Below are 71,813 nucleotides of genomic sequence, written 5' to 3' on the forward strand. Positions count from 1 at the left end.
AATGGGTTTGAGGTTGAACTGAAGACGTGAATGTGGGTGTTTCCTTAGGTCTCTGTTTCGTACTATTACGCAGGTGAATGATCAAGATGAGTAAAAGGTTGACTAATAGATGGAAGGGAGCGTGACGATGATGAATCTGTGGTGGGTTGTGAACAATGGTGAAGCAGATAGAATAATGGTGATGTGTGTGTATCTGGACCTTTGAATGCAAATTGGAGATGATGGTTCTATCAATGGGGATCAAAGTTTAATCAATATGGGGTTAAGGATTGTTGTGAATGGTGTTTCTTTGGTTTTAATTATTTTGTGCAGGTTGGATGATTGGATGAATGGAGGATGAAGAGGATTATGATAGCCACGATGATTGTACGAGAGTGGTGATAGTGCACGGTGATAGTAGCAGTTTTGATGGACCATATTTTGTTTTCCAGATTCAAACAACAACAACAGGGAGCACAATATATTTGACTCAGAAATGAAACCCAACGTTCATGCATATTCACAAATTGTATTGAGGGCACACCAGCATATCAAGCCCAACACACGAACACATCATGCTAACACAAACGCTCGTTTATTCAAGATTGGGTGCTTACCTCTTGCAGTTGCTCATCCCGATATCACCCTTATCCTTCCTGCTTTGGCTGACCACTTGTTCTCTCATTCGAGTGTTTTTCATTCTGTAATGCCAATCTCCTCAAGGTCTCTCCTTGTGCATTCTCTCTAATCCAGTGCCTTGAGTGCTTCCAACCCGTTCCAGTGCATCTTTTTCTTTTCAATCTCCTTTTTCCCTCTTTTTTTGCTTTATTATGGTGTGTTATCAACTGCATTTTGAAAACGGTACCATCCTCTCGTGCCCGTAAGTTGTTGTGTCCCCTTCTCCATGGTTCTCTGCTTCCAGCCACCCTGCTACGACTGTCATGGGTGCTGCCACAGTAATATACACAGATATCCAACATTTCTGTTTTTGTGCTAAGAACCCTCGAGAACATGATAACGTATGAAAATGGTTATAACATTTTTGCATGAACCAGAAAGGATGACACAGTCGAGTCAAATCATTTTATTTTATTTTATACATTTTATATATTTTTTAAGAGACTAAAAACAAAATGGTGTGAAAGTAAAATAAAAATAGAAATTAAAATTAAAATAAAATAAAATAAAATAAGATAAAGTAAAGTAAAAATAAAAATAACATAAAAATAAAATAAAATAAAATAAAACAAAATAAAATAAAATAGATAAATAAAAAGCAAGACAAAATTAAAATTAAAAGTAAAAATAAATAAATAAATAAAAGAATAGGAGTATATATGTACATCCAAATTAATGTTGATTTTTTTTGTAATGTTTTTTTCTTTTAATTATTATCAAAGTCAAAATTTTATTTTTTATCCGGACGAAATTGGATGTTGACAAGTTACAAACCAAGTAACTTCATCCATCATTTCCTAAGTTAAATTTAAGTGTATGTGCAACAGTAACACGTGAAATCTCCTACAACAATAAAAGAAAGATTAATAATAACAAAAATTGATTATAAAAGTATACAAAATCAAAACTACCTCAATGACAGTCAGGATCTCTGAAACACTTTTAACAACAGTTTTATACATAAACTTATCAACATGACTAATCTGGGAAGACCCACTATATTAGCTTCCCTCCTCAAAAATTTCATGAGCAGAGGTTCTACATAATAAACAGTAGTTAGTACTTTATCAAATACAAAGAGTTATACAATAAGATAGTCGTAATATAAAACTATTACTTTGAAAATTCCTTCCTAAATTCAGTCAGTTCAGGTATATCATCTCCCAAAATCAACTTCGATCCATTCCAACAATTAGACAATGACACCGACCATGGACCTATACAAAATAATTTAAATAAATTTCCAAATAACGCAGACTAATAAATATAACAAACATTTCGAAATACAATGAAACCTGAGGCAGCCTTTATCTTTGCCTGAGTAAGAATAATAGCAGGATAAGGTGTTTCACGACTTTCCCTCCAATAACTAACCAATCGCATACAATATGAATCCCAAAGAGTGCAACAGATTGACGCACCACTGCATTATAGAAAAAAAAAAACAACTTCAAATGAGCATTAAAATGAAATAATAAACTTAATCTATGACAAATAATAACATTACAATCAATTGTACCTCAAGTCCTTTAGGTCAAAGACCACATTTTTGGAACTTGGTTTCTCCTCCACATTATCCACCACACCAATGACATCTAAAATGGAAAAAAAAAAATAGTAAGTAAACATAACAAAAAAATACCAAACATATATGAATGAAGGATAAAAAACTTACCAACCAACAAATCTGCAGAATACTTTCCATCAATGACATCCTTTATACTCTTGAACTTCCAAACTTTTGCAGGAATACTGGCAATTGGTTGTCGTCGTACAGACGTTGCTCCAATAAACAATAGCTTAAAGGGGTGGTCGCAAACTCTATATTGAGCTCTGTTGTTAAGAATTTTGAAGTTATGCATTATATAAGTTTCTCCCTCCTTTAGCTTGTCTTCCCACGTACTAATGTCTTCCTTCTTAATCATAGCAGGGATAACATCACCCTGACCAGCATAATCATGCATAAACATCAAATATATACATTTTTCTCCAATTTCAAACATGTAATGCACATAGACAATACAATGATACATTACCTTTTGATCTGTCAAAATCATCTCCATATTTCGTTTGGAATCCCGTGACTCAACAAACCACAGATCCACAATTCGGACAAGTTTCAAAGTCTCCCTTTTTCCATCAATATCCTTGATCATATCAAATTTTTTTGCCATCTAATACATAACAATAAAATAGGTCAAATGTTTTACAGGAAAAAAAACTATACAACTTCAAAATAACAAAACACATGAACAACACTCAAAATAACAACATCTAAAACAACAAATAATATTCAACAGTTTGTAAATAAAAAATATCAACCTTTTCTTCGACGCCCTAAACATAGGAAAAATTATATGTTTGAGCTTTATAAGAAAATAAAAGTTGTGCACCGAGTAAGAAGAAGAACAAAAAAAAAGAACAACAACAACAACAAAAAATGATAAAAATACAACAAAAAAGAAACTACAACGAAAACAACTTATGCAAACCTTCAACAACAACAATCACAAAAAAATAAAAAACACGAACAAAAAAATTTTAAACTTAAACTACTGTTGGTACGAAGAAGAAAGAAGAAGAAAAGGAAGAAGAAACAACGATTAGCCAACAAAAATAAACAGCCAAAAAGAAATTACGAAGAAGAAGAAAGAACATGCAATGAAGTCGAAGAAGAAGAAAAAAGAAAGCAAATATGTGTTTCAACAAAGTTAACGGAAGAACAAAAAAATAAAAAAACAGGAACAAAAAAATTTCAAACCTAAGCTATTGTGAACAACAAAAGGAATGAGCTTTAAAAAAATAACAACGATCAGCCAACAAAAATAAACAGCCAAAAAAGAAATAAAACTTGCGTTGGTATGAAGAAGAAGAAAGAAGATGCAATGAAGTGTCCAAGAAGAAGAAAAAAGAAAACCAACATGTGTTTCAACAAAGCTAACTGAAGAACAAAAATTGAAATGCCTCCACCAAATGCAATGCCTTGAAGAAGAAGCCTCCGCTTGTCAGCAAACATCAATCAGAAATTAATGCTTTCAGCGGGAAAAAAAAATGAGAAGACGAAAATACCCTTTGAGACAATTGTCAATAAGTTAATATGTCTATTTCAGTAATTTACCTATACTAAGAATTTCTTAGATATATAGTAGATAACGTTTATAATTTAATAGTGGATTTTGGAAAATATATTCAATTGAATATATTGATCATAATTAAATTATGTTGAGTCAACTATGTTCTTACATTTTAGGTAAAAGAAAAATAAAATTTATAATTTTAAGTAATCAAATTATTTTTATAATTAATTTTTAAAATGTGCATATCTTTGAAAACAGTGTATAAAAAAGTATTGGTTATCTCAAAACATTTAATATTTTTTTATGAACAAATATCCTGTAAAAGTACCTCACACTAATACACGATATTTGATAAAAAAAAGAAAAAAAAAAGAGTTTTGTGGCCAATGCTTCTGGGCTTTTTTTTTAATTCTTTAATTAATACAACTTTCATTAATAGGTGTTTACGAATTAATATAAACTTGTCACATCTCTATTTTATTTTCAATCACAATTTTTAAATTAATATTGTTTAAGTTTTATTTACATATTTGCAGTATATTATGGCAGATAAGAAGATCAAATTTTGATCTTTATAAAAAATCCTTTTTATAATAAACAAATAGTTTATAATTTTATAATACAATATGAAAAAGGAGAATATTCAAAAAAGTTTATAAATGTATTGTTTTCCGAATTTATCCAGTGAAGTGTGAAGAGGAAAGCATAAATTATTAATCTTAATTCTTGGCACCACAACCATGGGTACTAAAACAAATTGGGGCCCTTTTAAACTTTGGGCCTGTCGTTTTCAGTGGCATATTGTCTTTCGGTTTGACTTCCTTCTTTCTTCCTCCACTCCTATGGAATTCATAAATCCCAAATTCCCATAAATAAAATTATAATAAAAAGTAAAAGTTATTCCTATACCTCCATTCTTTTTAATGCAAATTCAAGATCGTATTTTTGAATTAAAAAATATATTCTAAAATATACATATCAGATATTAAAAAATATATTTCAAAATATATATTATGTAATGTATTTATGAATCCAAAAAACTTTTTAAATTGCACAACCTAAAATGCGATTAAAAAAGTTATATTTTGTAACATTTAGAAATTCTATTAAAAGAAAATATCACATATATAATACTTCAAGCAAATAATCATACATTAGGAATGTCTATTACAATTATCCAAGACATAAACATAGAACTAGTATACTGCCACGATTTCAAATGCCAACCAAAAATGGCAAAAGATAAACCTTATAAAAGATTTTCAAAATATACAACTTAACAATAAAAACAAAGAACAAAGCAGTTGCATTATTGCCAGGGGAGCCAGTCTCTAAAACTTCATCTGCTCACACCAAATATTGGTGATCATCGCAAAATAAGAAGAACAACACAAGAAACACACACACAAAAGGGTAAGCTAATATAAAAACAAATGTTCCATTAATCATAAATTAAATCATATGAGGAAGTTAATTAATTCACACCATTATAAGCAACAAGACACATCGTAAAAGGTCAATTAGACTAAATTATTCGGATAACAAGCATTGACGTAGAGCTACTTGGAAGTTTTAGCACTTGTTATGGATAACCTCCACCCACAAGGTTAATCCTATACATGTTCCAAGAACTACATATGGTTCTGCCAACCAGGACCTCCTGCTACTCTCAACTCCTAATTCATTTTCCTCTACATGAGTTTGAATGATTAGTAGAGTGTCAGAAAAAACTTACAAATTTTAAGTCCCTACATCAATGCACACTAAAGCACACATACTTTAAAAGTATTTTCCCATGAAAATCCATTCATCATTCTCAATTCACAGTTTCATACGTCATTGTATTCCAAAAGTTCATATCATCCCTACACATTCACATAATCTCAAGTAATTTACACAAAAACTTAACAACACATGCAAATTGATTGGTAGTTTTAAAAATAAAAATGCAACTTATACAAAGCTCCAAAAATCATGTTTTAACATTCACATGAAATATAATTGAATCAAGAACTCAATTCAAAAAGAATAAATCCAATTGGGTACTTATAGAAAAAGTTATGCATTAAACAAGTGACAAAGGTCAAAGTTGCCAACAACCTAATCTATGGGAACCTTACAAAAAAATTGCTCTCACTATACACTTTCAAACAAAGATCACACCGGTCAAAACAAAGCATCAAGTATCTAGGACCTACTGGAAAAATTTCAACTTGATCTGACAATTAGCGAAGCGGGAATTCAAAATATTTAGAGATGACTTAGAGTTGGAAAGCCCAACTCGCCCAATAAGATATTGGGCTCGCCCAGCGAGTTTGCATAACACAAAAACTCAAATTCTACAATTTGACCGCGTCAAATGAACCTAAAACCCTTTTTAAGCCTTATATAAGTCAAAAATATTTCCAATTCCACGTTACAACCTCAATTTCCATTAAATTTATCTTAAATCACATGCATTCAATAAAACCCACAAATTTTTCTAACTCGTACCTACCCAAACATGAAATTAGGGATTTTTCATCGAACACCCACAAAGAACAACATCAACAGATCAATTTGAGCTACCAAACACAACATCAACGTAAACCAGACATTCAAACAAAATCATCATGCAAAAAGTAAGGTTTAGCTTCCCTCAGCTTCGAAGATAGACCAAAACTCTAAGAATCCTCAAGTCGTCTTTGAACTTGCGAAACCTTTATCCTCAACCTAGAGACAACATAACAATGCTTACCAAACCAAAAGGTCAATGGTTAACAAAGAGTGAAAACAACGTGTCAACACCCAATTTCGTCCGGCTAAATAAATAATAGAATAAATAATAATAATTTGTTTTTTAAAGAAAATAAAATAAAAAAGTAAATAAGTTTTTTCTTTGTCTAAATAATAATAATAATAATAATAATAATAATAAATAAAAAGAAAAAAAGAGATTGTTTTAATCTTTAATGTATTTTCTTTTGATGCTTTGTTTTTATTTTAGCCCAAAATACTATATACACCCACACCGCTTTTTCTTGCAACTAACAGCAACCCAAAATTTTATATTTTCACCCCCACTCTATGTTTTGTCATTTCTGCTCCAAATCAAGAAGTTAATGATGAGATTCTAATATTTGGAAGCAGAATCTGTTTTTTTTAGAATCGGTTTTTTCAATGATAATTGATTTTGTGCTCTGATTTTTATGACACCTCTTTTACAGATAAAGAAATTAGTAATATGATTCAAAGCAATATCTCTTTTACTAATTAGAATCAATTTTGCTGATCACGTTTCATTTTGTGCTCTGATTTTTCTGTGATTTGATTCCCATAATGTGAAAATATTAAGACCAGTTCTTGCCTTTTAAAATTTGTTGTAGTTAAAACAGACTTTTATTACGAGATTACATTAGATTTATAATGTTGTGTATATAAATCCATCAAGCAAAACAATAATGAATTTTTTTTCTCTCAGAATTCTGGAAACCTCTCTCACCCTAAGCACACAATTTCTTTTAACCCTCGCATATAAAAGACCCACTCACCTTCGATCGCCACCCTCTTGGTGTTCCAACACAACTATTGTAAGTTCGATTTCCCGTTCAGGTTTGCAAAAATTAATTTTTATTGTGTTATGCAGTCTTTCTTGAGATTTGGTTATGATCTTGGTTGAATTTGATGTTTTCACTATTTCTTTTTGATATGGAAAAAGCATTATTGTCATGCATTTTTGGAGGGTTCATTAGTTTTATAATTAATGTTTGTTGATTGCATTGGGTTGTGAACGTTGTTGCATGAATAAGTGAGAGATATCATGTTTTAACATTGTATGAATATGTTGTGCCATATTTTTCATATTAAGTGTTTTAAAAAAAAGGTTAAAATACTCCCTTGGTCCATGTTTTTGTTGAAAAATCTTAAATGGGTCCTAAGGTTTTTTTTAGTCTCAATTAGGTCCATATTTTTGAAAATGTGTAACAATTAGGCCCATTCCGTTAATATAGAGTTAACGATGTTAAAGATGTGCCACATGTCAGCTCCACATTTTTTTGAATTTTTTAAAATTTTTTAAAATTTTTTTAATTTTTTTTAAAAAATTATTCATGCCACGTGTCACATCAATATTGTGCCACGTGTCAAGTCAGTAAGGTGACACGTGTCAAGTCATTGTTTGAATCTCAATTTGGTCCATATATTTGTTATTTTAATTATATTTCAGTCCATTTTTTTTTCAATTTCATCATTTCCAAATTGAGATCAAATTTAACTTTTATATAAATTTTATAATGATATTTTTATTAAACATTTTAATAATATTAAGTTTATTTTATATTTTGTTTTAAAATTTTAAAATATTTTTTAACTTGTTACAAAATTGTTTTAAATAATTTATATACAAATGTTAAAGTTGGTTTAAAATTAACAATTTTATAAATTTAAATATAAAATTTTAAAACAATTTTGTAAAAAGTTAAAATAAATATATTTAAAAATTTTTAAAAAAATGAACTGAAATGTAATAAAAATAACAAATATATGGACCAAATTGAGATTCAGACAATGATTTGACATGTGTCATCTTACTGACTTGACACGTGGCACAATACTAACGTGACACGTGGCATGAATAATTTTCAAAAAAAATTCAAAAAAAAAAATTTAAAAAATTTTAAAAAATTCAAAAAAATTCAAAAAAATGTGGAGCTGACACGTGGCACATCTTTAACACAGTTAACTATCGGAATGGGCCTAATTGTTACACATTTTCAAAAATATGGACCTAATTGAGACTGAAAAAAATCTTATGACCTATTTGAGATTTTTCAAGAAAAATATGGACCAAAGGAGTATTTTAACCTAAAAAAAAATTATAATAAAATAATATATTTAATCCTAAACGTTATTTCCTAATCTTTTATTTATTTATTTATTTATTTATTTTCCTAATATTTTCATAAATTGTGAATATATAATAGTCACGTTTTTGGGTATCATGTCTTATTTCAGAAATTTTAGATACCCTTTTAACTTTTAAAATGTATAAGTGCTCGTGTGACCGCTCGCGTCGTCTCAGTACTTAATACCTTCGCTCTTCTATAAGATTACTAAAAAAAATACAAAATTTTCAAATATTAAAAAGGAGTGATATCAGCATCTTCAAACAAATTGTTTTTTTTTTTTCAAAAAGTTTTTCACAAAGAACTACGTGACCCTTATTCTCCATTATGAATGGAGATACGTAGGAGCAAGAAATAATCCTTATCGGGCTCAAAAAAACAAAAAATCTTTTTTGTTTCCTTTGTTTTTCTTTGTCATCTTTATTTATTTATTTATTTATTTATTTACTTTATTTATTTCTTTTTTCTTTTTTAAAATAAACATTTAAAGGAGACCAGGATTCCACATCAATTTGTATTTTAATTAAAGGTACCGTTTTAGGATGAGCGTTGTAGGGTGCTAACACCTTCCCTACACGTAATTAACTCTCGTACCCCAAACTCTGTTTTCATAGACCTTGCTCCTTTTTATGGTTTTCCATAGTTTCCTATAATAATTATGGTGGCGACTCTAAACCTCTTTTTTATATTTTATTTTTGATTCGTCATCCCGTCGCGATTTCGGTTGTGACACAACGATTCTAAGAGCACATGCAAATCCAAGAAAGATTGCATGCACTGCCAAAATAGATTGGGCATCGAATGAGGCAAAAATTTCGACTTACTTGAGTAAAGATTTTGTTCGGTTGAATTTGAAGGGGGCTCCGCAGCTATCACAACTTCGACCTTTGATCATTTTGATCATGAAAGGGATGGAATATGAGTGAGAATTTGGATGAAAAAGATGGAGGTTTGTAAAGGAGAATGGGTTTTGGAAAGGAAACTCTATGTTTATGATTTTACAGTAGTTGGTTTAGAGTTTTAAAAGAAAATGGGGTTTTACATGCACATTTTAGAAGATATTTTCAAATTTGAAAATATATTTCGAAATATACATTTTGTAAGATATTCAAAAAATATATTATGAAATTAACATTTAAAAAATTGGATTTGAACATACCTTATAGATTTAATATATATATATATATATATATATATATATATATATATATATATATATATATATATATATATATTTCAAAATGTATTTAAAAAAAAGAAAAAGAAAACTACCTTCTTGATATTATGTTTTTAATTGTCTTCTTTCTCCATCTAACCTCAGTGCATTATACATTTTTTTCATCTTTATCACTCTCAACCCCACAGCACCTTCTGCCACATCTCCATCTCCATTCTTCCACCATCACCATCTTTCAGACACCACAATTATCCTCTTTAACCCGGACGAGAAATCATGTGGATCTCCATCGTCATCACAATCATCATAAACCCACCTCCATCTTCATCATCACTTTCCTAAATCCCCACCTCTATTTTCTTCCTCCACCATCTTCCTCATCCTCTCCACCACTAAAATCGCACAACGTACCATCCACACTTTCACCATCAACCACACATTCCAGACAACTAAACCTTAAAAAACTTTTTTCTTCATCCTTAGTGATGATGACAACAACATTGTTTGGCTACTAGTGAAAAGGTGTGTTGCCATTTAGAGAGGTATGCCACCGTTGGAAGAAATGTAGTGGTTGGACACGGGTATTTATTTATGAAGGATTGTCACATCAAGTTGATGATGGTGATTACGTCTTCAGATTAAAAAATAAAGTACTTCAACAACTATAGATAAATTACAAAAAATAAAAATAAAATTAAAATGAGAATTTTATATTTTTTAGGAAATCTTTTTGCATTTGTTTCTATATTTTGATATTTTTATAATTAATTTTTCTATGGATATTATTTTATATTAGTTATTAAATGACTTATTGAATGAATTTAATTAAGGAATGAGCCATATTATAAATAAAAGTGATCTTATCTTTTTTATAAATTGTTTAAAAGTAATTGTAATTAATTTTTATGCTTTATTAGATAAATTATTTTATTGTTGTTGAACACTTTTTATTCTTAAATTTAAATTACAAATTTAATATGATAAATCTTTCATCAAGTAGTTAATCATTTATGCTTATAAAATTTTGTTCATATTTTGATCTTCTTTTACCATTTCTATTTTTCTAATTTTTTGTGGAAAATTATCATTCTTTTTAATTCTTAGTCAGACATTCAACAATTCTTCGTTAGAAAAAAATCTGTTAGACTTATACTGTTTATTATTGATGTTAATAAATATAAACTTCGAAGTATTGTTTATAAGAAGAAATTAACATGTAATTGTGTTTCTATAGGGTCAAACGAATACTCTCAATTCTCTAATAGTTTGTCATGTGCCACTCATATTTTTTGTCCATTTAGTCTCCAAGGTATTACCTTCGTCCAAAACCGCTCGGATGGTACTTGTAGAAGATACTTGATACTTAAGTTAGTAGGTGACCGATCGTAAAGGTGTTGAATGTAGTTATGCATATGTATGAACAACCATACCTTAAACTTTTATTTATAGTTGATGTTATGTGATTTTACCTTTTTGCTGGCCTAATCATGGCCTACTCATATCTTAATCAACATTAGTTTTTTCATTCGTGGTTATCATAAGTTAAGTGTTAATTTGACCTTTATTCTACAATCGGTCAGTCTTATCAATTGATCGAAGCGGTTGGCTCACCAGTCAGTCAGGATGGTCGATCTTCCAGTCAGTTGGAGCGGTCGACCCGCTAATCAGTCGATTAGGATGGTTGGCTCGCCAATCAATTGGTTTGGGCGGTCGATCTGTCAATTTGTCGATCGGTTTGACTTATTGAACAAAAGCATATGTACAATACAAATTGCAAGAGTTAATTTGAACAATCATGTAAGTTATATGAATGTCTTTTTAACTTATACATGTCAAATTGTTTACCTTATAAGTTATGATAAATATATATGAATTAAGTTAAAGAGGCGTCCATAACAAAAATTAGGTACTATACATTTATGATAAGTTGTATATGGTGAAAGTAGGTTGAACAACCTAACTTCAATGCCAATTTCAGTATAAATAAGAAGTTGCATGTTAGTAAGTGGTTATATATTACCTCCACTCACAAAAAGCATGCTGTCTCAAGACTTACAATCTTTACAAAGCAATTGACTTTACAAGAAAACATAAAAGAGTTAGGATGTATATACCTACCAAGCTCTGGCAATCACCATTAAAAGCACTTGTAAAAGGAGATGCTCTTAGAGAAAAAAACAATAAATACTATAGCATATAGTTTTAGAGAGAGTTATATTTGCTGGTCATTCACTTGATGGAGTTTGTCTTGGATGAGTGATCATATAAGCTATGACATATACTTAACAAACGGACACAAAACTCAATTTAAAAAACATAAAACATATACAAGCTCAAACAATCATAAGTGCAATGCATGGAGACAACGAAAGGAGAGATCTAAGTTTTATGCAATAAACTAAAAATAAAAAGAAAATTATGACCACTTCACACAACGAAAACTACATACGAAATTCTTGAAGATAAAATAAGAAATACTATACCATATAGTTTTAGAGAATGTTATCATTTATAAATTCCCACTTGACAAAGTTGTCTCTCTTGATAGATGATCATATTTGTAAACCAAGTTATATTAGTTTTCTTCCACTATCTTTTTATTGTAAGTCAAGAGTAAAAGATACTAAAAAAAGTTAAGAGTTACTTAGTGTAAAAAAATGTTCTAACTTTTTAATCTTAGAAGGAGGTTGAGAAGATTACCCAATAATAACTTGATTCACAAAAAAAAAATTATTTTAATGAGTAGATTGCAATAAAACTCTTCACAAATTACTCACATAAAAATATTACATAAATTAATTTGAATAAATTAATATAAAAAAGTAATATTAACCACAACTATATAAAGTAATATAATTAAAACTATTTAACGAACTTATCTAAGTCAACCATGCCAATTGTCTAATTGTAATTAAAATAACATAATCCAATTAAATATGGTTAAATTACTTTGGAAAACAATTCCTTATGTTAATGAATGATCCATATAACTTAATATGCATTATGCACTTATTTTCAACATTAACCAACACCAAATTTATTTTAATTACGTATCCCCTCAAAATTATTCTAAAGTATTTTCTTTATTATTAGAAAATAATAATAATAATAATAAAAATAATGAATTTTTAAGAAGTCGATAAGAGTTTCTTGCTGGGCCTTTGCGGAGTGGGCGAAGGCCCATTAATGTGACAAAATCCTCGGCAGCAAGAAACCTTTGATTGATATATGTTTCAAAGTGCTACTTTCTTTAATTTTCTGGCACCACAACACTCTGCTCGCGAGATTTTCATCTCTTTTCCGTCGTAGTTCAACCCCCTTTCCTTCCTCAGTCATTTTTAGGGTTTCCAATTTCTTCGATGGCGCCCGATCCTAACCGCGCCGGCACCAGCGCCAGCACCAGTGCGGCCAAAGACGACGCCGTTTCAAAGAAAAAGGTCGAGAACGAAGATCTGGTAAGTTCAAAAGCTGTGGATCAAAATTTCACTACTTCCTCAACTCGAATGCCTGTTAGGCTATTTCTTGAGAGTTAGAAATTAAAATCGATTGTTTCTGTCGCAATTTGTGCAGTCCGATGAGGATTTGGCGTTGAAGCAGCAGCTAGACCTTTACGTTGAGAGGGTTCAAGATGCCGACGCGGGATTGCAGAAGGTTGCGCTAGAGAGCATGAGGTAAACCTAGTAATATGCTCTAAAGGAACAAATTTTAATTTGGAAGGGGATTTTTAGCTTTTTTATTTTATAAAAAAATTGATTACGTATTTTGAATTGGAATGCGTGGTTTTGTTGTAGGCAAGAAATTCGAACTTCCACGAGCTCCATGACTTCCGTTCCTAAACCCTTGAAGTTTCTGCGCCCGCACTATGGAACTCTTAAGACGTATTATGAAACTATGGCGGAGTCTGATTTGAAGGTATTGTTATGGATATGGTGCTGCCTTAGTACTGGATAGTAGTAGTATGGTGTTTGTACTGTTGGTTAATCTAGTTGTCGTTCCTCAATGCAGAAGTACCTTGCAGATATATTGTCAGTTTTGGCGCTTACAATGTCTGCCGAAGGAGAACGAGTAAGTTAGTTTGCTTTGTTAGCAATTGAAAATTGAAAATATATTTCGTGATTGTGTTGGTTTGGTTGTGTTCCAGCATGGTGGTGTCCTTTCATTTAGATGCCTTTTAGGGCCTTTACAAATCGGTTTTTGTATTGATTATTTCTTATTGATCTGTCAGGAAAGCCTCAAGTATAGATTACTGGGTTCAGAGGGCGATATTGGTTCCTGGGGCCATGAGTATGTTAGGTGAGAATAACGTTGTTTGGGACTTTTTGTTATCATTATCGAAGATAATTACTTGGAAAGTTAGAATTCTGGTGATTGAATTCTGACTGAGGAGTTGTCATATCTTACTAGTTATGTGTTTTTGTTGGTATCAGGAATCTGGCTGGAGAGATTGCACAAGAATACGCAAAACGACAGGTTGGATATCTGGCTAATTTAAATTTAAATGTCGATATATAAATTAGTCGAATGAATACGCATGATCCTTCTGTAGTTCATTTAATAATTTACTTTATATGTCGTCAACCATAGTCTAGATGTTTGTAATTAGAATCCCTTGGCTCTCTCATGATCTGTATTTAAGGTAAGTGGTGTGAACTGTTAAAATTTATCTAATTCTTTCCTGTTTCTGTTTAATATGAAATGCTTTTATAGAGTGAAGAAACTCCCATAGATGATCTCATGGAACTCGTGCAACAAATAGTTGCTTTTCACATGAAGGTACAGTATATTGCATTCATTTTATTCAAAAAGTTGTAGACTGTATGGAATATAGATGCAATTAGATATGTTAATGGAAGACTATTATTTATTTATTTGTTTATTTTAATTAATTTTAAATGTCCTGCAGCATAATGCAGAACCTGAAGCTGTTGATCTTTTGATGGAGGTATTATGCCAGTTCCTTTTAGGCTGTTGCTTAGCTTAGTTACTTTGTCCTGTGAACTAAATCTCTTTTTGTATTGCATTTTAGGTTGAAGACCTTGGCATGTTGAGTGCACATGTTGACAAAACAAATTTTAAAAGAACTTGCCTATATCTCACCAGTTCAGCAAGGTAATGCAAACAGGGCTTGGTTTATGTAGAGAAAATTCAATTGAGTTCATAATAGTGGAAAAAACACTCCCTCCTGTCGTTATTACAAGGCACCATTAACCAAATTACGTGGTAAAAAAATAGGCACCATTTTACCCTCAATAATCAACATTTAATTTTTGTATATGAATTAAAAAACATTAATTTTTTTCATAATAATTGCATGTTTTCCTAGGAGCATTGTGTGATGTACAGAGATTTTAAAGCGTAAGAGAGTCATGCATGGGAAGCTTAACGATCAACCATATATTTATTCTGATATTTTATACTAATGCGTTGAGACATTAAGACATTTGTTTTTTAGAATACCAAAATCTGATTAGACATTGAGATTGTTAATCAAGAATTGATAAGTTCTCTTTATAACTTCTCCAACTAGATTGAAAATTCTAATTCTGTAATCAGGTTTTGCATAGAAAGAGTGGAATGATATGTGGATGAGAATGTGTAGTGAGAAAATAGCTTATCAAAGCTTACATGGATGAGAACTGGATAGTCAGTTGAGTGAGACCTATAAATGAATGGAAGTTTGTAGAAAATGGACAATCTTTAGGAGTTGAAAATGGTCCAAATAACATTTCATTGAAAAGTACGTGAACTATAAGCTCTCATCGTTGCAGACAAACCCCAAAATACATACCGAAAACATTTAGTAAGGACGAATAAGTAATAAAAGTTAAATGTATCATTGGAAGTATAATATAAAGTGCCTTGTGAAAAGGACCATATAGCGCTTCTAGAAGGTGTCTTATAATAAGGACTGGAGGGAGTAACAATTTATCATGGCATATGAACGTGTGTATCTTTTATGGATTAATTGTATTTTTTGTTTTGCAATTTCATGCTTTTTCATTTGGTTCTCTATTTCTATGATGTCTCTTCATTTCTAAATTCCTATACCTAAATTATTTAGTAACTAAGCAATCTTAGTTTATCATCCTTGTCTCTTCTATAAGTGTTTGAGTGTTCCAATACTTTAGGAATGAGAACTGCTGTTTGCTTAAGTGGTGGTTGGATCTCTTACTACAGTTGTGCTGAGGATACTGTAGATTAGGAGTCTGGTTTTACTGACAATTATTTTTTAATAGTTACAGAGGTTCCGAAGCTTCTAAGTTTGGTGTTGAAATTTGAGAGTGATGTTTTATTTTATAATAATGCAAAGGTTTATGGGTGTATTTTGGCTTGTAATCAAAAGATTTTTTAGGAGGACTCTATTTTGACTTTTTAACATTTTGCATATAAATGTGATGCTGTTTTTGATTTTTTCTTCTATATGTTGTCTGGGGTAAATTAACCTTCTTTCTCTGACAAACATGTTATCCTGTAGATTTATATTTTTTTATTTCTATGTAATTTTGCAGATACCTCCCAGGACCAGATGATATGCTAGTTTTGGACATTGCATATTCAATTTATAAACAATTTGAAGAATATCCAAATGCACTCCAAATTGCATTGTTCATGGATAACATGCAGGTGTGGATCTGAAATTCTTAACAGTGTCTCGTTTAACCCTGGAGTTTGCGTTCAATTCTCAGAGTGTGTGTGTGTATATATGAATCAGGAAATATTTTTTATCTTTTGTATCTATTATTGTGGCTTGAAACTAATTAGTTGCAGTGCTGTGACAGCATGTGAGAGAGGTGTTCACCTCTTGTAATGATGTGCTGCGAAAGAAGCAATTCTGTTACATGCTTGCACGTCATGTAAGTCCTGGATTCTGTTTATTACTTTGTGAAATTATCTTGGTTCATGTTTCTTTGTGAGGGAGCTATGACCCGTAAATTTTTTAACAGTGATGTCATTTGCCTAACTTGTTTTGTCAACTAAAAAGGCCATATATACTGACAAGATTCCGCTATCAGATTCTTTTGGGGGCTCCTTTTTGATCATCTTGTGAGATATTTATTGTTGATTATTATTTATCTGCAGGGAATTACTTTTGAGCTTGATGAGGAGATGGCAGCAGATGATGAGGACAGAGAAATGTTTCAGGATATCATCAACAATTCTAAGTTAAGTGAAGGATATCTCACCCTTGCTCGTGACATTGAAGTTACGGAGCCCAAGTCCCCTGAGGATATATACAAGGTGAATTTTGGTGATGATTTAACTTCTGCTATAAGGAATTCTGTACCAAATATAATATCCTGTGCATGTATAAATTGACATCTAATGCTATGATATTTTATTTTTACCTGCTAAATTTTGGTTCAAATTCATAAAATAATAAGTCATAATCCTTTTTAATATACATTAGTTTTTACAGCTTGTGTTACGGTTGCTTGTCATATCCAAGAAATTTTGTCGATAGTTTTTGTGTATTGTGTATCAGTGAATACTGGTTTCTAATGCTATGATATTTTATTTTTATCTGCTAAATTTTGGTTCAAATTCATAAAACAATAAGTCATGATCCTTTTTAATATACATTAGTTTTTGCAGCTTTTGTTACGGTTGCTTGTCATATCCAAGAAATTTTGTCGATAGTTATGTGTATTGTGTATCAGTGAATTCTGGTTTCTTATATAGAGTAATTGAAATGTTTCCTTGTTATGAATTGCCCTATCAGATTTGTTTGTAATGCTTTTGTACATAGTTTATTTAATCATTTTCCAATAATATATCACACGTGAGATTTTCTTACTAATTAATGGAACAATTGTTTCTGATGTGCTGGATTTTGCCAGTCGAATTTGGAGATGTACTTTAAAAGAGTCTAGGCTAGTAACCGAAATAATTTATATGTTGATCATCAATGGTGTGTCAAAAATGGTTTGGGTTATTTTTTTGTGTTTGCTTTCTTGCTAAAGTGGCATCCGTCTCTTCTTATACTTAATTGTATTTCATTCAGAAAAAAAGATTATTCTTGTACTGGACTGCTTTTCGTGGAAATCAATTTTTGTACTAACAGAGACATCACTGATAGTTTTCTAGTTTATGTACCAGAAACAAAAGGTTCTAGATGTGCTAGTTTTTCTATCTCAAGTATGCCATTTTGTTTGTTAGCTGTCAACTTATGTTTCACTCTGATTGATTTCTCCTAGGCGCACTTGCTTGATGGCCGGGCTAGTGCTGGTGCAAGTGTTGATTCAGCTAGACAGAACCTTGCTGCAACTTTTGTTAATGCATTTGTAAATGCTGGATTTGGTCAGGTATACTGTTTTTAATATTTTAATATTCTATTTGTGATTTGGGTTAATGATGTCTTCTATTCTTCAATATTCTATTTCCCTCACTTCCCATTCTCATTGTGTAGGATAAATTAATGACTGTTCCTTCTGATTCTTCAAGTAGTGCTTCTTCTGGAAATTGGCTTTTCAAAAATAAGGAGCATGGGAAGACTAGTGCTGCAGCTAGTCTGGTATGCGTTTTCTTATGGAGTCACTTTTATTGGTTTCGATCATGTGAATTTCATTTTACAAAACTAGTGTATTGTGTCAGGGTATGATTTTGCTGTGGGACGTTGACTCTGGACTTGCTCAACTTGACAAGTACTTCCATAGTAATGATAATCATGTCATTGCTGGTGCATTATTGGGAGTCGGAATTGTCAATTGTAGTATCAAGAACGATTGTGATCCTGTGAGTTTCTTTTATCCTTATGTTTTCTGAATATGACAGCTTTCCACTGAACTTCTGATTTGATTCCTTTTCAGGCAATGGCACTTCTTGGTGATTATACAGATAAAGAAGACACATCAATCAGAATTGGTGCTATAATGGGTTTGGGGATTGCATATGCTGGTTCCCAGAATGAGCAGGTGATCTGTTTTTCTCTATATTTTTGAAAATCTTGTAATAATATTTGTTGAGAATTGAGATACACAGTATATTGCAAATGTGTAAAGTTTTTAATTTGTCATTGCTTCTTTCAGTTACGTGAGAAATTGACAGGTGTACTGAATGATTCTAAAGCATCACTTGATGTGCTTGCTTTCACTGCTATTTCTCTGGGCTTGATCTTTGTGGGTTCTTGCAATGAGGAAATTGCCCAAGCAATTATCTATACACTAATGGACAGGAGTGAGTCAGAGTTAGGAGAGCCCCTTACCCGACTTTTACCTCTTGGCCTTGGTCTTCTATATCTTGGGAAGCAGGTAATCAGTTGTTCGGCAGTCTGTTGTCTTTATTTCTTGAGTTAGAGTTTATTTTCTTATCACCTCATTAATCTTATTTCTTTAGTTTCTGAATAACAATTGATATTGAGCGGGTTCTGCTATTGGGTGAGGTCAAAGTTGTTAAGAAGGTATAATTCTCACTCTTCATTTGTGCTTTGTTACTGCAGGACAGTGTTGAGGCAACTGCCGAAGTTTCAAAGACTTTTAATGAAAAAATTAGAAAGTATTGTGACATGACGCTTCTATCATGTGCTTATGCTGGAACTGGAAATGTTCTCAAGGTACAATTTTATGAAGTTTTTAAAAAACAAAACTTCTGCTGCACCTTTATATGTTCATAATTGTTATGCATGTTTTTATGTTTGTATTTTCTGGCTCTTGCAGGTCCAGAATCTCTTAGGTCATTGTTCACAACATCTTGATAAAGGTGAAACTCACCAAGGTCCTGCTGTACTTGGAATTGCTATGGTAGCCATGGCTGAAGAACTGGGACTTGAGATGGCAATTCGATCATTAGAACATCTTCTACAGTATGGAGAGCAGAATATTCGTAGAGCAGTTCCCCTCGCACTTGGTCTACTTTGCATATCAAATCCAAAGGTAAAAAGTGCACTTACTTGCATTTTATCACATTTGCAGCGTTACCTTTTATCAAAAGTGAAACAAATTAACCATGCTCTGAAAACCATGACTTGTAGTTCAAACTATTATATTATTGTATGGGTGCAAGGCGTCACTTTTTATAACTTTTGCTAAAGTTTTACTCAAACATTACAGGTCAATGTTATGGATACCTTAAGCAGACTGAGCCATGATACTGATTCAGAAGTAGCTATGGTGAGATGTCAAGTCTCTTTACTTTTAACATTTGAGTCTATACTATTGCTTATTGTTTGTAGCTAAAACAATTTATATGCTTTAGGCGGCAGTAATTTCCTTGGGTCTAATAGGCGCTGGAACGAATAATGCCCGAATTGCTGGCATGCTTCGTAATCTTTCAAGTTATTATTACAAGGATACTAGCCTTCTATTTTGTGTAAGCTTTCTCTAAGTTTCCCTCCTTATTTTCTATTTCCACTGTTTATATATGGTCACCCGTTTCCTTTTACTTTATCTACAGGTCCGGATTGCCCAAGGTCTTGTGCATTTGGGAAAGGGCTTATTAACACTTAATCCATACCATTCTGATCGTTTCCTACTATCACCGTAAGTAAACATATTCTTTCTGACTGTGTTGGTAACTTTAAAAGGACTTATACAACTTTAGTATAACATTTTCTAATCAACATTCTGTATCATTTTTACAGGACAGCACTTGCCGGACTAATTACCATGTTGCACGCATGCCTAGATATGAAAGCTATTGTGTTGGGGAAATATCACTATGTTCTGTACTTCCTCGTTTTGGCAATGCAGGTTTGTTTGAGTTTCATTTACTCTTTCCAGTCAGACTCTCTACCTTATGCCATTTTAAGCTATTCTCAGTCATATTCTGTAATTTGTTGCAACAGCCAAGGATGTTGCTGACTGTGGATGAGAACTTGAAGCCTTTATCAGTGCCAGTTCGTGTTGGCCAAGCAGTAGATGTTGTTGGACAAGCCGGTCGTCCTAAAACAATTACTGGCTTTCAGACCCACTCCACCCCTGTTCTCCTGGCTGCTGGGGACAGGGCAGAGCTGGCAACGGAAAAGTAATGCACTTATGTCTTCACATTTTAAAACACGCCACGATTATGTTCTCTAATACTAACAGTTTTTTTTCTTTTTTTTTGTTCAGATACCTTCCCCTATCGCCAATTCTTGAAGGTTTTGTAATTTTGAAGGAGAATCCAGATTATAGGGAAGAGTGAGAGGTGCCGGCCCACAGCAGTGATGTTTTTTTTTTTTTTTTTTCTTTTTAAGTGTCTGAGAAGTAGTTAGTTGAAATGTATGACACTCTGTCTAAATGTAGAAGAAATTGCTTAAAATCATTCCTTGGTTTGGGATAAAATGATTCAGATAATCTTAGCACACGACAGTTTTTATTTTCCATTTATTGTTGAGCATATTCTTATACGAGCAATCTGGTTATGTATAACTGTTATGTCGACTGATTCGAAACCTGTGGTTTCGTGGTGCTGAGATATTTTTATTTGTAAGCTTAATATTGTTGGTTATCCTTGTGTAATTGACGCCTGAAACATGTATTTAACAAACATTCATAACGTCGATTAACGATGGTGTTGAAATTGACGTCTTGTGCTGTTGAATGTTTTTCGACAGGTATAATGCAATGGTAATGCATTTGCAATAGAATATAATTCCATAGTGGAACAGTTTCTTCATTTCTCGAATTTGGTGAAAATAGGTTAGGTGGTTGGATACACTAGAAATTATAAACCGGCACTCGGTGTTGTTAAAAAGGGGAGCCGGCTCAACAGAACAAAGTTGATTTTGATGTCCAAAGTTCTTGTATTATTGTTTTATTGATTTAGACTTGGTCCTGAATTTATCTTTTGTATAAGTGATAAATACTTGAGATTACATAAAAGCTAAACTTGAACTGTATTGATTAGTTGTTAATCTATTGAATATGTTAAATGCAGAACTTATTGATGAATTTGATAGTTAACTAAATAAAAGATTTTTTTGAGATTGAGTGATCATTCAATTGGACATTCAAGAAAATTGATGGTGGATTTAATCTTGGAGGGTCAAGTCAGGTATTAGGATTGAGTGTTACATTTTGGGAAGTTCTTGATTTGTAGATAATGTTTCTTAGTCTTTTAAGGTCTTGAATTATATATATGTTTTTGTAATTCTTGTAACTCTATTGATTTAGTAGAATTCTCATAAGTTCGGGTTACTTAAGAGAAGACTAGACTGGACGTAAATTCATCTTGAGTCGAATCAATATAAATATTGTTGTGTTGTTTTGCTTTTTTCATCTTTTATGCATTTCCTAAATGATTAAATCAATCCATTAATAAATAATTGAAAAACTGGTTATTGGGTTATGGAGATTAAAGATAATTTTCAAGATTGCATTAAAAACAATGAAAAATCAAATAACCAATTCGGTCACTTGGGTTATATAAGACACATATGATTTAACAAGTAGAAATCTGAGACGGATAAAATTTAACTTCTGCCTCATTCTTCTATTTCTTTTCGTGGTTTTATTTTCTACACGCACATTTGATAAATGTTTTCAGCCTTTGATATGGTTTGTTCTGTCTTCACCGATCGATCCTTAGGTGTTGATTTTGAACCAGGACCCAAGAAGGTACAGTTCAAGTTGTTTTCTTTAAATAAGTTAAATAAAAAAAAAACATGATTAGATAATTGATGAAGTCTAATCAATATTTTAAAATTCTATTTAATTCAATGTTTTATAAGAATCCTGTGGTCGACTTCTTTTTCTTTCTTTTCTTTTCACTACCATTTTCTCTTCACTAAACATACTTTATTTTCTCTGCAGCTAAATAAAGCATAAATAAGAAGGGGAAATCAACTCATTTTTGGTTTTAAATTAACTTTTACAACTTTGCTGGTATTGTCTTATTTGAATTTTTTTAACTTGCGTTTAAAATAATTTTAGTTTATACAAAAAACTGATATTTGTTTTCTTTTCTTTTCATTTCATTTTTTTTATTTGTAGAGAATTTTTTTTTTAAGTTGAGGCTAATACTCAAGTAGTCTATAAACTAGTACAAGAAAAAACTTTGGACCTTTTTGGGGGTTTTTTGTTCCTGCATCACAATTATTACTAATGGCATCCCATAGGCCTAAAATATACTCTCTCACTGCATTACACAACCATTGTCGCCGCCACATAAAAAGAAAAGAAAAGAAAACGTGTTCCAGAAAAAGGTTCATTTTGGGAAGCTCGTATTTCATGTGTTTCAAAAGATTTGTTTTGAGAAACTCATTTTAGAAAACTCATATCACATATGTTCTGGAAAGCTTGTTCCAACAATTCTGTTATGAAAAACTATTCCACAATGTATTTTATGTGTTCTGAAAAATTTATTCTAAAAATTTTATTATAGAAGTTCTGTTATAAAGTTTCTGCTTTGAAAATATACTCTAAAAGATCCAGAATGTTTGTTTCAGAAGATTTCCGGAATAGGTGATTCGAAAGTCCAAAAAATAATGGAGATGCATATATATAGAAATTATGAGGGTGCAAGAAGAAAGTTATTTTTTCAAATTTTGGCCCGTGCATGTTTTGGGGCGAGCCCAAGCCTAATGACGGTGTGACAAGTACCGTGTGTCACTCACACGAGAGATAGGGTTTTAGACTTCCAAAACCCTTCGAGGATCTCAAACGATTCCGATCACGAAAATGTCATCCACCGCCGCCAGATTGATAGTCCGATCATGCTCCGCCGGCCGTTCGGCGTTTCGCGTCGCGTCGGAAGCCAAAACGGCTCGTTCTCCGTTTCGCATCGCGTCCAATAAACCACTCTCGCAATCCACTATCAGGTAATAACGAACACCTTCATGCATTTCACGGAGGCTTCTTTGTGGTGTTACTGTGTCAGTAGCTAATACCATTGTGTTGCGTTTGTGTGATAAGGTTGCCTGTAGAGTTGAGTTCGTGTGTAGTATCGATGATGCCGTACCACACGGCCACGGCTTCTGCGCTCATGAATTCTATGCTTTCAATTTCAAGCCGCACGTCCGCTTGGATTCCCGAAGGTATCGTCAGTTGCACTAACACTTTTAGAATGTTCAATGTATTCGAGTGAAATTTCGAACGCCTTTGACTTAGTAATATTATTGACTCTATGCATAGTAGAAATGATTCACCATGGATTATCTTTTTGAATTCGTGTCCTTTCCATGGGAGGTGCACTTTAGAAGAAATTGGAAAATTAGGTAGTTCTGGGTTATAAGAATTATGGTTTACTTCCGGGATGTAGCGGATGATACTTGAATTTTGTTGTTGGACATACGTATGTGTATTTTATTATTCTGAAATGGCAGTTTGAATAGATAATCCTGGTGGTTGGTGTTTCTGTATAGTGAACGGACATAACTCGGAACAATTTCGTCTAAAATTCACTTTAAAGTGCATCAAATATTAGGTCATTAATGAGAAAATCAACTGTTAATATTATGTTTACATGCTTAACAGATTTAAGTTTGTGTTTCGATAACTACCCGTATTGATTCTGACTCCATCAGTTCTAAAAGTTGAAAAAGTGGAGACAACTATTTGTTGCTTTAGCTTGAAACCTGGAATTGGAATTAGCTATGGAAGAATTGAATATAATTCAAACATGCACTAAACGTTTTGAATTATGAACCTTTTGTTTTTCTGTCTTAGAAGAGCCAAATCCCAAATAATCCTACTACTTTTCAAGCTGTTGGTATATTCAATATGGATCAGATAATTAATTTAAAGGGGATTCTTAAGATGAGTACATTTTTTCTTTGGTAAAAAGTATTAAATGAGCTAGGGAAAATTTGGGCTAAGTGGTCTGTCTGTTTAGGTTAACTAGTTTGCATTCATTGTGATTTCCTGACAATTGGATTTTTCTTCTGAATTAGGTAGCTAGCATCTCTAGGATTCCATGATGTTCTTTCTACAATTAATTTTCGGGTATGTTTTCTATCAATTCTTGTACGAGATTTAATATTTGACCAAACGTGCAAGATACATGCGTAATCTAATATCACCATATTCATTGACAACGGGCATTTTGTCTGTCTGATGCTTGACCATGTGTTTCTATAACTACTAATCTTGTATGTAAGATTGGTGGATTGGTTTCTTCCCTGCATTTGTTTGCGCGCACCCATTAACTAAACCATTTAGTGAAGCCATACCTACTCCTTTTGGTTGTAGGCCAAAAGCAGACTACTTGAAGATCAGGAGGCGTAGATGGGATTGCCGCAACTTTCTATGATTTGATGTTCAGCTTGAAACAAGATTTTGTTTTTACCAGTAATAATTTCTAGGCATCTATAACTAACTATTTAACATTATTTTTAGCACATTTTTGTGCGTTTGTGTGTCATGTTGCGGAACACTTTTGTTTACACTGGAGGTTTTGGTTCTCTTTATAGATGAACCATTTAGAGCATCTTGTGCGTCTTTATTCTTATGAAAATACTCAATGTGCGATAAATTGTTGATGAAAAGATTGAGATAAAGATTTTTTTAGAAATAATTTCATTATATGCCTTCTACAACAATTACTAATTAACTGCACACTTGGGAGTATTCTGTATATCTGTCTTACTTTATAGTTCTTCCGAGTTTTGTATAATAGCCATAATTGCGATATTTCATTTTTGTTCCCTAATTTTCTAGCCCGTTGTGGTCATGCATTGTAGGGACCATCGGGAATTATAGTGTAATATACTGATCTTTCTTGTTTAATCAGATTGCAATGATGATGTTTGATATCAATCGGGTTAAGAAGATTGAAGCAAGCTTTTTGCATAAATATCTGCAATGCATGAAATGTGTCGCCGAAAACATTGGGAAATTTGACTTGGCCATTGTAGAAGCAAGTTGATTCCCAAAAGGGAACTTTAAAACCTAGACCACCTGTACTTAATTTCCTTCCTATTTAAGATGATAAAAATCATTCTGCTTACTAATTTTTATCCATATGAACACTAGTGCCTAAGGCAAATTATCAAATGCACTGCAAAGTATCAATGAAGTTTCCTTTTGTCTGTCCATATTAATTATAATGTTCACGTTGACGTGGAAACTTGTTTATCTCTAGACTGTTATCTTTATGTATAAAAGGGTTCATGATACTCGAAACAGTGTAGTGGCTATCAAAGTTTTTTTTTTTTTTCTTTGGTTCAAAATTTAATGTAATTTGAGCTCTGAACCTGAACTCTCAAATTCTAGGTTTTTGTAAAATCCCCCTGCCCCTCTCTTTAAAGTTCTGATTCAATGTTTTGCTTGTATAGGTCTGTGAATTCCCCTAAAAGCAAACCTGCCTTGCCTTCGATATTTGAAGGGATTTGCCACCAGTTTCCTCAGAATAGTGTTCATTTATCTCCTAAAGGTTTTAGTATCTTCGCAAGATTAGTATGTTTCTTACGGAAGTCTAAACCCTGAAGTCTGTTAAGTTAACCGATTAGTATAATTTACATCGTATTTGGCTGGTACATGTCTGATGTATGTTAATCTTTCGTTTTTCTGTTGTGGTGGCGTACAATTTTTAATTACAGGTAGTATTTTTCAACAAATCAGATTAATTTGTATCCTCACAAAATTAAAATATTTAAAATTGAGCTGTTGTAGAAATCACTATTGATTGTTATGGTTAATGTTTCTTGAAAATGCTCTGATCTTATAATAAGATCAATAAATTGTTCAACTCTATTTTTCAAACTGCACTCGTGGCAGTACACATAAATTTCACGGGCACGGGCAGAGCTAAGTCGAATCGCTTGTTATTTCATAGCTTGTTTCCAAAAGCAGGAACACTGAAGGCATAGTTCAGAAAAATATTTGTAATGCCTAATTCCAAATTATTTATTGCAAGACCACTGAATTAATGATAATATTGAGTAAATAATATATATGCCGTTGTTTACTTTCCATGCATAGATATCAAAATGAGTTTTAATCAATTAGTTTTTTCAAAAGTGAATTGAATGGAATCTAGTTCACTTAATTTACGGGTTGAATACATTCGAACCAAGTTGAAAGTGGGTTAATTTACTTAACTTATCAATATTTTTTACAATTTTCTTAAATTCTTTTTGTTATAATTATTTATTACTTTTAATTATGTAGGTTCATAATTTTATATTATTAAATATTAGAATGTTGTTAAATAATATTTGAATAGCTTTTTAATGTTTAACTAATATTTTTGTTAAATTATATACGTTCTTACTTAATTTTTAACTACTATCTTTATAATAATATTTCGAGAATTAGATGAATATTTTGATTTTACTATTATAAAAAATAAATTAAATTAATTCATTCTTATTGTAATACAATAAATTGTAAAAAGGAAAAAAAGAATATTCGTAGGTGAGTTAATTTACTATCTTATCACCCTATAATATTCTTAGAGAGAGTCCATCTATTCCGAATCTCCAATAAAAAAAAAGGATCCATTTATTATTTCCTGTCAATTGAATTAGTGGATCATTTATTGATAAAACTACAATTGTTGTTAACCAAGAAAAATAATTTGTGATAAAAATAAGATATACTTAGACTACATAAATTTAGATTAAAAAAAAAATATTTTGAATCCGAGTTTTTGCCAATAAAAAAAGTACTTGTATGTAATTCATTTTGAAACGTATCAATAAGCTAGACCCTACACCCATATTATAAATTTTTTTGACTAACAAAAAGTGAATTGACTTAAATTGATATTTTCTTAGCTCAACCTGGAGTGAACTAATAATATGAATCGGATTGAAACATTATTATTTGCATGTTATGCATAAGCACGTCGCACCAAAGACTTTATTTTTGCAGCTTTAAATTTTTGTATGTTTTAGAATTTAGGGTTGAGCATAATTAAATATCACCCCGCATTCATTGGGTCCGTTACACCCAATACTACTACTACTATCAAGATCAAAATGAAAATTTAAATTATTTTCAAATTTAGTTCCTGTACTAATTAGCTTATTTTTATTCCTTTAAAAACTGTTCATATATTCCTTTCTATTTTATTGCTAAAATATTGTGGTTGCTTTGCAATTTTCTAAACAAACGGTGGAACAACAATAGATATTTAGTCACACACTATTTACAAATCTTAGGAAATTTGATGGACATAGGAGCAAAACGTTATATTTCCAGTGACACAAGAAAAAAAAAAAACAGTTGTGTCTATTTAGTTGATAATTCCCATATTTTTGTGTTGAAAAAAGAGTATTGTAACAAACAGATGCAGACACAAGTGTTGGTTGTGCAGTCCTAAAGAAAAGCTTGAACCCTACGTCCTTCTCTTACATCTCTATATATGCTAAGTGCTTCTTCCATTATGTTAGGTTGTGCCAGAAATTCTGCTCTTTGTATACCAGGCGGGTGAGTAGAGAGATAATCCATTCCGGTAGAATCACCACCAATGTTTCCCAACTTTTCATACACTCCAGGTGCCACCCGGGGATCATACCCTGCTGATGCAATTAGCAGCATCCCAATGTAATCAGCTTCTATTTCCATCCTAAACAAAAGTTAATACATTAGGTATATTACAAAATTTGTAGTCCAAGAACACCAGCATTAGAGATATATTTGCGCAATTCATCCCTAGATAACAAGCATGGAAATCCTGTAAGCATGAAATTAATGCATTGAAGAATCGTGTACAAAGTCATTCATTCACATGACTCTTATGCATTGATTATACCAATGGTGAATGGTATACTTTTTCTTTCAGGTAGTTTGAGTCATACCAATGAACTAGATTTAGAGATATTTTTTCCAATCGTATGTTCTTATACTCTATTGTGATTAGGAATCTGACTGGAAAGGAAAATTATTGATTGTAGTTGTGCAACAGCAACCAATATCAACAGTGCCATTCAACTTGTATCTATATCAGCTGATTCATCTTACCATGGTACAAAGACTACATTAGTATACTATATTTATTTAAGTTACACTAAAAGTAATAGTAAGCATGCAATTTGCATACAGATTCCTCGCAGTAATTAAGCTTAAATTGGTTCTGTTTTTCTTTACTCTGTTCTCCTGTAATGTACTAGAATCTTATTAGATTTATAGAAAATTAATTGCTATCAGAAAAAAATTAAGTATAAATTTCAACAGTCAAATTGTTATAAACTGTTAGTTCTGTTTAGTGTAGCAAAACAATTTATTGGAAGGAAAAGATTGCTCCACACTTAACATACATCAAAAAACCACACAGAAAATAAATTGGTTAGAAAGAGACAATGAACAAAGCATACCGCCTGGAGAAAGGTAGGTGGAAGAAAATGGATGACACTATGTTGACAATATCAGGCATGACAAGCTGATAAAGTATCAATTGTAGAATACCAAAGGACAACTTCTTTGTAATCCCCTCAGCACTGTGTCTTGCAACAGCATGTCCAACCTAATTAACAACAAAATCTGTATAAACTGACATGTCTGCATATCATATGTGCAAATAACAAATTAGTAAGTTTTACTATGTAAGCTTAAACCAAGCACAAGAAGTATAATACCTCGTGCCCTATAATAGTTGCTATCTCTGCATCACTTTGAAAATGCTCAAACAAACCAGAAAACACAACTATCTTCCCACCAGGTAAGCAGAAGGCATTAACAACTGGCTCATTTACAATCAAAATTTCCCAATTCAATCCATCCAAATGTGAGGTACTAGCTTTTGACCATCTTTCCTGATCATATTTCCAGCATTTTTTCTCATCAAGAATCTTATCCCCCTCGTGCCAACTCCTTTCAACTTTCTCTTCATTACCAACCAATCCACTCAATGTCTCCCTTCCATCTCCTTCAACCAGCATAGTATGCTCTGATGTATACCCCAAATCATTCAACATCTTATCCTTTCTCAACCCTCTGTGTAATGCATCAACTATTTCCCTAGCTATCATTGTCACCCTCACACTTTGAGGATGTATTGGAGGCAATATGTTCCCGTTAAAATTGACTTTAACTTTTTCAAACCCGTGCTCCCCTAGCCTCCTCTCAAATTCTTTTGACAACAGAATCAAATGGGTTCTGTTGGTACAAGGAACCGTTTCCAAGTTCCCAAAATAGACAGTGATTAAAACCCCTGAACCAACCATCACAACAAAAACATTTCTAGAATTCTTAAACCAATGCCTTAGTCCCCTTGGCTTGAAATGTTGCACATTATATGGATCAATACAGTAAAGTCTCTTAGCCCCCAAAGGAAAGAGATTGTGAAAGTTACCATTAACTCCAACAACACCTTGTGCCCCCAGTCTCTGAGAAATCGAACGCCATGAAGAGAACCCATTAAAAATAGCCCCTTTTGAACCTGAATTCAAATACCAAGATTTGCAACTCCTAAAACTATGCCGAAAAGTTGGATTCTGAGGCATAAATCTCGAAGCCAAGATGCGAAGGTGATCAAGAGCTCCCCTTCTGTAGCAACCCATGATTTAGAAAGAACCAAATCTAAACCAGAAAAAGGGGTGAGGGAGATTTGAAGTTTTAAAGAAATTCAAAATTCAAGGTCTGTGCTGAACATGAATGAGTGACAAAACAAAGAAGGTTCAAAAAGACCCGAGTACACGGCACTTTTAAGAAATCAAAGAATCTAGAAAAAGAGAATACTGAAACACACGTGGCCTGTTTGGTGTCTCGGAACTACAACCATGGAAGAAAAACTACACTACATATGAAGAGCTCCATAGAATCATGACTCACTACCATTCAACTAAATTTTTGAAACAATTACACTATTTTGGATAACAATAGTCTAATAATAAATCATCCTCCAATTACAATAAGTTGTAACACAGTTAGAAATCTTCTGTTTTGCCTCTAGTCTCACACAACAATTAAGTTACCACACGTAAAAGACCAAAGATTCGACAAATTAGCAACTTTTTTTTATCGGTATTCATGGTTTTAAACTGTGGTTCACAACCCCAGTTCCATCATCCACAATCTTCCCGCAGGATCAAGAATCTAGCGAGACTACAGCCGCAATTTAAAACCATGACAGTAGTATAACCAAATCAAACGGTAGAAACTTATTGATTAATATTTTCCTCCAAGTATTCAAAAGTTAATTCATTTTGTACAGGGCCTAACATAAAAAATAGCCCCAACTTCTTCACAAGCAAAATTTGTTCATTTTGACCTAACATATTCGAGAAGATGAGGTTAAAGAAGAAAAAATTAGGTAAAGTTTGAAGATGAATATCGATTAAGAATGAAGAAAATGCAATGAGTAGAGAAGTACGGTGTTGATCGCGAGCGGTGAGTGGAAGGGAGCAGCGATGGATTGAATTGGGAAATTGATGTTTCACTTTACCACCTAAGGACGTAGACACGTTACCATACATCAACTTTTACTTACTCAAATTATTGTGTTATTTTTAATTGATAAAATCATAATTTAAAATTTAATTTTAATAACTAAATTTACTATAACAACTTATTTTATACGGTACGAACTCAATTTAAATGTTATGAATATTTTATAATTGCAGGATTTTTTTTATCATAACAATTGTATTTTTTATGTTACTTCAAATGTTAAAGTAATGAATAATTGAACTAATAATAATTATTATTATAAAATTTAGTATCAAATTTTATTTATGAACACTATTTCGATGATAATTTTGATATTTATTATATATATTACATTATTTTAGTGATAATATATATATATATATATATATATATATATTATATTTACTAATGTTATTTGAATTTATTATCAAACTGCATTTATATGTTTAAATCATATTAAATTACGACATTACATAAATTATATTATTATAAAAAAAAGCTAAATTATTTTCATTGATTAATTTTGTTTAAATGTATTTCAAATGTTTTGTTTTTTTTAATTCGTCAACGTATATAGTTGTCTTAGCCTAGGAGACTAACAATTATATATTGATTTCGGTATTCAAATTGACTTATAAATAGTCATACCAATTCAATTCATTTGATGAATAAAAATATGTGTAATATCTCCTTATTTGCTAACAAGTGAATGATTGTTTCACAAATTAAAAATAGATAAGTTTCCTGGTTCAAAAACTAATTAAAAATATATAACTACTCTCTTTACTTGCTAATTAGTGAATGAGTGTTTCAATAATTTATAAAAAATATAATTTAATTTCCATATGAGAAATAATTAAAGATATGTTACTTCATCTATGTTAATTTCTGTGGAGACAATTTACAGAAACGCAGTCCGAAAAATCATCTGATAGTGTTAAAAAAAACTGTGATAATTTTTACATAGAGCAAAGTACCAAAAACTTTAATAATAATAATAATAATAATTAATTAGATTCAGTCATATAGTGAACATTGTTCCCATTTTCTGATAATCAGATTCAACAATAATCCATAACAACGTATACAAATTATTCAAAAAAATAATAACATTCCTTCTTGAAAGCTAACCTCCTACGGCATAACTTTTCATATGAAAGTTAAAGTTTACAATTGTCAGCAAAAAGGAAAAAATGTAACTATTTTTTTCATATCATAAGCTCTGTTCAGCAGGCAAAAACTTCATTCATATGGCACCACCAATGGTAACATCCAATTTCCAAGTCAGAACTCATCCTCCACAATTTTCTTTACCCAACATATCATATTCTGATTAAACTACAAAAGACAAGGGTTGATGTAATAGCTATAAGCATCCAACTTAGAAAAGGTGAACAAAAATACAGTATTCACAACATACCTCAATGAAAAAATTGCTGGTAAACAATGCATTTTACTTGGTCATTGTTGATGAGAGATAGAAATTCCAGAATATTGAGCCCATTGACATGAAAGCCACTCGAGTTTGAAGAGGTACCACCCTATACAGAAGACAACCAATGTAAGACCATAAATAACTAGATGATTACTGACATATTTGAAAACTAGAGAAAGAGTGCTCAAAATTAGTGAAGTTCATCACCGTTATACTGAAATCAAAAGGTGTGTAGCTTTGCTATTAAACTGTTAGTAATTAAAAACTGAAAGACCTTGATGTTGTCCGAGTAAGGTCCCTTCACTTCAACATGCAAAATAGTCTAGGAACCATGATTGTACCGGTGATAATTAATTGAATACATATTTCCAAAGAAAATGAAATTTTGGCATTGAACTTTTATTTTGTAAATGAAGTCTTTTTTGAGTTTGCAATAAAAAAGAAAAGAAAAAAGAGGCTCCACCACTGTTTTTCACTGATTATGTGATCATCCAATGTTACTTGTTTTTCGTTGAATGGCTTGACTGATAATTAATTCACTAATTTTCCATTCAAAACTGTGTAGTTCTTTTACAACGTTGGTATTCGCTAAAGCCAGGGAAAAGACTTCATATGCAAGATATAAAAGCAGCTTCCAAATCTTAATATGGTACTCTACTACCTGTTTGACACATTGTTCACTATGTTAGATAAATTCAACATGAACTAATTTAATTGTTATAAGTGTGACAATAACTTGTTTTATCAAATGAACTGAACCTCTTGATTTGTATTTATGCTATGAACTTAGTTCATTTCATGCTGAAATTTATGGTTTAAATAATGTTTTAAGAGTTAAATATGTTTTTAGTTCAGCAAAATTCATTCCAGTCCAAAACTTTAATACATTTTAGTCACCAAATTTTAAAAATGAATGGATAACCCATTTACGTGAAAAATTTTACGTGTCAATTGCATTTCATGCTAGCAATTGAGTTTTTATACCGTTTGACATGTATCCACTTCAATGTTAGTTGGAAAACACATTTGACACGTAAAAAATATTAACGTAATTGGAATAAAATGACTATATCCATTCACTTTTAAAGTTTGAGGATCAAAATGTATCAAAGTTTCGGACAATGACCAATTCCAATTTCGCGTAAAAGTTCAGGAACTAAAAACATATTTAACTCATTTCTTTTTTCTAGATATAGAAGTGATTACTATTTTTCTTCTCAATTTTTGTTGGGATACAAAAGCTTGAAGAGATATCTATTCATTTTTAAAGTTTGAGAATCAAAATGTATAAAAGTTTCGGACAGAGACTAATTCCAATTTCGTGGAAAAGTTCAAGGACTAAAAACCTCTTTAGCCTATCTTTTTTTTTCTGAATATAGAAGTGATTACTATTTTTCTTCTCAATTTTTGTAGGGATACAAAAGCTTGAAGCTAAGGAAAAGGAAGTGAGACCTTATCGCCGAACGATCAAGAGGCTCACCCGGTGAGAAGAACGATAAGCTTGTTGGGCCAGCAATACATTCACTCAGCAAGATAAAAAGTTTTGCACTTTTTAGAAAGCTGCTTCTCGTTTAGCAAGAGGCTATGCTTGCCCAACAAAAGTCTAATTTCTGAAAGTGTGTTAAAAAGTGAAAATTGAACGTGTTGAAGTGACTTTTGGAGGGAGAACGAACCATAGACCTTTGAAAGTTGCTAGGTGAGAAAAAACATCGGAAGGAATTCCCACTTCAAGCTTATCATTTTCTTGGCTAATTTTCGTACTCCACGGGAATAGGAGTATCTAACTCCCACTTTCACTAGAATTGGATGTAATGAATCTCTTACATGGCTTTTGTGTTCTTTCCAAATGCTTTGTGTTGCATGATTTGATTATCTATGCCTTGGGTTGGACTCTTTCTAAACATTGGAAAATGCTTAGAACTTAGTCATCAAGATTGAAAAACTTAGAAATAAGTTTCTAGACATAATTTTACATCTCTTGGTCACTCTAAACACTTACCTTTCATGCAAATCTTGTGTAAAAAGAACTTGGGGCATAGTATTTTTGCATGAAGGTTTAGAAATCATCTCTAAAAAATTAAGACCAGTGAGCTTGTTGTGTAAATGTTGGAGTTATGTTAGAGATATATTGATGAGAAAATGTGCATGAACTGAGTTCATGAAATACAACCTCAGTGAATCTTTATCCTAATCAAGTAGTATAAATTTAGGGTTGGTAGCTTTAAATACTTTGAATTTACAATTGTCTCCACTCCTTAAATTGTATTAACTTATGCCTTTAAGTCTTTAGTCCAAATTAAATCACATGGGTTAAAAATGTGTAAATCTCGTAGGAAAAGATATTTAGACTCTGTAATTTTACTACTTTTAGAATTTACAATTTGGTACATTTGAAAAGGAGTTAACAATTGTTACAACTTTCAAGTTCCCTAAGTAGCAGTTTTTATTTCTACTAGGGGATTTAGACTAACAGTACATACCTGTATAAATTGTGATTAGGTAGCAATAAAATGGTGTAAAAGAAGTACCAATCTCCTCCCAACAATGGTGCGAATGTTTGATAGGTAAAAGTCACACATTCTACAAAGATTTCTTAAGGATGAATTTGTTCAAATTGCTCTGCTTAAGATTTTATGGTTCTATTCAGATGAAAATGCTTTTCTCATTTATAATAGAGCACTTTTTATGGCAAGTTGGTAAGAGAACATTTTTGCTCTTTTCATTGTTGTTGGGATTTCCAAATGCGAACTAATTCAATATAAAAGGGAAAACGGTAAACATAAATAGAAGATTAAATTGAAGGATATGAAGATGCGCACCAGAAATTTAAGACACTGACAGGGATCCAGAATCTAAAACCTGCAAAGACAAGATACAAATGCTAGCATCAAGCTATGTGAAGTATGCATGATCAAGTTGTGATGCATAATAATTAGATAACAACATTTACCATAAAGTAAAGTTGGAAGAGCATCCCTTCTGTATTTTTCTGGAAGCTCAGAGAGCCTCCGTTGCCATAAATTGTTCCATGCAAACACAACAGCAATGACACATGGACCTAACACAATCTGGTTTAGTAAAACCTGCCAGAAGTGAAGAAGAAACAAAGAGAAACATAGAAGGTATCATCTATCCTTAATTTCAGCTAGTTCCTGTAAATTAGATCAAATATAATTATAAATGAAGCATAGTACCTTTAACATTAGGTTCTGTACCGTTGGTTTGGGGAGGAAGTGGTCAAGAGACTGGTACCAGGCATAAGAACCAGGACCATACAAAAGGAATCCATAGGAAGTCATTCGAAGGGCTCGTAGCCAATCATGGTCTGAAAGGTGGCTCCACAGTTCGTCCTATAACAGCCCTTTTCCGTTAATAATAACAAACCCTCTAAGTATCTTTACCAAGCATTATTATTGCAAAGAAAAAAATAATAGCAGCTCTCATTCACCATCTCAACATGATCAAAAGACGTATTTTTGGATCCCTGATCAATACATATCTATAAACTATCAAGCCTTTAAAAGGTCATGAAAATCTAATATAGTAATATGAAACATAGAAGCATATTTCTAAAAACGTGGAATCATTGTCCCTTAATGAAAATTGTCCTTGTTGTGGATGATCTCAAGAAAGAAATAAAATCGATACTATTTTTATTTGAAGGCAATAATAAGAAGAATGCATGATGATAATGATTAACAGATTTTATTGTTCATAGTGATGCTCAAGAAGCATGTTCTTAATTTGAATTTTCATATTTGTAATTATACAACTATCATATTTTATAAATTCATATGTTTTTGGATATGTATCTTACACATTATAAACATTAAAGAAACACACATATCTCTGTGTTTGATATGTATCTATTTAATTTAATACACGTATAGAATCTTTAGATATAGCAGATAAAACAGTAACCAATTGTGACTGGAAAAACATATCTGCAGTTCTCAACTGTTGATAAGTACATCCAAATGACATAGAAGTAACACTACAAAATATCAGTTAGAAGCCTTCAAGCATTCTAATTTTACATAAACAACACTCCCAAAAGGTAAGAATTCTTCTAAAATTCAATCAAGCAACGGATGAAACTAATTTCACTTAAAACTAACCGTCCTCTACTAGAAAATGTCATACATTTTCACACATTTTACTACCAACTTTTCCTCTCCTTAATTGAATTAACAATATCCTAAGTTACAGTCTTTGTGCTCACCTGAGATATATTGTCACCACCCTCCTTAGCTTTCTTCCAACGGTTGCTAAGCTGAGCGATTGTGTCGCCGGTGAGGGCGAGGGAGGCCGCAGTCACCGCTTGCTTAACCGGAAACCTGTAACCACCTCCGCCGGTTGCACCCACCGAACCCGAATTGCGGCGTACACGACGGCTTCGAGACTGTGGCAGCGGATTCCATTTCCACAGCCCCCAACACCCACTCCCAATAGCGTCCATTCTCCAATTCTACCCTCCAAACTCCCGATTTTTTCTTTTTTATACCAAAACACTAACTTGGGACCAAACAAACATCAAAACGCACCGTTTCAAGTTCATGATCAAGAATCCAGCAAGACCACAGCCGCAATTTAAAACCATGACAGTAGTATAACCAAATCAAAGGTAGAAACTTATTTATTAATGTTTTCTTCCAAGAAATCAAAAGTTAATTCATTTTGTGCAGGGCCTAACATAAAAAATAGCCCCAACTTCTTCACAAACAAATCTTTTTCATTTTGACCAAACATATTCAAGAAGATGAGGTTAAAGAAGAAAAATTTAGGTAAAGTTTGAAGATGAATATCGATTAAGAATGAAGAAAATGCAATGATTAGAGAAGTACGTGTTGATCGCGAGCGGTAAGTGGAAGGGAGCACCGATGGATTGAAATGGGAAATTGATCTTTCACTTCACCACCTAAGGAGTAGACACGTTACCATACATCAATTTTTTTCTTACTAGATTTATTGTGTTATTTTAATTGATAAAATCATAATTTAAAATTTAATTTTAATAACTAATTTTACTATAACAACTTCTGATTTTATACAGTACGAACTCAATTTAACTTTTATGAATATTTTAAAATTGTAGGATTTTTTTATCATCACAATAGTAATTTTTCTTTTATGTGACTTCAAATGTTAAAGTAATGAATAATTGAACTAATAGTAATATTTATAAAATTTAGTATCAAATTTTATTTATGAATACTATTTCAATGATAATTTTGATATCTATTATATATATTACATTATTTTAGTGATAATTTTTATATATATTAATTTACATATGTTTTTATTATATTAAATTACGATATTAACTCAATTACATTATTATAAAAAAAGGCTAAATTATTTTCATTGATTAATTGTCTAAATGTATTTCAAATGTTTTGTTTTGTTTTTTTAATTTGTCAACTTATATAATTGTCTTAGCCTAGGAGACTAACAATTATATATTGATTTCGGTATTCAAATTGATCTTATAAATAGTCATACCAATTCAATTCATTTGATGAATAAAAATATGTGTAATATCTCTTTATTTGCTAACAAGTGAATGATTGTTTCAAAATTAAAAATAAAGAAGTTTCCTGGTTCAAAAACTAATTAAAAATATATAACTACTCTCTTTATTTGCTAATTAGTGAATGAGTGTTTCAATAATTTATAAAAAATATAATTTAATTTCCATATGAGAAATAATTAAAGATATGTTACTTCATCTATGTTAATTTTTGTGGAGACAATTTACAGAAACGCAGTCTGAAAATCATCTGATAGTGTTAAACAAAAACTGTGATAATTTTTACATAGAGCAAAGTACCAAAATTTTAATAATAATTAATTAGATTCAGTCATAATTAATTCCATATAGTGAACATTGTTCCCATTTTCTGACAATCAGATTCAACAATAATCCATAACAACGTACACAAATTATTCAAAAAAATAATAACATTCCTTCTTGAAAGCTAACACCCTACAGCATAACTTTTCATATGAAAGTTAAAGTTTACAATTGTCCGCAAAAAAGGAAAAATGTAACTATTTTTTTCATATCATAAGCTCTGTTCAGCAGGCAAAAACTTCATGCATATGGCACCACCAATGGTAACATCCAATTTCCAAGTCAGAACTCATCCTCCACAAGGATTGATGTAATAGCTATAAGCATCCAACTTAGAAAAGGTGAACAAAAATAAAGTATTCACAACATAACTCACAATGAAAAAAATTACTGGTAAACAATGCATTTTACTTAGTCATTGTTGATGACAGATAGAAATTCCAGAATATTGAGCCCATCGACATAAATAGATACTATTTTTATTTGAAAGCAATAATAAGAAGAATGCATGATGATAATGATTAACAAATTTTGATGTTCATAGTGATGCTCAAGAAGCATGTTCTTAATTTGAATTTTCATATTTGCAATTATGCAACTATCATATTTTATAAATTCATATGTTTTTGGATATGTATGTTACCCATTATAAACATTTAAAGAAACATTTATCTATGTGTGATATAACACGGGCTTTACTGATAAAGAGGCCCACTAGAGTGTACAAGAAACTTAATTGGCTGAAGGATTTTGTTTAAAAATGTTTTTCAGTAGTTTAAATATGTTTGTTTTATGAACAAGGCTTTTAGGCTCAATAAGCATTTTTTATCCTCTATAAGCTATTGGACCACAAGTTCCCTATTTAGGGATTGGAATGTAATGGAATGAGGCAGAGAGATAAATTTTTAACCTAGTTTTCTTTTCCTCCCCTTACCTATCTTAGCAAAACTGTAGCTGTAAGATCCAAAAAATTTAAATAATTATTTAATAAATGCGGATAGTAGGAGCCTTTAAGGCAATTAATGCGGATTGCTATGTTTGCATTTTTTTTGTTTGTGGTTTGTGTGCGTTATTTTTAGTGGTTGACCACAGAATCAAGGTCAAACTTGATCTGTTTGTTTTGCAAGAGTTGGGTAGGAATTTTGAGAAAATCTCTTGATCTAAGATGCGTGTACGCATAAGGATATCTTGGTGGGCAAGAAAAGATAAGTTGGTTTGATGAGCCTAAGAGCGATGTTAGAACCCAGAAGCAATGTGTTAGGCAAGGGGATCTTCAAGAATGAGTTCTTGGGACTAATACCACAAGTTTTGCGAGAGGAATCGAATTCAAAGGTTATAACAAGGGAGAAGTATTCTCGCATGATGGTCTATTGGGGATCAAAGGATTCAACCTCAAGATTAACTGGAAATCGACTCCTTTGTAAGATTGGGGCAGAAACGTAAGGAAAATTTGTTATTCCCTGTTTTCCTTCCCTGAGCGAGGGGATACCAACAAAGTGGTGTAGATGACACAAAGGAGATCAATCGACCATGGAGTACTATTTGTTGATCAAGAGGAAAGAAGGGGGCAGAACGTCATGGAAATTCAAGTCGGCTAACAAAGATGGATGAAATATAAAGGCAATGGATTGTAGTTGTGAAAGATTTCTTAGACGCGTTTTTGAAGCAGGGACTAGAATTTCCATCTATGAGTAATGGGATTCACTGCAACGTTGATGTGTGAAGCAAAATCAAGAGAAATTGTCTCTAATGGGATAGTTTCTACTGAGGATGAAAAAAAAATTAAAGAAGTAGGCGGAGGTGTTATAAGAGAGGTAGTGGTGTAGACTCAGTGAAATCGTCAAAATAACCAATTTGATAGATCTTGCAAGGGAGGTAGTGATATGTTAAAACCATCCCAAGGTATGTCCGGGTAAGGAGGAGTGTAGAGTTGAACAAGACGAAATGAACAGGAGAAGAAAGAGAAGTGGGTGAAACAAGATCTCGAAGATCTAATAATAAGGAATCAATGTAAACCCCAGAAGGATTGCAAGACTTAATGGGTCGCTAAGGAGAATTCAGAGAGTTAAACTATGCAAGTGGAGTATTAACCAAGGCATGACTGGTACCGTAAGGGGCATTGGGTGGTAAGAGAGGAAGAATGCAGTGGTATGGGTAACAAGATTGGGAGTCAGTGACACTTGAACTGAGTTGCTGCAGTAGACCACAGAGAAATTTTGTTTAATCCAAGACTAGACGAATGCGCCACAGAACAAAAAAAAAAGTTGTATGCAAATACGAGGAGAAGGCCGTGAAATTTTTAGGCTGGAGAGAATGCGATTCTTAGTATTACTTCAATTACTGGCAACGAAAGAACGATCAAACTAAGGAGGCGGACTCAGAAATTCATTGGACCGTAGCAGATAACATCGAAGATAGGTCCATCAGCCTATGAGATCGCTTTACCACCGCATTTGGCAAAGTTGTATATGGAATTTACAGTTAAGGAAGTACATTGCAAGTCTTACACTTGTGTTTAAGAGGACGACATTCAGGTACGTGAGGATCAAATAGTAGGAGTTGGATTAATGAATCTTGGATTCTCAAGTCAAGCAACTCAGAGAGAAGGAGATCCGGACTGTGAAAGTCCTTTGGGACGAGGCAAACCAAGGGATGACTTGATTGATGGAAGACCTCACGAGGCAATCCTATCCACAATTGTTCCCTGGTAAGTCCAATTTTCGAGGACGAAAATCCTTTAAGGTGGGGGGAATGTAAGACCCGAGAAATTTAAATAATTATTGGTGATCCATCATTAAGGCACTTTTAAATGCCATTTTCGTTTTAGCACATTAATCCATCATTAAGGCACTATTATAAGGGAAATTTTAGGTGAGAGAAGAGGTTTTTGCATTTGTTATTGTTGTATAGGGAGAGGAGAACGAAAGTTAAGAGTTTGTTGAGGATTGAGTGAGGAAAGGAGCTACAAAGAGATAGAATCAAAGGAGGATTCTTGGTGATCAAGGGGGAACTCACAACAATTCCAAAATAAGCTAAGGAAACCAGGTTAGGGGAGCTGAATCACGTCTTACCTAGTTTTATGCATAATTGTATTATTGATAGCATGTATGTGTATGGTTTTTTTCGTTGTTCATTGACATCTGGGTTTCTGGAAATTTCCAGAAATCGCCTAGCGGGTCACTCATGGCCGCCAGGCGATACATGCGGTTTTGGCTTTTTTCTGGGTTCCTGATGAGGAACCGCCTGGCAGTAAGCTCCTGACCGCCAGGCGACACTTACCATTTTCACCAATTTCTGGGTTTCTTGATGAACTGCCTGGCGGTGATGAACACCCACCAGGCGACGCGAGCCACTTTTGGCTCGATTTTGATGTTTCCCAGGTTCTGGGAGGTTTCTGATCGGGGAGAAATCGCGTTCTAATCTTTATGAATGATTAAACATCATACTTTCTTGGAAATTCGTGAATTGGGAGTTAAATTGAGATGAAAATCGCATAAAGGTCATCTTAGGGTTGATGAATTGGGGGATTTTATAGTGGCACTAAATTAAAGGTAAAAGGTTAATGGAATTTTACTTATTGGAAGTTTTAGGAATGGATCATGAACCTAAACATGTGAGTACAACCTTTTGAGTCGTAAATTGAATGAAATCAGAGTTGTTGTGAAGGAGGCAAGGTTCGCAGGTGCAGGAACCGCCTGGTGGCACCCAATTGGCCGCCAGGCGCCACACCAGAGGTGCGTGGTGTGTTGATTCACGAAAACGCTGTTTTTCATACTTTTCGCGCAACAGTAACCGCCGGGCGGTAGTTTAGTCCCGCCGGGCGCAAGTCGTATGATTCTGGGCGCTAGGCGCCACTAATTTTTCTGGTTCGCGCAGTTTTCGTAAAACTGATTTTCCAGTTCGTTAACCGTCCGATTTAGGTGAAATTTTGACAGGTGGTCCATAACATGTGGTTCTTCACTTTGAACGGTGGAGATTGGATTTTGAGGTCAGTAGCTAGAGATATATGTCACTCAATATTGCTGATTTTGGAGTTGTTAAAATGTATGAATAAGCCCTTGATTAGTTCAAGTAACTTCTAATGAAGCATAATTAGGTTATGTGGTAAGTCTCTATCAATTTGAATGTTCTTTTGGGTTAGTCACATGTGGAGAATTGGTTTGGTGAAGGCATGGGTTTCAATATTAAATTGCATCGGTGCATAAGATCATGTGCTTAAAATTGTTAGTGTTGCTGCTTATATTTTGTTTGAGCATGCTTGGGATGGTCTATATGACTAGGGGATGAATGCACATGTGAGATGCTATAAGGCCTAGAACATTATAGATGACAGTGCTTTTCATTAGGGGTGCTCTAGAATGAGAGCAAATGAGAGCAATCTGTGTGAAGTATGCTTGAACCTGAACTAAAGCTAGTAATGTGCAAGTACTGGTGTAGCGACTGGCGGTACGTGTCCCCCGTCAGGCAATCTGGAAGCGGCAGCGCCTAGCGGTACGTATCCCCCGCCAGGCGATTTTGCTGTAGCATATTGGTGTTATGCTTGCTATGATGTGTGTGATCTACAAGGCTTCTAGGATATCTTAAAGGTCGGCTTGCTGGTGTTCCTTGAGTTAAGCTCAGAACGTATCCCTTGAGTTGAGCTCGGGATAGGGGTTAAGCACGTGACATTCCTCGAGTTGAGCTCGGAATGGCATCCCTCGAGTTGAGCTCGGGATGGCGGATGAACACGAGAAATCCTTGAGTTGAGCTCGGGTTGGCGAGTGTTGCCGGTGTGAGTGTGCTGGTTGTGGCCAGTTCGGATGGGTCCAGATAGATTGCCCAGTAGTTGACTAACGAGTTTGATAGTCTTGGGACGTTACGAATTATGTTCGTATATGGGAACTTCACCTGGCGTTACGGTGTATGATCCGTAGCATGGTTACCCGCACGTGCTCTATCGGTTGTGGTCGATAGGTGTGGCAGCAAGACACCTTGAGGTATTCACTAGAAGATGTAGAACACGAATAACATGGTGGTGGCCATGTGATGTGATATCAAGGGATGGAATTCCTTTGGTGTGATTGTGTGATTGGTACATTTGTGCCATATATATATGTTTATTTTGTTAGCTCACCCTATCTGCTTGTGTTTGGCGATGATCGTGTACGCGGTACACGGGAGCAAATGATGTTGCAGGTGGATCTGGTGAGGCTTAGCAGCGGAGCGGGGAAACTCATGGGAACAGTTTTATAGAATTTTATCATTTATGGTGTTGGAATAAAGATGTAATCTATTATGAGACTGTTTTGGTATTTTATTAAATTTTGAGAAGATTTAAACTTAGAGTTATATTTATTATGAAATAAATTTTTTGAAATTCCCGCATTTTTGGGAAATGGTTTTATAATAAATGTGATTTTATTTTCTTATTTTATATTATATGTTTTAAACCCAAAATATCCGGTCGGGATATTACAGTAGCGGGTGCTTAACATTGGTGCCATCCATACCATTGCCCTTTCATAGTTCATCCCTGCATTCTATCAAGAACTACCAGCAACCCCATGTAGGCACAGCCTTTACGTCCATCCCTTTTTATTCCTGACTCCTTCAATAGTCATCTCCACACTACTACCACTATGACTACACAACCTATTACCAACCCACCCCCACCACCACTCATACGTCCCCCCAAACTCCAACTAGCCTTCTTCGAAGGTCTTAATCCACTAGATTGGTTATGTCAAGCAGACCAATATTTCACTTTTTACCAAATACCCCCAGAGAAACATTTATCTAGGGCGACATTTCACATGAAGGGAGAAGCCCTTAGCTGGTTCAAATAGATGCACTACAACAATCTGCTCACCGATTGACACTCATTCACCTGCGCACTTGAACTTCGTTTTGGACCCTCCTCATACATGAACCACCAAGCGAAACTCTTCAAATTGCAACAACACGGGTCAGTTTCTGAATACCAAACATGCTTTGAGAAACTATTTAATTGTGTTATTGGTTATCCTCAGACACCATCCTAAACTGTTTCATTTCTGGCCTTCAACCTGAAATTCGAAGGGAACTTACCATCCTTCACCCATACTCCATATCTCAAGCCATAGGGTTGGCAAAATTAATAGAGGATAAGATTAAAGACTCTAAGCCCAAATATCCTCGGCCCCAATCCCATAACCCTACCCATACCCACCCGCCATCAAATCCTAATAACCACATTCCTCAACATCAACCAACCACTACTCACCTACCAATCAAACGCCTTATACCCACGCAACTTCAAGAACAGGGAACCTAAGGACTATGCTATAATTGTGATGAAAAGTTCACCCCAGGCCATAAATGCTCCACTGCGCGATTCTTGCTGCTAATGGACTACCCTGAATCCCTAACTGACCCACCTATAGACCCGCCACCAACTGACCCCAACATTCTTGAACTGGTAGACACCATTCATTTTCATCTATCACCTCAAGCTCTCTCTGGTAACCCATCTCCAAAAACCCTTAAATTCACTAGGCTCATACACAACCTTCCTATTACAGTATTGGTTGACTCAGACAGCTCCCACAATATTTTACAACCCAGAATCGCTCACCATCTCCATTTACCCATCAAACCTACCCCACCTTTTTTCGTCATTGTCGACAATGGTGCCTTCATTAATTGTCAAGGCTCATGTCCGTCAGTCAATATCTCTATCCAAGATTCCCTATTCACTATACCTTTATATCCCTTGCCCATCGAAGGAGTTGATGTGGTACTCGGAGTGGAATGGCTCCGCACATTGGGGCCAATAAAAGCTGATTTCTCCATCCCTAGCATTGCCTTCACCTACCAAAATCACCCCATTACTCTCCAAGCCACCACCCCTGCTTCCCCTTCCCAAACTTTTTATTACCAATTTTGCCACCTAATGTCCACTCAAGCAGTAGCATTTGTTCACCTACTCACTCTCGAACCCAAACTCCCTAACCTTTCTTTAGAACTCAGCCTCCAAAACCCTTCATCACACCTTTACATCCTACCCTGCAAAATCCAATCCCTCCTCCGTCAACACCACACCATCTTTCAAATATCACATGGGCTACCACCCTCAAGACCCCACGACTACAACATCCCACCTTTGCCCAACACCCCTCCCAAAATGTTAAACCCTACTGCTACCCTCACTCCCACAAACACATCATATCCCAACTTATTTCTGACATGCTTCAACAATGTCTCATTAAACCTAGCACTAGCCTACTCTTCTCCCCAATTCTCCTAGTCAAAAAGGAAGACAACACCTAGCGTTTCTATGTTGACTATAGAGCCTTAAATGCAGTCACCATCTGAGACCATTTTCCCATTCCCACAATAGATGAACTGCTCGATGAACTAGGCTCTGCTACAGTCTTTTCTAAGATAGACCTATACTCAGGATATCACCAAATACAACTCAACCCCACACACACCTCCAAAATAGTTTTTCGCACTACAGATGGCCACTACGAGTTCATAGTCATGCCTTTTGGTTTGTCTAATGCCCCATCTACTTTTCAAGCAACCATGAACGACTTTCTTCGACCATATCTATGTCAGTTTGTTCTAGTTTTTTTTATGACATCTTAGTCTACAATCCTACTTTGGAGGACCATCTCACTCATTTACATGTTGTTTTGGAATTATTAGAAACTAAGAATTTTGTGTTAAGTTGTCTAAATGCAGTTTCGCTACTTCAGAAATCACTTATTTAGGCCACCTCATTTCATCTCAAGGAGTTGCCCTTGACCCTGACAAATAGCCATCAACAACTGGCCGGAGCCACGATCACTCACGCAATTACGGAGATTCCTCGGCCTCATCGGGTTCTACAGACGATTTGTTCACCACTACCCTACACTCGTCGCTCCACTCACCAATTTATTATAGCATTGCAGTTTTACATGGACACTAGAAGCCCATTAGGCCTTTACAATACTTAAACAACACATGTCAAATCTACCTATAATACGGCTTCCAAACTTCAATCAACACTTCACAGTGGAGACAGACGCATCTGTAGTTGCCATCGACGTTGTGCTCAGCCAAGAAGGTCACCCTCTCGCCTTTTTCAAAAAGAAAATGTGCCCTCGTCTCCAAGCTTCATTAGTTTATATCCGAGAAATATAGACAATAACATAGGCAGTAAAGAAATGGCACGAGTACTTGATGGGAAATCACTTCAAGATTTACACAGATCAGAAAAGTTTAAACACTCTTCTTACCCAAACAATTCAAACTCCGAAACAACAAAAATGGACAACAAAAATGCAAGGATATGACTTTCAAATTTTGCACAAACCTGGAAAGAACAACATCGTTGCAGATGCACTATCTTGCCAAGACATGGTTGACACTCCAGTGATAATGGTCCTCTCGGCTCCTATCCCCCTCATATTCAAGGAACTAAAACAGTTTTATTCCACTACAGCCGACCAAGATCTCATCCAGTTCTGCACTCAAAACCACCCTCTACCAAGTTTGTTTTACACCCGTCAAGGCATCCTGTTTTTTCGAAATCAGATCTTTCTCCCACCAATCAGCAATCTTCGAGAAAGAATCCTCAGGGAATTTCATGTCTCCCCCACCGCAGGTCATTCAGGGGTGAAACCCACGCTCTCTAAAATTGTTGTATCCTTCTATTGGCCAGGATGGACCCGTGATGCAAAGAAATTTATCCAGCAATGCCATATTTGCCAAAGCAACAAGTACATGCCCAACAAACCGCATGGGTTAATACAACCTCTCCCAACCCCGAATCAAGTTTGGAAAGATTTATCCATGGATTTCATAACCCACTTACCTTCATCGGCAGAACATACCACCATCTGGGTCATATGACCAAATACGCCTACTTCATAGCTTTACCCACACATTACACTGCCCCCAAGCCTTGCACAACGATTTTCTGTTGAGATCTGTCGTCTTCATGGCATGCCAAGGACCATCATTTCAGATCGAGATCCAATCTTTGTCAACACCTTTTGGAGAGCCCTATTCAAAGCACAAGGCACCACACTTCAGCTTAGTTCATCATATCATTTGCAAACCGACAGCCAAACGAAAGTTTTGAACAAAGGATTAGAAGCTTACCTTAGGTGTTTCACTAGTGAACACCCGCACAATTGGTACAGATATCTTCATCTGGTTGAGCTATGGTACAACACATCTCATCATTCAGCAATTGGCATTTCACCGTTCCAGGTTCTCTATGGTCGTTCCCCCCCAATAACCTTAGACATGCTCAACTCACCATGCACAGAAATCACAATCTCGGACATCCTTCAACAACACACACTCATCCTCCATGAACTCAAACAGAACCTTTATCGTACTCGTTAGAGAATGATGGACCAAGCCACCCAACACCGAACTGACAGAAGCTTCGAAGTCCACGATTGGCTTGGGTATGTCTTCAACCATACCGCCAACATTTAGTCTATCGTAGGCTGTGTCAAAAACTCGTACCTCGCTACTCTGGCGCTTTCCAAATTGTCCGCCGCATCAGGAATGTCGCTTACGAACTAGATCTCCCGACCACCTCACGTATACACCCCATTTTTCATGTCTCGCTCTTACGAACTTTCAAAGGAACCCCACCCTCCAAACTCTCGAACACTCTCTCACCTTCTACGAACATATAAGAAAAATCCCCCACTTCAAAGAGTTTAACAAGTTCTCTCACTTCCCCACCTACCATATTTATGTCACTTTCCCCACCAACCAATCCTATTATGCCACCTCATAGTCCACTAGTTGTCCCCCACATTAATACCTAACCTAAACCCCTCGAGCCTCACACAGCTAAAACCATTCAGAACCTTCAAACAACAAACATATCTCCATCCAACCCTAACCCAACGTGCACCAATCTGAACCCAATCACCCAAGCCCACTCCAGCAGCACCTGCCTGGCCCAATCCCATACGTATTTCCATTCTGATTGAAAATACGTAGAACCAAGGTTAATTTTTGTCGGGATCACTAAATAAAAATTAAATAATTTCTAATTCCTCAAATTATGTTTTTATTAAGAATTACGTGATCTTTGATTTTCCTTTGTGAATGAAAATACATAGAACCAAAGTCAATCCTTGTCATGATCAGTAAATAAAAATTAATTAGTTCCTTAAATAGTTTTTCATTAATAACTACGTTATCCCTGATTTTCCATTATGAATGGAAAAACGTATAACCAAAGTCAATCCTTGTCGAGTTCACCAAATAAAAAGTAAAGAATGTCTCGAATAGTTTTTTTATTAAAAACCACGTGATCCCTAATTTTCCATTACGAATGGAAATACAAAGGACCAACATCAATAATTGTTTGGATCACTATATAAAAATGAAGTAATTTCTCCTTTAGTTTTTTCATTAAAAACTACGTAATCCCTGATTTTTTTACTATGAATAGAAATACGTATGACAAAGATAAATCCTTGTTGATATCAATAAATAAAAGTTAAATAATTTCTCAAATAGTTTGTTCATTAAGAACTACCTTATCCCTAATTCATTGAATTTTTATTTGGTGAACCCGACAGGGATTGACCTTGCTCTGAGGTATTTCCATTCATATTGGAAAATAAGAAAATTGGGGATCAGATAGTTCTTAATAGAAAAGCCATTTGAGAAATTATTTAGATTTTCTTTGCCCCAACAAGGATTGACATTGCTCCTACGTATTTCAATTTATAATGAAAAACGGGGATCACATAGTTTTTAATGAAAAAAATATTTGAGAAATTATTTAATTTTTATTTGGTGAACTCGACAAGGATTGACGTTGTTCTTATGTTTTTTCATTCACAATGAAAAATCAAGGATCACATAGTTCGTAAGGAAAAAATAAAACTATTTGAGAAATTAGTTAATTTTTATTTGGTGAACACGACAAAGATTGACCTTACTCATACATATTTCCATTCATAATGGAAAATCAAGGATCACATAGTTCTTCTAACGAAAAAACTTATTTGAGAAATTATTTAATTTTTAGTTGGTGAACCCGACAAGGATTGACTTTGCTCCTACATATTTACATTCATAAGGAAAAATCAGGGTCATGTAGTTCTTAAAAACAAACTATTTTAGAAATTGTTTAATTTTATTTGATGAACCCGACAAAGATTGACCTTGCTTCTACATATTCCCTTTCATAATGGAAAATCAAGGATCTCGTAGTTATTAACTAAAAAACTAGCTGAGAAATTATTTAATTTTTATTTGGTGAACTCGACGAGAATTGACCTTACTCCTATGTATTCCCATTTATAATGGAAGATCAAAGTTCACGTACTTCTTAATTGAACAAGAGATCTATCAAATTTGGTAAATTACTCATCAATAACATTTTGTAAATCCCTCATTGTTATGTTAATCAACATAACCTTGGATTTGTAGACATGTTAATATTTATGAACGTTATGGAGATACAATTTAATCCCTCTAGCATTCTCAATGTTCATCCAACCTAAATGGAGAAAAATATTTAGGTCTTATATTTATCACCTTTGAGTTCAAGAATACCACATATGTTCATCATCATAATTTGAGACTATAATAAATTATTATTTTCACCATTACAAACATGTCTTAATTAATAAACTTAACGACATAAAACTTGTTTTAGACTATAAAATTCGTACTCAATTAAACTTAATAAGACAAAACTATTATATTATGTTACTTTTGTAATACTTGAGGACAATTTAGGAAATATAATATAATATTGTATCCTAATTAATAATATAAATATAAAAAAATTGATATATTTTATCAAATCATATATAATTAATTAAAATTAATATTTATTATGTCGTTATAAATATTAATCAATTAAATATGTTGTGACTAATATCTAATCTATTAAAATTATATCCACCACTCAATATTAATAACTAAATATTTGCATTAACGTTATCTGTAATGAAAATAATAATAATAATATGCATATTCAATACATAACGTACTTAATCTCAAATCTGAAAAGACATCTAGCCTAACAGTTTTGGGAGAGTATTTCGGTTCAATGTACCAGGTTTTCGCTTTCCCATAAAACATATCGAAAAAAATCCATTTTTCATGAAGGAAAAACGGATCAAGAGTTGTATGAAAGACAAAAACAACATTAGATTGTTTTGAATAGAGACGTGAGTTCACAACTACAATATACATAATTTATTTGTGCGTATCTCACATTATACTATATTCCTATAAAATTGAAATTGTTAACGTGAGTAAATGCTAATACCACATTTAAAAGATAATTGTTTATCTACAATGTGACATCATGTTAACACCTTGGATATGGTACCATCATCCCTAAATGACCTTAGTTCTAACCTTAGTAAAGTTAATTGATTGATTTTCACATAAAAGTAGTGTCTTTATTGAGAGCGTGATGTTATTTTAGTAAAAATTTTCCAACAAATGACATGTTTATTGTTTTCTCATTTGAATGAAAAAATAAAAAAATAAAAGAAGCTAAAGCTGCAATCATTTTTTGCTGAGTACTACTACCCAAACCTCATCACAGCACCAGATTGACTCTAATGGCCTGGATTCAATTAATTTTCTACTCTCATCTAACATGAAACATATTATCTTACAAGTTACGAAGATCTCATAGTGCGGGACACTAATCAATGGAAGTAAAAGGGTAAGTCCTTAAGCCAATTGCCAAATTTTTGATAGAAATTGTGGTGATAAAATTCCGAATTTGTATGGTACTTTATACAACTTTTCGTATGAAGTAAATTTTCATGAGTTTACAAGTGGATTTTACAAATTAAGTCTATGAAACTTTAACGAGTTTATGTAGATTCTTGAGCTTGTGCATGCTCTCACCAATAAGAAAAATGGAATGTTTGATGCGGCAAATGTTTAATCAGATTTTTTTTTTTGTTTAATACAACAAATATGAAGCTTCTCAGCGTTGACTAACTCAACTACGTACATGAATGTTTCGAACACAACTTCAAAGTATACTTTGAAGTTTAGCAGAATCAACCATAAGATAGCGCTTCATAACGCAGCATTTTTCCTCCTCTTCCTGTTCTATTGATCAAAAGAAATCCAGCACTGCTGTAAGATAGCGTCGGTTTACCAACCAAGTCTCTCTTTCATTTTTTTGAAGGGGAGCAGAGAGAAGATAAAAGAAGGAACCAAATGAACCCAGTACTAAAAAATGCGAAAGAGGGATTGAAAAAAGTGGAAAAAATCGAAACTCCTCAACTCACACGCACACTTGCCCAAAGATATAAGGATTTGGAGGCTAGGCTTGATGAAATGAATAGGAGTGGTGAGGGTTCGGGTAGTGATCTGCAGAAGTCTGAAGCACCAGTTCCTTCGAGCGAGGGCCAAAAGCCACCGGTAGGGGAAGGCCCTAAACCCTCCATCTAGTCAAGTGATTCGCTATACGTCACGTCAGTAGACATGTCAAAGTGAGTCAACTCAACTTACATGGGTTGCTCATCACGAGCCGGGTTGAAAATAAGTGAATTCAACCCGGTTCACTTTATGGTTAACCAGAAATTTTGTAACCCAGTTCAACCCACCACGGGTTGGTGGGTTAAGTGGGTTGACTCACTAACCTACATAAAAAATATTATTTATTTATTTTTTAGTATTCAAATATTTAAATAAATTTTTAAGTAACTCATGTGATGATAATCATAGTAAAAATCAAACTATACATTTTTGTCATGCTAATTTAGAAAAAGTTGTTTATAAGACAATTTTTTAAGTAATTTAGTATAAAGATTATAATTAAAAATTAAACTATCAACATATATAACTTGACAATCAAATTAATTAAACATTCAAACTATTTAAATATTATTGAGCAACACTCTAGCATTTAAAAATATGAAATTGTGAACATATATAATAGAAGTAGTAAATAATTATTAAAAAAATTGTAAAAAAAATGTTGATGGATTAAGTGAGCCAACCCACCTTCAACTCAGCTCGAACCCGTTTAACTCATGGATTAAGTGAGTCGGGTTGACTTCAATTCACTTATGAAAAAATTGAATTTTTCTCAATCCAACCCGGCTGAAACACGTGATGAGCCGGGTTGGCTCACAAATTAAAACTCATTTTGATATCTCGCGAACTAGATTTACTTATATATGAATTATTAATGTTAATATTTAATACATTTGTGCACTAACTTGAATAATTTATTGCAATAAAAGTACATTAATTATTTTTCACCTAGCTACAAAGACATGCCCCGTCTATGGGTGCAGTATACATTCGTGCTAAGTGTCAAAATATGAATGAATACATGATTTATTATCAGGCTACTAGGACAATTAACGACTTCCGATTGCAAATATTGAACATATTGGCTGATTCTGAAAGCACTTTTTCTCGTTAATTTTAAACTGCAAAGAACTGAGCCATCTATGTTTCTAGCATTGGCGCTTTTGTTCAGCAACCACTAGTGCATGGTGCGCTTCCACTTCCTCAGGCTCTGCCACCACCACCAATGCCTGATGCTGTTCCTTTTCTGCCACTTCATCAGCTTCTACATGTTCCGTGATATTTTGCCGGAAATATCTGAGTATTACAAGCAATATAAATGCTGCAAAGAAAATTTCATCATAAGAATCAACTCGGTACAATGTTGCCAAATGCACTTTTCACTTTACATCATCCGGAGTTTGAGCAGAATGAAGTCACTTTTCACCAAGTAATATGGAGTTTGGATTTTTTACTGAACTATTTTTTCTCTTTTGTTTCTTTAAAATATACTGATGTACACTAATTTTTAAAATATATTAAAAAGTAGTATATTTTAGAGACATACAACAGAGAATAACACAAAAACTCGGTAGAGAAACTGGCTTTTTAATTATGTAAGGAGCAAAAGTCTGTATTCAGGTAAACACTGTTTTTATATTCCAAGTTAGATGAGACTAGCATTAGGCATTGCAATTTTGGAGATTGTTGATGCTCAAATAGTCATGCATCCTTTTGCAAAAGGCAGTGAAATAGTATATGTTAGACAGATATAATAAGTTAAAATTACTTAAAAAAGTAGCTTACTGGAGAGTTACCTGTGCAGATTCGAGTCTTTATTGTAGATAGATTCCAGAAGGTAACAAGCACCGAAGCGAGCACTTTCTTCTTGTGAGTACAAACATTCCATGTGTCCAACAATCGCAATTTCAAGCACTCAACTGCATAGCAAAACATTAGTGTAAAATACAAATCTGGATCAGCCTAAAATGTTGTCAATTAGAGGCTGGAATTATACCTCTCTGGTTTATCTGAGCCGAGTAACAAGAATAAAGCTTTGGTACACTGAAGCTGACAAAAAATCCTGCTCATGTATGTATACACCAAGTTAGTAAGATTATCAGAACAAAAATATAATACAAAACATGATAATAATGCGGAAAATGATTGAGTTCATGATGTTCTCACCAATGGCACAGAGCCTCCAAATTGTAATAAGATGACCATACTCCGCTCCAAGTAGAAGGAAAGGAGCTACCTGCAACAAAAAAGTTAAAATGCAATCTGATGAAATAAACACTAACGCTCAAAAAGAAATTTTGCAAACAATCAGGAAACCAAGATTCTGGTTTAAGAGATTACTCTCAGGGTCATGCACGGTTCTCCTGAAAACAGCTCTCTAGTCTTTGAAATTGCAAAATTTAATGCAGGAAGAATCAATTTTGCAAGATGTAAAATGTCATCTTCTTTCAGCTTGGCAAAACTCCTTTTCTCAATCTGGTTTCTGAACACATTCACACACAAATTCCTTAAGTACATCCAAATCCAAAACCAAGATAGCTTTAAAAGAAAAACAACATCATGATAAACTAAACTTGTGTTACCTTTGGAAAACTGAGTTTGAGAAGAAGGAAACACCCAACAAGAGAATTGCCAATCGCGATAGGGCCGAGAAAATGCTGAAATGGGAAGCACGGGAACGTGTCAGACTCTTCTACTAGAGAGACACACAAAAAGAGAAGAAGCACTCAGAGACAGAAGCTGCAGACCTAACATTGATTCCTTTAGAGAAGCAAGAAGACAAGAAACAAAGACACCCGAAACCAAACCAAAGGGTCGATTTCGAAACATCTCTCCACATAATCAAATCAGTGATAAACGCCCCAACACGATCTAGATCACCCCCATTCTCTTCATCAGCTTCTAAACATCAAACCAAAGTAAACGCATCAATGCATTTATACTATGCTTCATGATAGATAACATTAAATGAAATCAAATAAACAGAGCAACAAACAAGAAATAAACTCAGTTAAATTCTTACACAAATCTAGCAAACCACCAAATTTAGTAACAAAAAATTTAGCTTCGTGTGTCTGTATGTATATGTTACCTTCAAAAAGGCAAAAATCTGTTCTGGTCTCAAAGAATCACAAAATTCAGTTAAATTACTCATTCCTCCTAAAGAAGGTCCAATCACAGAAATAAAAAAAATCAATACAAATCTAATAAAATTATCCTCCGAATTTATTGAAATAAATTTAACAAAATTTACAAAACTTAGTAAATTAGAATTTACTTTAAGAACTACTAGAACCAGAAATATTTCCTGCCTTTTATCTATCTATCTATCTGCTGCAGCACCATCTATCTCCTCATCCGAAATGTTGAGTAACAAAAGATAAAAAGGAATTTTGTTTATGAAAGTTAACCTTTCCATACTTATTCAATCATAATTATATTAACTACTTTTTTAAGTTGACCTATGATTAGTATGAAGTAAAAGAAAAATTACATGCATCAAACAAATATCTGTATAAAACATATTTACACATCTAATAAAAGTTGATATGGTTATCTTACTCATTAATAGAATGTGTGACCACAAGATAGATTTTACTATCAAACATTTATCAGATTAATCACCTAAATAAGCTAAATAGAATTTATGAGTATTCTTAACTAACATTTATAACCTTAAAACCTATTAATTAGTAACACTGCATTTATTCATACTTGGAGATGAAGTTGAAGGTGGTTGAAAAGGCACCAAGCTGAGCCTCTCCTTCCTGTGTCTCCCGCTGTGCCTCCTCTTCTTCTGTTTCACAGCCTCCTCCACCGGACCTCCCTCCTTCTCCTCGCGCCTCCACCTCCGCGAGCTCCTCGGCGATGCCGCATGGTTCTTGTACCTGCGCCGCACTCCTGCAGCCTCCGGTGCCTCATCATCGAGGCGCGCCTTGGATCTCCGCGCAGAAGAAGGGGAAAGAAGAAGAAGGTCCCTGAGTGGAAGAGAGCTTTTCGGAGATCGGAGGAGAGAGAGCGGAGACCGTGACGAAGAATTGGCAGTGGTGGCCGGCGGTGACTGAACGCAGTCGATGGAAATTCGAAGAGGCTCAACCGGAACCGAGTTCTCGTCTCTGCGAACCGAACGCGACGATGACTTGGTTCGGGACCGGTGGTGGTGATGATGATAAGGGGAAGAAAAACAATCCATGAATATGAATATGAATGTGAATGTGAATTTGAATTTGAGTTTGAGAGAAGTGATTGTTGAATGGTTTAACGAATGAAGTGTAAATGTAGTAGAGTGGTGTGTTAGAGCCGTTGGGAAAAGACGGCGTTTATAGCCGTAAGTTTTTGAAAAGTGGTGGTGGGGTGGTAGTGGGGTGAGACCGTTAGGACCAACGGTTAATGTTAGAAAAAAAGAAGAAGCTAAAAGTCAAAAACGTGAGTGTGTTGGTAATGTTAACGTTGGAACTTGATTCTTAGTGGAATGTGACGTGAAAAAGTGATGATGAGATCCTCTTGAGAGTGAGTGAGTTTCCTTTATTATTAAACTACAAAAATTGAATGATGCAAATGTTTCAGAGTACTTCTTCTAAGTTCTTACCAATAGTTGTTTTAATGCAGCCTTTAAATTCTTACCAATAGGTTTGGTCAATCAATCAGGTGTGAGAAAACAAAAATCCTCCTAAAATTTGTAATAGATTTTTTTGAAATGGATACAAGTAAGACAAGAGAGTTTTAATAGAGACATGTGAGTATTATTATTAGGAACGGCAACGGGTCGGGTCGAGCACGTGTCTATCCGTAATCCGACCCGTCAAAAAAAAAAATTCGCATGTTATCTATCTGTTTACTTGTTGGATATTCGTTTAACAAATATTCGCGGATATTTTTAAAATTCGCGGGTACTCGTGGATACCCGATACATGCAAATATTTAAAAATTTTATATTTTATAAATTATTTAATATAAAATTATAAAAATAAAATATAAAATTAAATTAAATTACATTAAATTTTAATTATAATTAAATTTGACATAATAAAATATACTGATAATTTTAATTTTAATTAAATTTAACTTAATAAAATATACATTAAATTTTAATTTTAATTTTTTTGCGGGTAACGGGTACCCGCGGGTACGGATAATATGATACCCGTACCCAACCCGTTTATAAGCGGGTATTAAAATACCCGCTACCCGCTACCCGCAAATAATAAATACTCACGGGTATTAACTATCCGTTGCGGATTTTATCCGCGGATATCCGCGGGCACAAATATTTTTGTCATCCCTAATTATTATGTATTAAAGTAATATTAGTTATTTCAAATTTAATTATATATAATTTTATTTGGATTTAAAATTATTTTTAAAAAGATTAATTTTTAAAATTTATAATTAATATTCTAATTATTTAATTTTTTTAATTAAATTTATTTACATTAATATTTTATAACGTAATTTTATTTGAGTTACGTTTTAAAATTATTTTTAATTGGGTTTATATTTTAAAGAATTCTTTTTATAAATAGTTTTGTTGAAAATAAAAAAATAAAACTAGAAAAACATATGTGAATGAAAAAAATATGTACATTTTTTTTATAGATATCCGATAAATAGGGAAAAAGGATGATTAAATGGAACACTTTTAGATAAAACTAAGTAGTAACCGTGTTAAATTGTAATCCCAATAAACTAATTTTAATTTTTAAAAAAAGTTAAATTCACCATCTTCTTATTTTCTCTAAAAAAGATTTTGTATCAAAATTCTTCCCTTAATAAAGGTTGAGTTGAAGTTTTTTTTTTTTTTTTCATCAAAAGTTCGTAACATTTATCTCAACATTGAACAAGATTCTAAAAGTATTTGTATAAATATTTATACTTTTTTATAGTTTAAATTATTATTATTATTATTATTATTATTATTATTAGTGAAAACTCTTGCTTTTCATGTATTCGTGATAATAAAAAATTATAAATTATTGTTATTTTAAATAGTTTTTATTTATTACTAGTGTAAACACAGGCGCTATCGCGCCTGTGTGTACACATTTTTTTTATGATGTTGTAATGTTATTAAGTTAATAAATAAAATAAAAGTATATTTATAAAAAATAAAATAAAATGTACGGAGAAAATAAGAGAAAAATAACTGTTGATGAATAGTAGGAGAAAAAAAGAAAAAGGAGATAAGTAAATAATTTTATAAAAACTTATACAAATAACCATTAATTTTTAAAAATTTAATAAATAATTAAATTATAAAGGGTAAAGTTGGAATTATGAAATGTGGACACAAAAGAGGGAATCCCCTTTATATATAGTTATAGATATATAGAAAAGTAAAATTAAAAAATAAATGTGAGTACCAGTAAAAAACAATCATCCCAATATATCAGTATAGATAAAAAATAATAAAATGAATATTATTTATATATATTATCCTATTTTAGTATCACATTTTTATTTTTAATTTTATTTTTTAATAAATAACTGTTTATTTAAATTAAAACAATTATTTGACCATGTTTAACTTTAAGTAATCGTTTTATTATATTTAACTGTTTTATATTCATTTAATATTTTTTAAATTAAAGTAAGAATTTTTAATAAAACACATTATCTACAAAATAAATAAAAAATATTTATAATAAAATTTAAAATTTTATTTATTTTTATTTTTAACATTAAAAAAATAACATACATGTCTGAATACATACATATATATATATATATATATATATATATATATATATATATATATATATGAAGGGATATTCTATTTTGATGCTTACATTTGTATTTTCTATTTTACCATTTAATAAATAATTATTTTATATTCTTTTTGTCTTATAATTATTAGAATTAATTATTTCATTCATTTAATTTTTTTTTAAATTAGTTATTTTTAAACTGAAATAAATATCTTTAATAAAAAAAATTATCTACAAAATAAATAAATAAAATATTTATAATAAAATATAAAAAATTATTTATGTTTATTTTTAACATTAAAAAAAATAAACACACATGCGTTGAGCTTGGCACATGTGTTGTGTTTTCACTAATGATATATAAAAGGGATTTTACTTCAAGCTATCAATATTCTTTTCCATTTTTATCTTTTAAATATTTTTTAAATTAAAATAATTATTTTATTAATATTATTTTTTAAGTGATTTTTTACATAAATTTAGTCAATTTTATATTTGTTATGAAATAAAGCATAATAGAGAGAAGAGAGAAAAATAGAAAATAGAAGGAAGTATAGAGAATGAGAGAATAGAAAACAAATTTATGTGTATTATTATTGATAGGAAGAATCATATTTATAAATACTTACAACATGTACTTCATCGTAAAGGAACAAATCAACTAGTTAATACAAATTTTTACATAAAGAATAATGAATCATATAAGTAAATATATCAAATTAATGGACAATCATTAATTCATTAATTCATAATGACTTTTTTTTAACTTAAACATTTTTTAATTAAAAACTTACCAATAAAATAAATAAAAACTATTATATACAAAGGGATTTTCTTTCCCTTGTCCACACTATTTTTCAATTTTATTTTTTAAAATCTGGATAATTTTCTATCGATATTATTTTTAAGTGATTATTTATTTAAATTTAATCATTTTTTTATTTGATTTTTTTTAACTTAAACATTTTTTAATTAAAAAATTACCTATGAAATAAATAAAGAGTATTTCTCTTTTTGATATTGAATTTTTTTACTCACGTTTACTCAAGTTACCGTTTTACTTTTATATTACTGATTTTTTAACCGTTTTTTTAATTTAAATATTTTTTTAAATTGAATAAATAAAAATTTCTTAAAAAACAAAATAATAATTATGTATAAATAATAATTTATTATATCTTTACTTAATTGATTATTTTATTATTAATAAATTTCAGAAATTCAATAATAATAGCTTAATTGATTATTTTATAGATAATATATTAATCTCACATATATTAATGATAATGAATTAATTTATAGATAACACTCCTCTTGAGTGTCCATTGATAAAAGAATGTGTCTCGTTAAAACCTTAGAAAAAAATCCTTTGGGATAAAAAAAAATTAGTAAAGGAAAAAAAAGTACATTCTGTATTCTTTAATACAATATTGTTCATCATATATTATATTTCTCCCCCTCATGTAAACTTATATCATTAAGGTGACAGAGTCCGAACTTGTGAATCATTTGCTTAAAAGTTCTTCTTGGCAAAAACTTCATAAATAGACCTGCCATATTTTCACATGAATGAATTTTTGGATATCTATATCATCCTTTCAATTGAACAATATACTATTGTCTTTATATATGGATGTTGATTCCATCTTTGTCGGGGATAGTCACAAGTTTCTTGCACATGTTGAATTATAGACCTTAACCAAACATATTCACAACTTTCCTCGTAATTTTGTATGATTAGACAATGTTGCTACTATGATTTGTTTCATATACCTTCATGAAACCATTGTGCTACCACATGTGAACAAACATCTTCTTTGTGATCAACCATTGTGACATTGTGAGAATATGTAAAATAACATGCATATACATAACCCATTAGTCTGAATCTGAATCATTTGAATGGAATAAGCTCATATTCGTAGTACCCTTAAAGTAACGAAGTATATATTTTACTCCAAACCATTTTCTTCTTGTAGTTGAAGAACTATATCTTGCTTAACAAATTTATAGCAAATGCAATATTAGATCGAGTATACTTAGCAAGATACATTAGTGTTTCTATGACACTAAGATATGGTGGTTCTGGACCAAGAAGATCTTCATAATTTTCTTGAGGTCTAAGAAGAGTCTTTATCAACATCTAACGACCTCACAACTATTGGAGTGCATAATGGACATGACTTGTCCATTTAGAACATTTTAAGCACCTTAATTATATAAGTCTCTTGACGTATAAAAACACATTTATTTAAATAATCAATTTCTAATTTCAAATAAGACTTTGCCCTTCAAAGATCATTCATCTCAAATTATTTCTTTAAGTAATCAATTGCCTTTGTGAGCTCATTAGGAGTTCCAATGATGTTTATGTCATCTACATAAACAATAATTATGGCAAATTCATTTTTGGATCTTTTCATATAAATACAAGAACAAATATGATCATTTTTATATCCTTCTTTTAATAAGTACTCAATAAGACGGTTCTGATAGCTTTAATCAAGAAAAGAGCATGTTCAATTTTATTGAATAACCCTCTTTAGAATTTGTCTTCTTGGGCAAATAAAATCCTTCAGGGATTTTCATATAAATATGATTCTCAAAAGAACCGTACAAATAGGTTGTAACATCATCTATTAGATGTAAATGCAAACCTTGTTGTGCAACTAGGATAATCAAATATTGCAATGTTGTTGTATCCAATACTAGTGAATATGTTTTTTTCACAAATCAATACAAGGTTTTGTGAACAACCTTGAGCAACCAATTGCTTTGTATCTAACAATTTCATCATTCTTAATTTGATTTTTGCGTAAAAATCCATATGTAACCAATGGGTTTCACAACTTCAGGTGTACGAACTGTGCAAACTATACGTCCAAAAACCTTTCGTTTAGCAAGCAAATATAATTATGCTTCTTTGCATATTTTCATTTTGGTCAATCTTTTCTTTACCGACAATCTTTAATGATCATTGCTTATTGATCATCATTGTCATTCATAACATTCATCGCTATGTTATAAGTAAAAGTTTCATCAATTTTAACTTCATTTTGGTTCCATATTATATGATTCATGACATAATTTATTGAGATCTCATCATTTTCAACAATTTCAGGTACCTAAGGTTCTTCTGAAATCACACCATTAATTATGTCAAATGAATCTTTTGGGATTTCAACCTTTTCGATTAGGTTATTTTGCATTTTAGCTCCCTTTCTCATTCAAGAGTCTTTGAAACTAATATACGTGTAGTATAAACCATAAGGAAATGTTGATAATTTCTCCAATATACATTTTTTGTAAAATCAATCTTAGAGATATAAAGATATTTCATATCTTTTTCATTGTTTGTCTCAATATAATATCCATTTAGACAAATATCCTTGAAACTTAATAAGTTTTTATTCAACTTCTTGGTAGAAGTATAATAGCTCTTTTAGAGTCTTCAAATATATCTGTAGTACTATAAATAATACTAACATTGATGTCTCGCATTATCAAACAAGAGAAAAATTTGATAAAGTTGTTGCACTATCAATAAGACACATATCATTTGGTACTAGTGCAAACATTCATTTTTCATATAAATGTAAATATCAATATGAGATTTTTTTTAACACTCTCATAATCAATGAGGTGATCAATGTTTCAATTTGCTTTAGCAAAGAAAATAATAATATCAAGATGAGTAGTATCCATATGGCCATAATCAAAATCACCATCTTCATAAGCAAAGTGTGTTTCTATGTTCTTCTCATTATTTGTAAGATGCTTTGGTGTACAATAAGTACAACTCAAATGGCCTTTACCACGGTAATGATAATATATACTTTCATCTTTTTGTCAATATTTTCACATTTTCCTTTTCCCTTTTTCACATTATTGTGCCACTTCTGGTGACAAAATGTGTCTTTAAAATTTTCTTTATAACCATGTCCATAATCAATATCACGATCACGTCATGAAAATATAAATCAAATGTTGAGACACACACAACATTGTCGTTAGAGAGAAAAAACTTTCACTAGTCCTCAATTGGTTGGAGCATTGTGCTGATAAGGTGTTATGAAATAAAGCATAATAGAGAGAAGAGAGAAGAATAAACAATAGAAGAAAGTATAAAGAATGAGAGAATAAAGAACAATTTCTGTGTATTATTATTGATAGGAAGAGTCATATTTATAGATACAACATGTATCCATAAAGAAAACAAATCAACGTAGTTAATACAAATATTTACATCAAGAGTAATGAATCATATGAGTATAAGTCATATGAGTAAATATATCAAATCCATGGACAATCATTAATTCATTAATTCATAACAATATTTGACTTTTTTTAACTTAAACATTTTTTAATTAAAAACTTACCAATAAAATAAATAAAAACTATTATATACAAAGGGATTTTCTTTCCCGTGTCTACACTATTTTTCAATTTTATTTTTTAAAATCTGGATAATTTTCTATCAATATTATTTTTAAGTGATTATTTATTTAAAGTTAATCATTTTTTTATATTTTTTTTAACTTAAACATTTTTTAATTAAAAAATTACCTATGAAATAAATAAAGAGTATTTCTCTTTTTAATATTGAATTTTTTTACTCACTTTTACTTAAGTTACCGTTTTATTTTTATATTACTGATTTTTTAACCGTTTTTTTAATTTAAATATTTTTTAAATTGAATAAATAATTTTTTTCTTAAAAAACAATAAAAATTATGTATAAATAATAATTAATTATATCTTTACTTAATTGATTATTTTACTATTAATAGATTTCAGAAATCCAATAATAATAGCTTAATTGATTATTGTATAGATAATATATTAATCTCACATATAGTTTTTTTCAAACAGTTTTAATGATAATGAATTAATATTGATGACAATAAATTATATAACTTATGATAATTGGTTATCTTAAGTTATAATAAAATAATTTGTTCTAAAAACTTTTTAAAATATGTTTAAGTTTGAACCAAATGTTGTGATGCAAATTCTAACTTAATCATTAATTCATGATTCATATTCAGTGCTCATCATAAAAATACATTAGGTTAAATTGATTCTTTCATTCATCAAGACTTTTTATTAGCTTAATCAACAATACATCATTTTTTTATCATGACCAACACTTCAAAAACAATACATGCTTTATAGTTTTCGTATAGTGTGATATGCACATAGAAATATTGGTTTCAATAACTTTCTAACATGATTTAAGTTTATTCAAATACTTCTATACATCTTCATCTATTTATGATTTTTTGTTTCAATTGAATTGAACATTTTTAGAACTAAGTATTTTTGTTCACTTTGATTTCTTTCAATTTCTCCTAATCATTGTAAATTAATGCATTTTGATTTGGAAAATAATTTTTTGACTATTAAATTTTGACAACTTTCTCTTACAATCATAGGTGGTATTTTCTAAGTGGTTTTTCATTTTCTCTTTCTCAATATTTCAAAACCACTTAGAAGATGACACCTCATGTTGTAAGAGAAAGTTGTCAAAATTTAGTAGTGAAAATATTATTTTCCGTTTGGTTTTAACTTGTTTAAGACAATCGAGTTTTCTTTATTTTAACAAATTCTAGTTATTTAAATTTTTATTATTTTGTTTCAATTTATGTATCATGCTTTTGTTTTATAATTATAAAAAATAAAAAAATCTTGCAATTTAAAATTTTATTATTTTGTTCCAATTTATTTTATCACTCTTTTATTTTATAATTATTAATGAATATTGAAACAAACCTCCTTTTTTTACTATTTTTCTAGAGAGAATAATGTTTACTAATGAATACATTCCTATAATATGTCCTTGTGAGATTCAACATGGTTAACTATATTACATTAAGTATAGTTAACTTGTTAAATTTTCATCAATATTTTTTGCAACCAAAATGTTATTTTCACCATTGTTTTGAATCTGAATGCATGGATTGAGTTACTTTAATGCAAGGAATTGGTTAAGAGTTGTTGGATCGTTAGATTATAATGATTAAGGAATTAACCTGGTTAGGTGTACAGGAAAGGGAAAACTATGATATAATTGACGAACAAGAGGTGCATATTAGTTTATGTACAACATGGAGCCTGAAACATGTCGTCATGACGAGACAAGTTAATCTCGACACACCTATATGAGTAACACCACTCTAATGAAATTGGTTTATAACATTAAAAGGAGATGAAGGTAATTAGTCAACAATTAGGATTTGTATCAAATATTAGGAAACCTTAAAACAACTAAAATTAGGACACACTTATTCAACCTAGGCCCATGTGGATGAAAGGCCCACAAAAATACTATAAAAGGGTATTATTCACAAGGTATGACATCTAAATTTAATTATTATTGCGTTTAGAGCTTCTTACGTATGGTTAACTTTAGCATCGAAGTATCATTGTAGACACATCGACTTGGCAACAAGTGAGAGATAAAAATAAAGGAAAAGTGAACATGTTGTCATCAAGTGTACCTAGAAGACCTCGATTATAAGTAGGAGAACATGTTGGTTATTGAGTAGATACAAATGTCTAAAGGTCTTGTAAGAACATTTTACAACCAACATTCAATTCCAACACTTATTCACAATTAATAATCACAACTGTTATTTCCAACCTCTATTCTATTCAATCTATATTTGTGTAAAATTTATCTTATTCTCTCCATGTTTGTTATTCTTATATGTCTGCAATTTTGTGTAAAAAGGATTTATAGCTATCAATATACTTCCTAGTTCCTATGGATATAACATTCCCTTTTTTAGCTATTCTATAGTTAACTCGGTCCACTTGTCGAGATTGCAAACACAAACATTCACATACCAAGTTTTTCCCACTTTTGCCCCACATGTACCCACATAAATGGAAATATTAAACATAAATCTTAGTTATAACCTTGCAAATTGGACAAAGAAACACTTAAAGACACCACTTTAATGATGGGGCAAAACAACAACACAAATAATATACTAGAAAATTTAGCGGATATAATTTCCCCTAACTTGCAAGAATCTATGAGGAAAAATTATTAAAGAGCAACAATGATAAATCACCACAATCACAAATAAAGGCACCAAAATTTTTAACTTGGAAAACCCTTCAAATCAAGGGTAAAAATCATGAGTCGTCTAAACCAAAGAAATAGTTCCATTATGATCAACAAGAGTACAAATGAGTCTTAATTAACTGCACAAATTAGTGTCAACACCCAACCAAATACCAAAGCAACAAAGCTTTCAAACAGAGAAGAAAAACCTATAAAATTACTACTGCAGTGCGAAATTAATTTCTCCCAACTCAGACCTCATATCAACGATCTGACCAGTCAGAATGAAGAACAATGTGTTCCAAACCTATTGTAAGCTTTTCAGTCTGATCCAACGGTGAATGAATCTGCAATGCTGATTTTACGGTGGTAGCTCTGTGAAAAACGTGAACAGATTTTTTCCTCTACCTCTCCCTCTATGTGCTAGGGTTTTCGGTGTAAATTGACTCTATTGTTCTCCTCTCTATTTATTTTACCTCTCCCTCTCCACTAGGTTAAGTGAGACATAGACTTCTCAAGTTTTAGACATTTTCTCCACATAGAAAGGGAACCCAATACCCAACATTTAACTACCTTCATGGTACCAATAAATGAATGATGCACCCCATAGTTATTGGAGTTTGAAGGTAATCAAAGTTTGGGAAAACGAAGAGGTGTCAAAGATTTTGACATTTGACTTCAAAGATAAGAGACGTGACTTTATCACTAGTGAAGCAAAATTATAGTAGTATACTCATCTTTGACTTGTTAAAAAATATCATGTTTATTTACATACATGTCCAACATGGGACTTTGTATTTCACATGAGTAAGATATTAAATTTGTTTTTCAATAATAATGTTTTGCATAAGTTTCAAAATGTATGTTGATAAAATAAATAAGTTGTATAGTACAATAACTTAAATAACTTAAAACAAATTATGACAAAAAGTTCATAAATGAAAAACATAGTATCTCATGAAAATACTATGATATGCCTCAAGACATTATAATTTTTTATTGTTATGTTTGATAATTTTAATTTAAGTTATATTAATTAATATTTATATTAAAATAAGATTTCATCTCAGATAGATTTGTTATTTATAGATGTGAAATTTTTATAAGGAAGTTAATAATAGTTAGTAAAGTATAATTAACCCAATATTCGTTTAATTGTTCTAATATAGAAATAATGAGTTGTTACATTATAAAAAGTGGGTGATCTTTGTTACAAGGTTGCATATAGAGACTTAACATTATTTATTTATAGTGATGGTGTATGAACATGTGATTTCTTGAATATACTTGAACCTCATTCAAGTGAATCAAATAAGAGATTCATTATTTAGACTATAGTGAAGAGAGATATGATTACGATAAGAAGGAAAACTATTATTAAATTAATTCAAATTGTAGACTTGATATATCCCTTAATTTATAGATTTGTTGCATGACTATTAGATTGCACCGCTACATAAAAGTAAGGAAATAATGAAAATAATGCAAAAAAAAAAAATAGATGCATTTATTGTTAGGACTCTGGCAAGTGTACCAGGTCGCGCAAGTAGTAATCGGTAAGACTGGGATATCGTTTTCCAAGAAATCCATGTATACTAAATAATCGTGCAGTTAATAACTAATTTAAGCTAAAGAATGAAACCATAATATGAGTTTTTGTGCATGAAAGTAAATATTGTATAAACAAGTAAAATGTGAACTTGGATATTTGAAACTCTTAGAAGATGGAAAAGACTATAAATGTAATTGATTGATATTGTTGATGCTAGATTTCACCCACTTCACTCTCAGACATATAAAACACTCAAACTCTTTTCCATTAAATTACTAGTGTCAACCCAAGTTTACTCAAACCCTAATCCCTTAATTTAATGAGTCTAGGTTTCCGCATTAAGAGTCAATTCCTTGAATCCCTAAATAAGCAAACCCACTTTACAAATTAGGATTTAAGACAGTTAATGGGTCAAGCTCCATTCTTAGATACAAGTTCCATTAGGTATCTTGTTCCAAGTCTAGGTTTCAAGAGATATTTTCCAATACCAAATGACTCAAATATCATGCGATGAATCAAAACAAAGCAAGCATTAAGTGAAGAAACAAAGATACTAGCAATTAATGGAAGAAGCATATATATTCAAAACATCCATATTGCAATTGGAAAAAGAATTTGACTTCTCAATCAACAATATATGATAAAAAGGACCAAAACTTGTTAGCAATCATGAACAACGATATGACAAAAGCTAACATTGGACCAACAATCATGAGAAATAAAAATATACAAACATGAACTCAAATTACTTGTTGATTAATTTTAATGTTAAACTTGTGGAGAAAAATGTCTTAGCCTTAAGAAATGCTAACACATGGACATGATTCAATATTGTTTATTGATTTGGCTATTATCAACCTTAATGTTTAGAATTTTAACTAGGAATGTCAAAAAAATTCATACTCACGCGTATCCGCCGATAAAATCTGCCATGGGTAGCAAATGATATTTTAAATGGATACCCGCATGTTAACGAGGAGGGTACGAGTATCATAGTATTTGTACCCGTGGATACTCTAATTTAAATTAAAAAAAAATTAAAAAAAAAACATAATTAAAATATTAACACATTGATTTTGAATAGGTTATTTTTTATCAATTAGTTTAAAAAGATCTTCATTTCTTTGCAAAATGTCATTCAACATTATTTAAATGAGTTATTTGCACTTTATTTGAAACTTATAAATGTTATGCAATGTATTTTTATTTGAATTTATAGTTAACATATGTTGTTAAATATTAATTTTTTTCTTTTGAAAATACTTGTGGGTACTCGTGGATATCCATAGATATTAAAAATATATGTGAATACTCGCATAACAGATACTTGCACGGATATGGGTATGAGTATGGGACAAATATTTATCCATTGGATAGGGTGTGGGAGAATTATTACTTGTATCCTACCCACTTGTCGACATCCCTAATTTTAACATTAATAATGCAAGAGTTTATGGTAAATATATTCTTCAAAAATATAATATAATGACTTATTTTTTTATGAATGAAATGGAAAACCAAACAACTACTTGATTTTCTCTCTACACTTGAATTTTTTTTATTCTTGTTATATTTTGGTTATTAATGAGTAGTTTTTAAAGACAAAATCACATTTAGTTGCAAAAATAAAAATGTGTAAATTTATGATAAAATGTATGTAAGAATGGGATGTGGAACCCACAATGGAAACAAATCAATGAATTCAACATCATTCTAAGATCATAACCAATATATTTAATCTCCTCTTAGTTAATAACAAGAGAAAGTTTGATAGAAAATTTCATTTTTAAACTTGAGCCATGAATTCATGAAGAAATTTCAATTTATTCAAAAGTGTTTTAAAAAAAAAAATAACCAGTGTACTATTTATAACCCATATTGCTCAGCCAAATCAAATACAAATGAAAGGTAAATTCAAAATTCAAATTTAAATTATGAATCAAGTGATGCCCATGTAGGTGGCAGGCATATGTTCCATGTTTGGTTCATGTTTTTCTTATATTTAGTCCAAACATGTTTTCTATGGTTCATGTTTTCTTTGTTTTTTTTCCTTGTTTGAAAGTTATATTAGTCTTCTATCCAAACTAAAGTGTTCAATTTTAAACCTTAAACTACAAGAGAGATTTAAAGAAAATACGAAAAAAAAATATCTCTTAAAATTTGAGTCCATAAGATCACAAAGAAGAAAATAATATATTAGTTTATGAGTTAACATGATTTTGCTTGTGGATATACATTTTATAGTCCATTATAACATTCTGATTTTTTTATTCATATATTAATCATAGGAATGTTTTAATATCAAATGCATTTATTACGATAAACATACCACTCATTTAAGTCTGCATCCTTATTTAGGAAGGGTGAAGAACACACCTCGAGCTTGATTTAACTGATCCAATGATAAATAAGAGAAATATTTCAACTTGCTCATATTGACATTAGGTTGATAACATTTTCTAATGATTTAAATCATCGTATTAGTCAACTTCAACTTCGTCACAAACTAGTTTCAAAGTCACTATCATCGAATTCAATAGCAGACTCCTGTAAGGTGACCTCATTCATGGTTTGTTTGATGGTAATGAAAAATATTCATGACAATTACATTAAATTTTTATATTATTGTAAATAAAATTTATTTATACAATTATAATGACAAAATTGCAGTATGATTGATAATGAGTTAAAAAATAAAAAATAATTATATAAAATATATTAAAATAGTATTCTACATGATAAAAATAAACAAATAAGAATATTAAAAAATTATTAAATATGTGTCTTAGAAACAACTTCAGAGATTATTGAATGAAATCGCACAAAGAAAAATAAATGTATAATTAAGGGTATGATAAGATGAAAAATACCTTAGAGATCTAAGATAACTTTTTCAAATATCAATATAGTCAATGGTTGAGAAATAACGAAAATTATTTTAGTGAAACAAAAGAGTTCTTTAAATGAAACAAAAATTAATAATAATAGAGTAAATAAGATAATAAAAGGTTTATGCTATTAAACATTTAAATTGAGAGTATTAAACATTCTCATGTGAAAGGAAAATATACAATAAATAACAATATTAAAAAAGAATACAAATATTCAAATGTTAGACATAAAATTATTTAATTGACATACATCACATTTGAATATAATTGCATAAATGTTATGATAAGATGAAAACTATATTAGAGATGCGAATGAATTTCATGACAAACAAAAAAAATTAGAAGAAATAAAAAATAGAAAATGTATAGTAATATATATATATATATATATATATATATTACTTAATTAACTATGAATATTTTAATAATTTAAATGGAGACGAGTATTATGGCGGGTATAAGGATGGGTTCAAACAATATACACGGGACATGTTTATTTGTCATTCCTTGTTGAGAATTTTTACTTAATATCTTTTTTATTTAAATTAGTTTTAAGGAAATATATTTTTTAAAATATTTTTCAATTTTAAAAATTAGTTATTATTGTAGAATTAGGAAATATATATATATATATATATATATATATATATATATATGGAGAGAGTATATGGATAAAATAAAATAACAAATTTGTCTTAATCTCTTATATTTATCATATCTCTCATACTTCATAACCCTTACAAATTTTCAATACCCATAATATTTCATACTGTAATTATATGATCCATAATATTTCATATGGTAATTATATGACTCTTAAAATTTTGGAAGTCTGCATTCTAATTAAATCCATATCAAACTTTCCATATCAATATGCAGACTTAAACGAATGTCTACTCTACTAACTATAGAATAATAAATAAAGTTATTATTTTATTTTCACAAATACTTCAACGTTAATCAATAAATTACAAATTCTGATTTTGTCACAAGTTATTTTCAAGAGTTAGCAGAAAAAAAAAAAAAAAAAAAAGCCAAACTAATAAAGGATTCCTACACTCTAAATGAAAATATTTATACTAATATCCTTTGACTCGTAATTTAAAGGTCACTTACATTTCAAATTAACATATCGAATATAGTTAAATAAACTAATCTCGTAAACAATCCTTTTTTTCAATTTAGAGAAAATCTTGATTATTTATATACACTTATTATATAGATTCACCTAATATTTAAATAATAGAATAATAAATTTCTACTATTAAAATGATGAAATATAAATTTATATTTTTTAAATTTATTGAGAACAATAAACTAACACATAAGAAATTACTAAGTCGATATTTAGATTATCAATTTACTATTGTCCGAGTCGGAAGAAGGAGTATGGATTACGTTTGGTTCCTTTAATTTGTGCAAAGATGGAAGCGTTGATTTGTAGGATTCCAGGGGAAGATTTCCCTCTTAATTGAAGAGTTTTGGTGAGAAAGTCATGTCATTGCAGTAAAAATTACTTATATGATCTTTTGCTTTTACCGTTTAGTTTTCATGTTCTTTTTTTGTTTAAATACATTTTTCATTCTCATTTTTGTAGTGTTTGTTGTGGATGATCCTCATTTTTATCAAATAATGTTTAAAATGGTCATCATTTTCGTAATTCATATTTACTTTAGTCCATTTTCTGTGACGGCCGTTTAAATCAGTAACGCAACACTCATTTTCGCAATTCGTGTTTACTTTAGTTCCTTTTCTGTGACGCCGTTTAAATCAGTAACGCAGCACTGTACATGTTGCACTGTTTGTATTACATTGTACTTGGGTGTATTACGTGTACTGTATAGGTGGATTATTAACGTTAACTCTTCAATTGGGGCAAAAATTTACCAATTAGGTCGCGCTGCAATTAGGGATGATGAGTACAGGCGATTTCTTCATCTCCGAGTTTCTTCATCTCCGATTTGCAAGAAAGTAGCAATTGGACGTGGCAATTT

The 71,813-nt window shown here is 31.8% G+C and overlaps 6 protein-coding genes and 1 long non-coding RNA gene across 13 annotated transcripts in view; 3 read left to right on the plus strand and 4 right to left on the minus strand.

Annotated features, from left to right (window-relative positions):
- Positions 1–958, plus strand: part of LOC146881850 (uncharacterized) — a 1,655-nt gene extending 697 nt beyond the window's left edge. Inside the window, exon 2 of the long non-coding RNA XR_014986397.1 lies at positions 1–958. This exon is cut by the window's left edge and continues 113 nt beyond it. This is a non-coding gene — a long non-coding RNA (uncharacterized LOC146881850).
- Positions 959–1,770: 812 nt separating this feature from the next.
- On the minus strand, positions 1,771–2,831 carry LOC114175379 (replication protein A 70 kDa DNA-binding subunit C-like). The gene is made up of 5 exons (XM_085669374.1): positions 2,694–2,831; positions 2,333–2,600; positions 2,177–2,252; positions 1,953–2,080; positions 1,771–1,874 (listed from the first exon to the last, which is right to left on the minus strand). Exons 1-5 carry the CDS (start codon positions 2,829–2,831, stop codon positions 1,771–1,773), a joined length of 714 nt encoding a protein of 237 aa, XP_085525500.1.
- Positions 2,832–13,004: 10,173 nt separating this feature from the next.
- RPN1A (26S proteasome regulatory subunit S2 1A) lies at positions 13,005–21,218 on the plus strand. The gene is made up of 25 exons (XM_028054805.2): positions 13,005–13,249; positions 13,365–13,465; positions 13,586–13,706; positions 13,800–13,859; positions 14,020–14,087; positions 14,222–14,264; positions 14,502–14,567; positions 14,698–14,736; positions 14,821–14,903; positions 16,304–16,418; positions 16,574–16,648; positions 16,875–17,033; positions 17,990–18,097; positions 18,202–18,306; positions 18,387–18,527; positions 18,602–18,706; positions 18,821–19,042; positions 19,231–19,344; positions 19,448–19,663; positions 19,841–19,900; positions 19,986–20,099; positions 20,184–20,269; positions 20,371–20,479; positions 20,575–20,753; positions 20,840–21,218. Exons 1-25 carry the CDS (start codon positions 13,154–13,156, stop codon positions 20,910–20,912), a joined length of 2,658 nt encoding a protein of 885 aa, XP_027910606.1. The 5' UTR covers positions 13,005–13,153; the 3' UTR covers positions 20,913–21,218.
- A 2,097-nt stretch (positions 21,219–23,315) lies between these two features.
- On the plus strand, positions 23,316–26,265 carry LOC114168544 (protein NUCLEAR FUSION DEFECTIVE 6, mitochondrial-like). Of its 6 annotated transcripts, none has more exons than XM_028053415.2 (4): positions 23,316–23,529; positions 23,624–23,745; positions 24,601–24,652; positions 25,984–26,265. In XM_028053415.2, the coding sequence occupies exons 1-3, from the start codon at positions 23,390–23,392 to the stop codon at positions 24,606–24,608; spliced, it is 270 nt and encodes an 89-aa protein (XP_027909216.1). In that variant the 5' UTR covers positions 23,316–23,389; the 3' UTR covers positions 24,609–24,652; positions 25,984–26,265. The 6 variants fall into 6 exon arrangements, with proteins under 6 accessions (XP_027909216.1, XP_027909217.1, XP_027909218.1 ...); XM_028053416.2 differs by lacking the exon at positions 25,984–26,265 and adding an exon at positions 25,440–25,743; XM_028053417.2 differs by lacking the exon at positions 25,984–26,265 and adding an exon at positions 24,899–25,228.
- Positions 26,266–27,864: 1,599 nt separating this feature from the next.
- LOC114169759 (mitochondrial metalloendopeptidase OMA1-like) lies at positions 27,865–31,059 on the minus strand. The gene is made up of 4 exons (XM_028055051.2): positions 30,966–31,059; positions 29,230–30,172; positions 28,969–29,117; positions 27,865–28,220 (listed from the first exon to the last, which is right to left on the minus strand). The coding sequence occupies exons 2-4, from the start codon at positions 30,151–30,153 to the stop codon at positions 27,971–27,973; spliced, it is 1,323 nt and encodes a 440-aa protein (XP_027910852.2). The 5' UTR covers positions 30,154–30,172; positions 30,966–31,059; the 3' UTR covers positions 27,865–27,970.
- A 988-nt stretch (positions 31,060–32,047) lies between these two features.
- LOC114168197 (Peroxisomal membrane 22 kDa (Mpv17/PMP22) family protein) lies at positions 32,048–37,426 on the minus strand. Its single transcript, XM_085668470.1, has 7 exons — positions 37,301–37,426; positions 36,679–36,971; positions 35,651–35,806; positions 35,407–35,539; positions 35,276–35,315; positions 32,442–32,562; positions 32,048–32,359 (listed from the first exon to the last, which is right to left on the minus strand). Exons 2-6 carry the CDS (start codon positions 36,913–36,915, stop codon positions 32,475–32,477), a joined length of 654 nt encoding a protein of 217 aa, XP_085524596.1. The 5' UTR covers positions 36,916–36,971; positions 37,301–37,426; the 3' UTR covers positions 32,048–32,359; positions 32,442–32,474.
- A 15,066-nt stretch (positions 37,427–52,492) lies between these two features.
- LOC114168820 (reticulon-like protein B18) lies at positions 52,493–55,895 on the minus strand. 2 transcript variants are annotated; one of them, XM_028053781.2, is made up of 8 exons: positions 55,315–55,895; positions 54,348–54,498; positions 54,183–54,257; positions 53,941–54,082; positions 53,767–53,836; positions 53,597–53,662; positions 53,397–53,519; positions 52,493–52,921 (listed from the first exon to the last, which is right to left on the minus strand). In XM_028053781.2, exons 1-8 carry the CDS (start codon positions 55,790–55,792, stop codon positions 52,749–52,751), a joined length of 1,278 nt encoding a protein of 425 aa, XP_027909582.2. In that variant the 5' UTR covers positions 55,793–55,895; the 3' UTR covers positions 52,493–52,748. The 2 variants fall into 2 exon arrangements, with proteins under 2 accessions (XP_027909582.2, XP_027909581.2); XM_028053780.2 differs by having other exon boundaries at positions 54,348–54,501; positions 55,315–55,894.
- Positions 55,896–71,813: the final 15,918 nt, after the last annotated feature.

Source organism: Vigna unguiculata, chromosome 11 (assembly GCF_037176805.1).
Source record: "Vigna unguiculata cultivar grain cowpea cultivar isolate G323 ecotype 2 chromosome 11, ASM3717680v1, whole genome shotgun sequence".
In the NCBI taxonomy this organism is placed as follows: Eukaryota; Viridiplantae; Streptophyta; class Magnoliopsida; order Fabales; family Fabaceae; genus Vigna; species Vigna unguiculata.

Bases quoted from the DNA above. Each gene is read 5' to 3' on its own strand.
- LOC114175379 (XM_085669374.1), bottom strand. From the start codon at position 2,831: ATGGCAAAAAAATTTGATATGATCAAGGATATTGATGGAAAAAGGGAG. The intron at 2,601-2,693 runs GTAATGTATCAT...TATGCTGGTCAG, and splicing joins TGATTTTGACAGATCAAAAG to GGTGATGTTATCCCTGCTAT. The intron at 2,253-2,332 runs GTAAGTTTTTTA...TTTCCATTTTAG, and splicing joins TTCTGCAGATTTGTTGGTTG to ATGTCATTGGTGTGGTGGAT.
- LOC114168197 (XM_085668470.1), bottom strand. From the start codon at position 36,915: ATGGACGCTATTGGGAGTGGGTGTTGGGGGCTGTGGAAATGGAATCCG. The intron at 35,540-35,650 runs GTACTATGCTTC...CACTTCTGGCAG, and splicing joins TACAGAACCTAATGTTAAAG to GTTTTACTAAACCAGATTGT. The intron at 35,316-35,406 runs GTAAATGTTGTT...TTGTCTTTGCAG, and splicing joins TCTTCCAACTTTACTTTATG to GTTTTAGATTCTGGATCCCT.
- RPN1A (XM_028054805.2), top strand. From the start codon at position 13,154: ATGGCGCCCGATCCTAACCGCGCCGGCACCAGCGCCAGCACCAGTGCG. The intron at 14,088-14,221 runs GTGAGAATAACG...TGTTGGTATCAG, and splicing joins TGGGGCCATGAGTATGTTAG to GAATCTGGCTGGAGAGATTG. The intron at 20,100-20,183 runs GTAAGCTTTCTC...CTTTATCTACAG, and splicing joins ATACTAGCCTTCTATTTTGT to GTCCGGATTGCCCAAGGTCT.
- LOC114168544 (XM_028053412.2), top strand. From the start codon at position 23,390: ATGTCATCCACCGCCGCCAGATTGATAGTCCGATCATGCTCCGCCGGC. The intron at 23,530-23,623 runs GTAATAACGAAC...TTGTGTGATAAG, and splicing joins CTCTCGCAATCCACTATCAG to GTTGCCTGTAGAGTTGAGTT. The intron at 23,746-25,439 runs GTATCGTCAGTT...TTGTTTAATCAG, and splicing joins GTCCGCTTGGATTCCCGAAG to ATTGCAATGATGATGTTTGA.
- LOC114169759 (XM_028055051.2), bottom strand. From the start codon at position 30,153: ATGGGTTGCTACAGAAGGGGAGCTCTTGATCACCTTCGCATCTTGGCT. The intron at 29,118-29,229 runs GTATTATACTTC...GTTGTTAATTAG, and splicing joins CAACTATTATAGGGCACGAG to GTTGGACATGCTGTTGCAAG. The intron at 28,221-28,968 runs GTATGCTTTGTT...ACTTTTGTTTAG, and splicing joins CACCTACCTTTCTCCAGGCG to GATGGAAATAGAAGCTGATT.
- LOC114168820 (XM_028053780.2), bottom strand. From the start codon at position 55,792: ATGGATTGTTTTTCTTCCCCTTATCATCATCACCACCACCGGTCCCGA. The intron at 54,083-54,182 runs GTAACACAAGTT...GAATGTGTTCAG, and splicing joins TCAAACTCAGTTTTCCAAAG to AAACCAGATTGAGAAAAGGA. The intron at 52,922-53,396 runs GTAACTCTCCAG...TTTTCTTTGCAG, and splicing joins AAAGACTCGAATCTGCACAG to CATTTATATTGCTTGTAATA.